At 37.2% G+C, this 72089-nt stretch overlaps 10 non-coding genes and 1 pseudogene across 10 annotated transcripts; 1 reads left to right on the top strand and 10 right to left on the bottom strand.

Moving 5' to 3' along the window:
• Nucleotides 1–16597: 16597 nt before the first annotated feature.
• trnav-uac (transfer RNA valine (anticodon UAC)) lies at nt 16598–16670 on the bottom strand. Its single transcript has one exon. It is a non-coding gene; the product is annotated as a tRNA-Val (tRNA).
• Nucleotides 16671–16804: 134 nt separating this feature from the next.
• Nucleotides 16805–16876, bottom strand: trnav-uac (transfer RNA valine (anticodon UAC)). Its single transcript has one exon. It is a non-coding gene; the product is annotated as a tRNA-Val (tRNA).
• Nucleotides 16877–18016: 1140 nt separating this feature from the next.
• trnav-aac (transfer RNA valine (anticodon AAC)) lies at nt 18017–18089 on the bottom strand. The gene has a single exon. It is a non-coding gene; the product is annotated as a tRNA-Val (tRNA).
• Nucleotides 18090–18833: 744 nt separating this feature from the next.
• On the bottom strand, nt 18834–18906 carry trnav-uac (transfer RNA valine (anticodon UAC)). Its single transcript has one exon. It is a non-coding gene; the product is annotated as a tRNA-Val (tRNA).
• A 5115-nt stretch (nt 18907–24021) lies between these two features.
• On the bottom strand, nt 24022–24095 carry trnal-caa (transfer RNA leucine (anticodon CAA)). Its single transcript has one exon. It is a non-coding gene; the product is annotated as a tRNA-Leu (tRNA).
• A 1381-nt stretch (nt 24096–25476) lies between these two features.
• Nucleotides 25477–25549, bottom strand: trnav-uac (transfer RNA valine (anticodon UAC)). Its single transcript has one exon. It is a non-coding gene; the product is annotated as a tRNA-Val (tRNA).
• Nucleotides 25550–26909: 1360 nt separating this feature from the next.
• Nucleotides 26910–26982, bottom strand: trnav-cac (transfer RNA valine (anticodon CAC)). The gene has a single exon. It is a non-coding gene; the product is annotated as a tRNA-Val (tRNA).
• A 1752-nt stretch (nt 26983–28734) lies between these two features.
• On the bottom strand, nt 28735–28807 carry trnav-cac (transfer RNA valine (anticodon CAC)). Its single transcript has one exon. It is a non-coding gene; the product is annotated as a tRNA-Val (tRNA).
• Nucleotides 28808–34181: 5374 nt separating this feature from the next.
• Nucleotides 34182–34254, bottom strand: trnav-cac (transfer RNA valine (anticodon CAC)). The gene has a single exon. It is a non-coding gene; the product is annotated as a tRNA-Val (tRNA).
• Nucleotides 34255–34388: 134 nt separating this feature from the next.
• On the bottom strand, nt 34389–34461 carry trnav-cac (transfer RNA valine (anticodon CAC)). The gene has a single exon. It is a non-coding gene; the product is annotated as a tRNA-Val (tRNA).
• A 12073-nt stretch (nt 34462–46534) lies between these two features.
• LOC115186529 (zinc finger protein 2 homolog) lies at nt 46535–47833 on the top strand (annotated as a pseudogene).
• The last annotated feature ends 24256 nt before the right edge of the window (nt 47834–72089 follow it).

The following is a 72089-nucleotide window of genomic DNA, read 5'->3' as shown; positions in this document are numbered from 1 at the left end:
TGTGTGTGTGTGTGGTGTGTGTGTGTGTGTGTGTGTGTGCCCTGTTTGTGTGTCCAGTGGTGAATGTGTGTGTGTGTGTGTGTGTGTGTCGGTGTGTGTGTGTGTGTGTCCAGTGGGTGTGTGGTGTGTGTGTGTGGACTGTGTGTGTCCTGTGTGGTGTGTGCCCTGTGTGTGCGTGTGGTCTGTGTGTGAAGAGTCCCACATTTCTGAGGTTCGGCAGTGGCCTGAAGGTATGTAGGTTCAGGAGTGGGTTGCTGAGGTCCGAGTCTGATGGTTTTCAGGGTGGGCCCCTGTGGCCCCTCCCCGCAGTGTCTGTATGGGATAGGACTGTAGTCAGAAGGTTTTCAGGGTGGGCCCATATGGCCCCCCTCCCAGCAGTGTCTGTATGGGATAGGACTGTAGTCAGAAGGTTTTTCAGGGTGGGCCCATATGGCACCCCCTCCCAGCAGTGTCTGTTATGGGATAGGACGTAGTCAGAAGGTTTTCAGGGTGGGCCCATATGGCCCCCTCCCAGCAGTGTCTGTATGGATTAGGACTGTAGTCAGAAGGTTTTCAGGGTGGGCCCATATGGCCCCCCTCCCAGCAGTGTCTGTATGGGATAGGACTGTAGTCAGAAGGTTTCAGGGTGGGCCCCATATGGCCCCCCTCCCAGCAGTGTCTTCTCTCTTCAACTGCTGACCTCATCTGGAGTTGAGTTCCACATCCCTCATTGTCCTGGTACCATAGCAACTGGCCTGCCCTATCAGGAACTGAAACCAGACGTGACCCTTTGCCTCCTTCCTTAGAATATGAATTTTCACCAGAACTGTTTGAACAGAATATGATCTTTCTGCACTTCCCCTTGTCTCACTCAGTAACTTTCATCCCCCAACGTGCCTCTCACCCTTCACTGAGCCCTTAAAATCCTCCAGGTAGTTATTCAGAATGTGTATTCAGATGTTGTGTAATTGGTTGAGTTGTAATGGAGTCCTTTGTTCTCAATGGGACTGCTATAAAACAGATAGAATAAAGGTGTTATAAATAAAATGCATTCAGCACTAACAGCTCTGAGTGTCTTTCTCATCCCCAAAGTTCCTCTTCACACCTTCACTGAGCCCTTAACATCTCCATCATATTATTCACTATCTATCACTATCTAACAGTAGCCTATCACTTTCTATCACTATCTAACAGTAGCCTATCACTATCTAACAGTAGCCTATCGCTATCTAACAGTTAGCCTATCGCTATCTAACAGGAAGCCTATCGCTATCTAACAGTAGCCTATCACTATCTAACAGTAGCCTATCACGATCTAACAGTAGCCTATCACTATCTAACAGTAGCCTATCACTATCTAACAGTAGCCTATCACTATCTACAGTAGCCTATCACTATCTAACAGTTAGGCCTTATCACTATCTAACAGGAGCTATCACTATCTAACAGGAGCCTGTCACTATCTAACAGTAGCCTATCACTATCTAACAGGAGCCTATCACTATCTAACAGTAACCTATCACTATCTAACAGGAGCCTATCACTATCTAACAGTAACCTATCACTATCTAACAGTAGCCTATCACTATCTAACAGTAACCTATCACTATCTAACAGTAGCCTATCACTATCTAACAGTAGCCTATCACTATCTAACAGTAGCCTATCACTATCTAACAGGAGCCTATCACTATCTAACAGTAGCCTATCACTATCTATCACTATCTAACAGTAGCCTATCACTATCTAACAGTAGCCTATCGCTATCTAACAGTAGCCTATCGCTATCTAACAGGAGCCTATCACTATCTAACAGTAGCCTATCACTATCTAACAGTAGCCTATCACTATCTAACAGTAGCCTATCACTATCTAACAGGAGCCTATCACTATCTAACAGTAGCCTATCACTATCTAACAGTAGCCTATCACTATCTAACCGTAGCCTATCACTATCTAACAGTAGCCTATCACTATCTAAAGTAGGCCTATCACGATCTAACAGTAGCCTATCACTATCTAACAGGAAGCCTATCACTATCTAACAGTAGCCTATCACTATCTAACAGTAGCTATCACTATCTAACAGTAGCCTATCACTATCAACAGTAACCTATCACTCGTTTTTATGTTTAACTTTAAATCAGTAAACGGTGTATCAATGAAAATCTGATATAGAGTGGAATGTACGGTTGACCAACCCATATATTTCAGCAGGGAAGTGTCCTCACACCATCATTTCAAATGGTAGGACATGTGTCCTTTGAAGCTAACTGGCTGATGGTAGGACATGGTCCTGTTGAAGCTAACTGGCTGATGGTAGGACATGTGTCCGGTTGAAGCTTACTGGCTGATGGTGGGACATGTGTCCTGTTGAAGCTAACTGGCTGATGGTAGACATGTGTCCTGTTGAAGCTAACTGGCTGATGGTAGGGACATGTGTCCTGTTGAGCTTTCTGGCTGATGGTAGGACAGTGTGTCCTGTTGAAGTAACTGGCTGATGGTAGGACATGTGTCCTGTTGAAGCCTAACTGGCTGATGAAGGACATAACCTAGTTGCCTATTTACAGCAGCATATTTGTAACGGTTGTTGCTGTGTTGAATGGACCAAACTGCAGACGGAATGTGGATACTCATCTTTTTTAATATATACGAGCAAAGCATCCACAGGAAAAACAATAACTACTAACTACAGGCTAACATGCTACGTAACAAACAAAAGACTAGCAGTGTTAGCACAACCACCCACAAACCCAAGTGACAAACATACTCCTAAATATATGACGCCCAATCAGGAACAACGATCCCCGCTTGTCCTGATCAGGAGTCCCAAGACAACACAGAAACAGGACATACTAGACAACAATACAGACTTCTTCTGCCATGTCCTGACCAAATACTACACCACTACTCCGCTCTGCTGGTCAGGACGTGAAAATATTATTTAATATTTGTTTATACCAAAATTAATTGATGTCAATTGAATAAAAAAATATATAATTTTACATGATATAAGTTCCCAAACTATAAGCCTACTAAGATAGGCACCTGCACAATTCTGATTGGTACAGGTTATGAGTCACTTTTGTAGGCATCGTGATTTATGAGTAATGAGAAAACACATCAGCAAAAGCAAATACTTAGATTGATATGTAGGCAAATTCCATAATCAGTGGACCTGCGTGAGGGGTGTCATGAAGAATGTGGCCGTGTTTGAAGGGGCTGATACAGTGTACCAGCTATTTAGGGTGTTATGAAGGGGCTGATACAGTGTTAGCACTTTTTTAGGGTGTTATGAAGGGGCTGGATACAGTGTTACACTATTTAGGGTGTTTTGAGGGGGCTGATACAGTGTTACCACTATTTAGGGTGTTTTGAAGGGGCTGATACAGTGTTTTACCACTATTTAGGGTTTTATGAAGGGGCTGATAGAGGGGCGGAGGTAGCTTGTTGGATGTGAACGGCTGTGTGTGAGAGGCTACTGCAACCTTTTTGCAAAATAATCTAACTTAACCTACTTTATAGCACTTTTTACAACAAACGTTTCTTTCTAATACAATATTGTACTTTCTATGTGAAATGCCGAGTAATAAGCGACCCAAAGGACAATAAATCCACTTCGGAGGCCTACTCCCCGCCAAACAACGAGACAGACATGACGGAAGGGCACAGGTAACAACGTGACACTTACAGAACTTACCCAGGCTTTGGGAGAACTACGTGTTGCTATAGATGAGGATCTTAAGGCTACTATTGCTGAACTGGACACTAAAATTGAGAGCACCCATTCGAACGGGTCGCCTCGCAGGGCCAGAGTATTGTGGACCTTGAGAAAGCTTCTGAATTCAACGCTGGTAGGATCGACGAGTTTGGAGAAGCTATGCACGTCATTGCAGGATAGTGTGCAGAGGCTTTCTGTGAAAGTGGTCGACCTGGAGGGCCGATCCAGACGTCATAACCTTCGCGTGTTTGGTCTGGCAGAGGGGGTAGAGGCTGGCTCTCGCCCCACCAACTTCTTCGCCAAGCTATTGAAGGATTGCAATGGGATCGGATGTTTTGGCTTCAGATCCTCAACTGGACCGTGCACATCGCGCCCTTGTCCCAGTTGCCTCGGACCGGGGCCAACGTCCTCGCCCAGTAATCATCTGTTGTCACAGTTTCAAGACCAAGGATCTTATCCTGCGCGAGGCTCGTTTGAGGGGCAACCTGTTACATAAAGGGCAACCCCTTCCGTGTCTACGAGGATTATGCGCCGATGTGGCAAAGCACCGCGCCAGCTACAGAATGTCATGACCAAACTCTACAAACTCCATCTTCGCCCAGCCTTGCTCTTCCCTGCAAGACTAAGAATAACCCCGCCTTCCGGAGAGAAGATTTGGCTCTCCTCGGTCTTGGACGCAGAGAAGTTTATCCGGGAATATACGCCAATCCCCCGTACAGGTTAGAGTGCCTGTCATTGTGTGTTAGGGTCTGCTCATGGACTCGAACCCATACTATACCATAATGGGTGAAACCGTACTAAACGGTCTCGACAGGGCCTGCCGAACATGTAACACGCTGAGCTGACCAATGGAGGGCGGTTAGAGCTCTCATTTAACGTCAGTTTCACTTTAATTCCGACTGGGTTCGGGGGGTGGTGCCTGTTTGGGAGGCCTTCCAGGTCTGATCATTGACACTTTCGGATGGATATACTCATGTTCCCCCCATTTTTTGTTTTGGTTCGTTATTTATGTTTTAAATTCTTACATTATTCCTATTACCATACCAGTTATTTATTGCTTGCGGGGGTCTGGGGGTGATGGCTGGGAAGGGGCAGACGCAGACACCTGGATAGCAAGTTGATGTTTTGTGCTGTTCTGCCTTTGTCATAGCCTGGCCCGCTCTCATGATTAGATTCCCACCAGCCCTCCGTGGTGCTTGTGTCTGTGTAGGTGTGCCGTAATATAATTACTATGTGTACTTTATTATTTATTTTCTCTTAGCATTTTAGTATTAGGTATGTGTATATTTTAAATTAGTGTAGATTACTATTCTGGGGGTGTGTATGTAGATGTGTATCTGTATATATATTTGTTAAATATTTATTTCTAAAGTATATATTTTGGATGTGGTGTGTATGTGTACGTTGATGTGTATGTGCGTAAGTGTATGTGTGTGTGTGTGTGTATGCACGTGTGTACGTATGTGGGTATTGCGTTGTATATACTTGCGCATGGGTGTGTGGTAGTAGGTATGCACGTGTGTGTGTGTGTGTATATATGTGCACGTGTGTGTATGTATGTATGTATGTATGTATGTCTGTATGTATATGTACATGTGTGTGTATGGTATGTATGTATGTATGTATGTATGTATGTATGTATGTATGTATGTATGTATGTATGTATGTATGTGTACAGGTGGTATGGGATGTATGTTTGTGTATGTGTGTGTGTGTATGTATATGTGTGTATATGTGTTTGTGTGTATGTGTGTGTATGTGTGTGGGTATATGTGTGTATATAGGTAATGCATGTGTGTATGTAATAGATCTATATATGTAGTAACATTATATATATATATGTATAATATATATATATATATATATATATATATATATATATCACTATTGTTTTTTTAGTTATTAAAAGATAATTTTAAAATTTTATTTAAAAGGGAAAAAAAAATGTATTTTTTCAATTTGTATTATTATTAATTAGTATTTTTTTGATTGGGGGTCGTTCAATTTATCGAAATCCTTGTTCCTAACCCACAATATGTAATTGTACTGCTGTCTATGTCGGTTGCGATGGTTTATTGTTTAGGACCGGCATTGCTTAGCAATGTAATCTTGTGATGCTATAATCTTGCTTATCTCAGGGATTGACCCAACATGAAGCTTAATTGCACAATATGTTTAAGTTGCAACTTATCTGGTTTAGGTTTAATAGATGCTATCGGAAACACTTTAATCGCGGGAGCTCTCTCAGTTCAGATGTTAGTAGAAGTTCTAGGATAGTGAGAGGTGAACGTATAGTTGGGATTTTATTTTTGTTTTACCTCTTGTCGAGGTCGCGCCGTGCTTTTTGGCATCGGCCAGACAATGTGTTTATTATTTTTATTTTCATGTTTTTTTCTCTCCTTTTTGTGTATGCCTGTTATATGTGGGTTTGATGGGAGGGGTAAATGTTGGGGGAAGTAGGGGAACAGGGTGGGAGAGTAAAGGTGCTTGCAGGGGGGAGGGGTGGGTTGGATACTGCTCGGGTGTAGGTGCTTACATATGCTGATCGTGATGGTTTGGTGCGCTGTCTTACCTTTTTAGTAACTTACATGCTATGCAGGCCACCGTAGGAACTACAAATGAGAGGAGGGCGGGGCTTACATTCACTTCCTGGAATGTCAAGGGTTTTAAATGAACCAATAAGAAGGCAAGGTCCTAGCCCACTTGTAAAGCACTCTCGTCTGATATTATATTTTTGCAAGAAACCAATCTGAAAAACAATTCTCATAACAGACTTAAATGTAAGTGGGTGGGGCAAGTGTATCTCTAACTTCTCTGCCAAACGAGAGGCACAGCGATTCTGGTACGGAAAGGAATTCCCTTTCAACATAAAACCACTATTGTGGACAAAGAGGGTCGTTATGTGATCGTAATAGAAGAGATCCACTCTACTTCTGTAACTCTACTTAATATCTATGGGCCAAACATTGATAACCCCTCTTTTTTCAAGAGTCCTTGCCCTGATTCCAGATATCTCCCATACTAACCTGGTCATTGGAGGGGACCTCAACTGTGTACTAGACCAATATTTGGATAGATCCTCTACCCGTGTGAACCCCTACCTCCTATTCAAGAGAATTCTTGAATACCTACATAAAAATTAGAACTTATTTGATATATGGAGGATCTGTAACCCTACGGGTAGGGAATACTCCTTCTACTCTCATGATATATGGAGGATCTGTAACCCTACGGGTAGGGAATACTCCTTCTACTCTCATGATATATGGAGGATCTGTAACCCCTACGGGTAGGGAATACTCCTTCTACTCTCATGATATATGGAGGATCTCTAACCCTACGGGTAGGGAATGCTCCTTCTACTCTCATGATATATGGAGGATCTGTAACCCTACGGGTAGGGAATACTCCTTCTACTCTCATGATATATGGAGGATCTGTAACCCTACGGGTAGGGAATACTCTTCTACTCTCATGATATATGGAGGATCTCTAACCCTACGGGTAGGGAATACTCCTTTCTACTCTCATGATATATGGAGGATCTCTAACCCTACGGGTAGGGAATAACTCCTTCTACTCTCATGATATATGGAGGATCTGTAACCCTACGGGTAGGGAATACTCCTTCTACTCTCATGATATATGGAGGATCGTAACCCTACGGGTAGGGAATACTCCTTTTACTCTCATGATATATGGAGGATCTCTAACCCTACGGGTAGGGAATACTCCTTTTACTCTCATGATATATGGAGGATCTCTAACCCTACGGGTAGGGAATACTCCTTTTACTCTCATGATATATGGAGGATCTCTACCCTACGGGTAGGGAATACTCCTTTTACTCTCATGATATATGGCAGGAATCTCTAACCCTACGGGTAGGGAATACTCCTTTTACTCTCATGATATATGGAGGATCTCTAACCCTACGGGTAGGGAATACTCCTTTTACTCTCATGATATATGGAGGATCTCTAACCCTACGGGTAGGGAATACTCCTTCTACTCTCATGATATATGGAGGATCTTCTAACCTACGGGTAGGGAATACTCCTTCTACTCTCATGATATATGGAGGATCTGTAACCCTACGGGTAGGGAATACTCCTTTTACTCTCATGATATATGGAGGATCTGTAACCCTACGGGTAGGGAATACTCCTTCTACTCTCATGATATATGGAGGATCTCTAACCCTACGGGTAGGGAATACTCCTTCTACTCTCATGATATATGGAGGATCTGTAACCCTACAGGTAGGGAATACTCCTTTTACTCTCATGATATATGGAGGATCTGTAACCCTACGGGTAGGGAATACTCCTTCTACTCTCATGATATATGGAGGATCTCTAACCCTACGGGTAGGGAATACTCCTTCTACTCTCATGATATATGGAGGATCTGTAACCCTACGGGTAGGGAATACTCCTTCTACTCTCATGATATATGGAGGATCTGTAACCCTACGGGTAGGGAATACTCCTTTTACTCTCATGATATATGGAGGATCTCTAACCCTACGGGTAGGGAATACTCCTTTTACTCTCATGATATATGGAGGATCTGTAACCCTACGGGTAGGGAATACTCCTTTTACTCTCATGATATATGGAGGATCTGTACGGGTAGGGAATACTCCTTTTACTCTCATGATATATGGAGGATCTGTAACCCTACGGGTAGGGAATACTCCTTTACTCTCATGATATATGGAGGATCTGTAACCCTACGGGTAGGGAATACTCCTTTTACTCTCATATATGGAGGATCTGTAACCCTACGGGTAGGGAATACTCCTTTTACTCTCATGATATATGGAGGATCTGTAACCCTACGGGTAGGGAATACTCCTTTTACTCTCATGATATATGGAGGATCTCTAACCCTACGGGTAGGGAATACTCCTTTTACTCTCATGATATATGGAGGATCTCTAACCCTACGGGTAGGGAATACTCCTTCTACTCTCATGATATATGGAGGATCTGTAACCCTACGGGTAGGGAATACTCCTTTTACTCTCATGATATATGGAGGATCTCTAACCCTACGGGTAGGGATTACCTTTTACTCTCATGATATATGGAGGATCTGTAACCCTACGGGTAGGGAATACTCCTTCTACTCATGATATATGGAGGATCTCTAACCCTACGGGTAGGGAATACTCCTTCTACTCTCATGATATATGGAGGATCTGTAACCCTACGGGTAGGGAATACTCCTTTTACTCTCATGATATATGGAGGATCTGTAACCCTACGGGTAGGGAATACTCCTTTTACTCTCATGATATATGGAGGATCTGTAACCCTACGGGTAGGGAATACTCCTTTTACTCTCATGATATATGGAGGATCTCTAACCCTACGGGTAGGGAATACTCCTTTTACTCTCATGATATATGGAGGATCTCTAACCCTACGGGTAGGGAATACTCCTTCTACTCTCATGATATATGGAGGATCTCTAACCCTACGGGTAGGGAATACTCCTTTTACTCTCATGATATATGGAGGATCTGTAACCCTACGGGTAGGGAATACTCCTTTTACTCTCATGATATATGGAGGATCTGTAACCCTACGGGTAGGGAATACTCCTTTTACTCTCATGATATATGGAGGATCTCTAACCCTACGGGTAGGGAATACTCCTTTTACTCTCATGATATATGGAGGATCTCTAACCCTACGGGTAGGGAATACTCCTTTTACTCTCATGTTCACAATGCTTATACTCGAATTGACTACTTTTTGGTTGATGCTAAACTACTCCCCTATATCTGTAATGTGAGGTATCATGATATTATAATCTCTGACCACAGTCCACTCACCTTCTCCCTGAGATTGGGTGACATCGTACCAAACGAGAGGGTCTGGAGGTTGAATCCTCAGCTCCTCACAGAACCAACGTTCTGTGAACATCTTAAAGATCAAATTACATTTTTCTTTGATACCAACGACAACACAGAGACTTCCCCAGCATTATTGTGGGAAACGCTGAAGGCTTATTTGAGAGGCTGTATCATCTCCTTTCAGACTGCCAGGAGTAGGCAAAACAGAAGAGAATTGGTAGAACTGGAGGGACAAATTCACTTACTGGATAGGGAGAATGCTAGACACCCATCTAGGGAGAAACATAAAACAATTGTCTTTCAAATTTAAATACAATCAGATCCTCTCTGCTAAAATTGCTAAATCTTTTCTCTATGCTAAGCAAAAATATTTTGAGTTTGGTGACAAACCACACAAACTACTCGCCAGACAACTTCGTAAGAATGTGAGTGATTGAATGATTCACAAAGTTAAATCTGCATCTGGGGAATTACTCTCTTCCCCCAAAGACATAAATGACAGATTCCGTCAGTTTTATGAGACTTCATATACATCTAAAGCGGATCCTAACCCCTTAATTATGCAAACCTTTTTGGAGGACTGTAATCTTCCTGCCCTGAACCAGGAAGACTCTAACTTCCTGAATAAGGAAATATCTCTTGAAGAAATTAGAGAAACAATAAAATCTCTAAAGAGTGGCAAGACCCCGGGCCCAGATGGATACCCTGGTGAATTCTACAAAACATTCAGCAACATGCTCTCTCCCTACCTACACAAAATGTTGGTTCAGGCCAACGAGAATGGAGCGCTCCCATCCACTTTGGATGAGGCGTTTATTACAGTTATACATAAGAAGGCTAAGGATCCGGAAGAGGTAGGGTCATACAGACCAATATCCCTCCTTAATACAGACCAAAAGATTTGAGCAAAAACTTTGGCTAACAGGCTTAGCACTTTAATTGGCAAATTGGTCCATTCGGACCAGACCGGCTTTATCCCTAACAGAAACTCATTCTTCAATCTCAGGCGCCTATTCAACATTATGTATTCTCAGAGGTTACCTAACGTGGACCTTGCCGTTATATCTCTTGACGCCGAAAAGGCCTTTGACCAAGTTGAGTGGCCCAATCTATTCAAGGTCCTACAGAAATGTAATATTGGAGATGGGTTCATAAAGTGGATCCAGCTTTTACATAGGAACTCCTGTGCGAGAATACTCACTAACCAATCATTGTCACCCCGATTTAACCTTTACAGAGGGACAAGGCAGGGTTGTGCGCTGTCGCCTATGCTCTTCGCCCTAATTATTGAACCTCTCCCTCAAGCGATCAGATCTCATGGAGCAATACACGGCTATAATACTAAAGATACTCTAAATAAAATTTCCCTAAACGCAGATGACATTCTCCTCTATGTAACAGAACCCCAAGATAGTATTCCAGTTATTCTGGAGGTGATTAATTTGTTTGGTAACTTCTCAGGATACAGAATAAAATGGAACAAAAGTGAATTAATGCCCATACGGTTGCAAAACACCTCCTGGCTAGAACATCTTCCAGTTAAGCTATCTTTAGATACATTTACCTACCTTGGAATTGTAGTTACCAAACAATACTCCTTACTATTTAAAGAGAATTTCCCCTCTCTGATGCAAAAACTTAAGGCAAACATACAATTTTGGAGAACTCTCCCAATTTCTCTGCTCGGAAGAATTAATGCCATTAAAATGGTCTTCCTCCCACAACTGCTCTACCTATACCAGAACATCCCAGTATTCATACCTAAATCCTTTCATAAACAACTGGACTCTATTATCAATCCTTTCATCTGGGATTATAAAACACACATGATAGGTAAAAAACACCTCTGTAAATCCAAGATGGAAGGAGGATTGTCTCTCCCAAACTTTATATTTACTACTGGGCCGCCAACCTCCGCGCTGTTACGTTTTTGCTGGATGACGCACACCCGCCACCCAGCTGGCTTAGTATGGAGCGAGAGGAGTGCCACCCCTTCTCTATTGGTGCTGTGATTTTGTCACCTGTCAATCTGGAGATGTCACTTTACCGTAACAATCCTATTATACATAGCACAGTCCAAATCTGGAAGCAAATTAAAGTCCACTTTGAGCTTAGACCAATATCATTCATGCTTCCTGTTGCCAGGAATCCCTCCTTTGCCCCCTCTAACCTTGATAACACCTTTGAGCGTTGGGGAGAGTTGGGGATAAGTACCATAGGGGATTTATATATAGGGGGGACCTCTGCTTCCTTTGAATCGCTGAGGGAAACTTAATCTTCCCAGAAGTAACTTTATCAGATACCTACAAATTAGAGACTATGTTAGAAAACACCTCCCAACATTTGGGAATGCTAAACCTTCCATGTTTGACGGATGCATAAAATATGCCCCACCTCAGACAAACTGATATCTTGTATATATGACGCTTTTCAATCTGTTAGCGCACCGTCTACTGATGCCATTAAGGCAAAATGGGAGAACTAGGGACTGATATTTCGGTGGCAGACTGGGAGGACAGCTTGGAGTATATCCACACCTGCTCCGTTAACTCCAGACATCATCTCATACAATTCAAGGTATTACACAGATTACACTACTCCAAAACCAAACTGCATAGGATATTTCCTGGTACATCCCTATGTGTGATAAATGCCAGGCTGAGCAGGGTACACTTCTCCACTGCTTTGCCCTATGCTCCTCTCTGAAGTTCTGGAGACTTCAATAGACCCAGACCCGCTTCTGATAATCCTGGGAGTGTCTGATTCCCTAAACGGATTAACCAACTCCCAAAAACAACTAATCTCTTACAGTCTCATTTCGGCAAAAAATTAATCCTGTTGTTTTGGAAAAAGAGGGAAGCGCCCTCTGTACCAAATTATGGCTCAGCGAATTGGCAAACACTGTACACTTAGAAAGAATTACATATTTTGAACAATAAAAATTATCAACATTTGATCAAATGGCAGCCTTTCCTCTCTTACTTGGACCAGGCGGCGCTGTGAATTTGCACTTAACGCACTCTCAATTGTCATACGGTAATCTACCTTTGGGGCGCGTGTGGCCCCACCACCCGAGCAGTTGGGAGGGGAATAGGGTGGAATAAGGGGGGATAAAGTGGGGTATAAGTGGGGGGGCTACATCGACCCTTTTTTCTTTTTTTTCTTTTTTCTTTCTACCTGTCCTTGTTTTGTATGTCTTGTTTTGTAATATTTGTTTTGTGCCCAGAACACTGGGTCTTTTGGTTAATGTCTGTTCTCTTATGTTTAAATAAGAACTGTAAACTTGTCTTTTATACCTATACACCATTCTTGTGTATGTGTTCAATAAAAAATATTTGAACCAAAAAAAAAAATGGGGTTTCATAGATTGAAGGGTAGCGCATGTTCAAATAAGTTTAAAACTAATGATTGGGGGAGTACAATAGAATTATAAGCATTTTTAGGTTTTGTTTGTAGTTAACTTTTGGGTTTCTGAATCGGTGTAGTATGAGAGAAATGCTGACCAAGTGGTTATTTTATGGAAAAAGGAGCGCTTAGCTCTTTTGAGAAAAATATCTAGGGACAGGATATCTTAAAGGGCTATACACACATGGCATTTTGAAGTTTTGTTTTCTGAGTTTTAATTAAACACGTGAAATTATTTTGATAGGGAATGTTCTGGGAAATTGAGATACAAAATGTAGATAAAGTTACTAGCTTCATTTGTCTAATATAGTAAGAAACACGGTTCTGAAAGGGTGGTAGGACTTTTTGACCCCTCTGGTGACTTTTCCTTTTGTGGTCTGATCAGCCGCAATGAAAAGCCATTTGGATGGTGAATTTAGGGTCATTTGTGATACTGACTTTAAGGAAATTTGGAGAACTGACAATTATGATGGAGTTAAAGTTCTTGGACACAAGTGATAATTTGAACTAATGAAAAGACAGAATGACAACAAGGGTATAATACATTTTCTTAGTGGAGTAGTTCAGATTAATAAGCACTTTTTACATTATCTAGATAAGTTTATTTTCCCTTAGGAAGTCAGCTGTGGTTGTATTCAGTGGAAGAGATTTAACACAACAAGACTGTGGAATTAATATAATAGATTATTATATTTGTTGTTGAATAAGTTTATAATGGTAGACTTCTGTCAAGTATCAGGATATATTCTAAGCCAACAGGACAGGAATATATGACATCAGTAGGTAATCCAGGATCATTGAGGGTATCGAGATAAATTTAAGTAGCTATGGAATAAGACAATGAGACCTCTAGTACTCCCCTGCACTGCTGAGACCTTGATGGGTTGGAAGTAGAAGGAGGAGAGCATAAGCAAGGAAGAGAGATAAAAGGGACACAGAAGAATTAGATAACGGTTAGTGAGTGGAGACCAGCATAGTTAAATTATAAACAGGTGAGGACAGAAATAACACTGGGAGAGTCAGAAAAGACATAAGAATAGAAGATAGAAGGATAATTTTTTGTAGAATGTCCATTCCAACATTTGGAAATGGACTTATTGAACTATTCCGAATTGAGGGGAAGAAGGGGTGTTTAACAATAACAGATAAGTATAGCAAATGGGTAGAAGCATTCACAACTTACTTGGTGGACATGATTATGGTAGCTAAAATATTAAGTCAAGATATTATCCCTAGAGTTGGTTTACTAAGAGCCATCTCTTTAAATGATGGATGACAGTTTAGCTAATCAGGTAGAGCCTATAGAATGCCAGAGTTAGGGAGAATAGAAATACCAGAACAGGTAGACATATAAGTTAAAGATATACTAGCAGAGCACATGAGAAGACTGTTAACCAAACCCGTATGTCCAAGATTTTGTGTCCAACAGGTGAATTGCAGGAGAAGGTGATTCACTCAATCCAACTAGGAGACTGGGTGTGGATCCAGTCCCTGAGGAGAAAAAACTGGAAGCAGTCCCGTTGGGAAGGCCCATACCAGGTGCTATTAAACCATTGCCTTTGCCAGTAGGAAAGCTGAGAGAGTCACATGGGTCCACGTTACCCACTGCAAGAAGGTATGTACACATATGAGCACTGATGATCACACACAGAGTTAGGAGAAGAACCGAGAACCAATAAGGTCCGGGGGTTACCTCCTTAACGAAGATTTCCTATCCCGACCGTTCATCACTGTGTGTGCTCCTAGAGGTGTGAGTATGGGGTGGTACCTAGCAGATCGACTAAGGGCAGGAGAGGGTTGACGGTTTTTGGGAAGAGTAGAGGCTCTGAGCTGCATCATAATCTAATCTTTCTGATACATTCAGATCCAACACCTTCGGGTACTAATCATACGATACCGTTGTCATTGAGAAGAAGTAGAAGATAAACTATATAATACACTGATGAGTGACGTACAGAATAAGGAATCAAAGAAGATCAAGATGTAGAATTTTAGGTGAGCATTAAACAATTCCTTGGGGAAGCAGACAACTGTACAGGAATTGGGGTTGGCCAGATTGAAGTACTCAGCCAACCCACCTCGGTTCACCTGGATTCCTGATGAGCACCAGTGTTATAGATACAAGAATGGCACCGAGAATTGAGATGATTTTAACGGCTGGAAAGGTAATCGTTAATGTGACTGACTTAGGTTTGAAAGCACAGGAGAAAATGTGTAACCTCATAGCACCTATGGCTGATGAAGGGTGGGCTAGTACCAGCAAAGGACGCATACGACAAGAATTACCACAAAGGGTGGTTAGGAACTTGCGCCCTGGGGTTATTGGTCCAACCAGTTTGAATTAGTGATAAGAGACCAGTTATAGGAGGCTAAAGTAGGTACAGGAGGAGTTTTGATAAGGATGGGAATGGCTTTGTCTAGATGGATGCTATTGGCATCCTCAGGGAGGGTCCAGATGAATACAAAGTTATGAATCAAATATGTGAAGGCTTTAACACTACATTATGTTGGTAGTTGACAATAAATAATAATGTGGATTGAATTAATGACATCTTTTATAATCAACAGAGATTCATGAGAAACGGGGATGCAGTAAAGAGGTTCTCTGACCAATTTCCGCCACCTCCCTCATGACCTGGTAAAATAGACTAACTCTCGATAGGTTACGGGCAAAGAGGATGGTGTAGGTAGAATGATTAGGTTCATTGCTGTACGTACATTTTTGATAACACAGCTCATGTTTGGGAAATGGAAAAGTGTTGCAAGAACTGTATTATGGGCTGCTTTAACCTGTATGAGTGTGTTTGGGTTGTGTGGTTGTTGTTTGGTCCCGTGTGCAAGAGGTTTAATAACCAGAACTTTAGAGAGATGATAACGGAGCAGATGGTGAGCTACGGACCGAGTGAAAGTTCAGATCAATGAGACGACAAGTACCTACCGCCGAGCAAGCCTGTTCCCCTTTTCTTTGTCACGTCTTGCAGACGTGAAGAGGGGGATTTGTAATAAAGATAATCTAACGTTTTACCTAATGATATATAAGGAGGGCATTTGCACAACATGCTTCACAACAGCACACAACAAAATTCCAGAGACATATTGAGCAACCAACTGATACCAATCACGACCACACCCAGAGACAGATGGCTGACTTAAGCACTCACACAAAAATGTCAAGACATGAAAGCGCCCTAGCCACACGAACTGACCACTGGTGTAAAAAACAACATTCCATGAATATCGTAACCAACCAGACACGAATTAGCAGAAAAACACACTTAGGGGTGTTGGACTCCGAGGACAAAGGACACTGCCCAGGGCCAATGGGAAGTCGACACCACCTGGAGAATGGACCGTCCCTCCACTCATCGACCAGTCAGGAGAGCGGACCTACTAGACTCAACCTACGTCAACACACTGTTATTTCATTGTATAAATTGGATGCACACCATGTTTCGGCGCTCTCTTCCGCTAGTTCCCTATGAGCTAAACGAAGGAGTCCGTGCACGCTTTGCCAAATATCTTTGTCTCATAATAAAATGCCTTACTATAATTGAATCCACCCAGTCCAGCGTCCTGACTTGGTCTCCTTCTCAAGTAACTGATCATCAACACGTGTCAAAGAGCACTGTTTCCACCCGGTTTCGAACCGAGGACCTTTCGCGTGTAAAGCGAACGTGATAACCACTACACTACAGAAACCGCTGCTCGATCTTTCTGCAAGTGGTAAACCGAATTTTACCGATATTCATGGCACGTATTCGAATTTCCAAAATAAGGCATTAATGAATTTCTCTGTTACCACTATGATACTTCTTGAATGTGTCAATGAGCGTTGTCCCCGCCCGGTTTCGAACCGAGGACTTTCGCGTGTAAAGCAAACGTGATAACCACTACACTACAGAAACTGCTGCTTAATTTACTCCAAGGAGTAAACCGAATTTTACAGATATTCATGGCACGTATTCGAATTTCCAAAATAAGAATATGATTCTCTGTTACCACTATGGTACCTTGAATGTGTCAAATGAGCGTTGTTCCCGCCCGGTTTCGAACAAGGGACTTTTCGCGTGTGAAGCAAACGTGATAACCACTACACTACAGAAACTGCTGCTACATTTAGCACAAGGAGTAAACCGAATTTTAGATATTCATGGCACGTATTCGAATTTCCAAAATAGTATTTATGAAAATAATATTCTCTGTTAAAAGTATAGTACCTACTGCACGTGTTAAAGAGCACTGTTTCCACCCGGTTTTCGAACCGAGGACTTTCGCGTGTAAAGCAAAGTGAAACCACTAACTACAGAAACTGCTGCTTGATTTTCTGCAAGAGTAAACCGAATTTTACAGATATTCATGGCACGTATTCGAATTTCCAAAATAAGGCATTTATGAAAATAATTTCTCTTTAAAGTACAGTACCTATGCATGTGTCAAAGAGCACTGTTTCCAGCCGGTTTCGAACCGAGGACCTTTCGCGTGTAAAGCGAACGTGATAACCACTACATACAGAAACTGCTGCTGATTTTCAAGGAGTAAACCGAATTTTACAGATATTCATGGCACGTATTCGAATTTCCAAAATAAGGCATATAATGAAATTCTCTGTTAGTATAGTACTTCTGAATGTGTCAATGAGCTGTTTCCACCCGGTTTCGAACCAGGGACCTTTCGCGTGTGAAGCAAACGTGATAACCACTACACTACAGAAACTGCTGCTACATTTAGCTAAGGAGTAAACCGAATTTTACGATATTCATGGCACGTATTCGAATTTCCAAAATAAGATTTATGAAAATAATTTCTCTGTTAAAGTATAGTCCTACTGCACGTGTCAAAAAGCGTTTCCGCCCGGTTTCGAACCAGGACCTTTCGCGTGTAAGCGAACGTGATAACCACTACACTACAGAAACTGCTGCTACATTAGCTAAGGAGTAAACCGAATTTTACAGATATTCATGGCACGTATTCGAATTTCCAAAATAATTTATGAAAATAACTATTCTTGTTAAAAGTACAGTACCTACTGCACGTGACAAAGAGCCTGTTTCCGCCCGGTTTCGAACCGAGGACCTTTCGCGTGTTAAGCAAACGTGATAACCACTACACTACAGAAACTGCTGCTACATTTGCTAAGGAGTAAACCGAATTTTACAGATATTCATGGCACGTATTCGAATTTCCAAAATAAGGCATAATTAAATCTCTGTTACCGCTATAGTACTTCTTGAATGTGTCAATGAGCGTTGTTTCCGCCCGGTTTCGAACCAGGGACCTTTCGCGTGTGAAGCAAACGTGATAACACTACACTACAGAAACTGCTGCTACAATTAGCTGCAAGGAGTAAACCGAATTTTACTGATATTCATGGCACGTGTTCAAATTTCCAAAATTAGGTATTTATGAAAATAACTATTCTCTGTTAAAGTAAGTACTACTGCACGTGTCAAAGAGCACTGTTTCCGCCCGGTTTCGACCGAGGACCTTTGCGTGTAAGCAAACGTGATAACCACTACACTACAGAAACTGCTCTACAATTAGCTGCAAGGAGTAAACCGAATTTTACCGAAATTCATGGCACGTATTCAAATTTCCAAAATAAGGCATTAACGGATTTCTCTATCCACTATGATACTTCTTGAATGTGTCAATGAGCGTTGTTTCCCGGTTTCGAACCAAGGACTTTTCGGAGTGAAGCAAACGTGATAACAACTACACTACAGAAACTGCTGCTACATTTAGCTACAAGGAGTAAACCGAATTTTACAGATATCATGGCACGTATTCGAATTTCCAAAAGAAGGCATTTATGAAAATAATATTCTCTGTTTAAAGTACAGTACCTGCAGTGTCAAAGACCACTGTTTCTGCCCAGTTTCAAACCAAGGACCTTTCGCGTGTAAAGCGAATGTGATAACCACTACACTACAGAAACTACTGCTACAATTAGCTGCAAGGAGTAAACCGAATTTTACAGATATTCATGGCACGTATTCGAATTTCCAAAATAAGGCATTTATGAAATAATATTCTCTGTTAAAGTACAGTACCTAATGCATGTGTCAAAGAGCACTGTTTCTGCCCGGTTTCAAACCAGGACCTTTCGCGTGTTAAGCAAACGTGATACCTCTACACTACAGAAACTGCTGCTACATTTTGCTACAAGGAGAGTAAACCGAATATTACAGATATTCATGGCACGTATTCGAATTTCCAAAATAAGGCATTAATGAATTTCTCTGTTACCGTTTAGTACTTCTTGAATGTGTCAATGAGCATCGTTTCCGCCCGGTTTCGAACCAGGGACCTTTCACATGTGAAGCAAACGTGATAACCACTACACTACAGAAACTGCTGCTACAATTATCGGCAAGGAGTAAACCGAATTTTACAGATATTCATGGCACGTATTCGAATTTCCAAAATACAGAATTTATGAAAATAACTATTCTCTGTTAAAAGTACAGTACCTACTGCACGTGTCAAAGAGCACTATTTCCCACCCGGTTTTGATTCGAGGACCTTTCGCGTGTAAAGCGAAATGATAACCACTACACTATAGAAACTGCTTCTAAATTAGCTGCAAGGAGTAAACCGAATTTTACAGATATCATGGCACGTATTCGAATTTCCAAAATACAGAATTTTGAAAATAACTATTCTCTGTTAAAAGTTACAGTACCTATGCCCGTGACAAAGAGCACTTTTCCGCCCGGTTTCGAACTGAGGACCTTTCGCGTGTTAAGCGAACGTGTTAACCACTACACTACAGAAACTGCTGCTACATTTTGCCAAGGAGTAGTAAACCGAATTTTACAGATATTCATGGCCGTATTCGAATTTCCAAATAAGGCATTAACGAATTTCTCTGTTACCACTATGATACTTCTTGAATGTGTCATTGAGCGTTGTTTCGAACGGTTTCGAACCAAGGACTTTTCGCATGTGAAGCAAACGTGATAACCACTACACTACAGAAACTGCTGCTACATTTATCTACAAGGAGTAAACCGAATTTACAGATATTCATGGCATGTATTTGAATTACGAAATATAGAACTTTATGAAATAACTATTCTCTGTTAAAAGTATAGTGCTACTGCACGTCTCAAAGAGCACTGTTTCCGCCCTGTTTTCGAACCGAAGACTTTTCGCATGTGAAGCGAACGTGATAACCACTACACTACAGAAACTGCTGCTACATTTAGCTATGAGGAGGAAACCGAAATTTTACTGATATCATGGCACGTATTCGAATTTCCAAAATACAGAATTTATGAAAATAATTTTCTCTGTTAAAAGTACAGTACTACTGCACGGTCAAATAGCACTGTTTCCACCCGGTTCGAACCAAGGACCTTTAGCTGTAAAGCACGTGATAACCACTACACTACAGAATCTGCTGCTACAATTATCTTGCAAGGAGTAAACCGAATTTTACTGATATACATGGCACGTGTTCAATTTCCAAAAATTAGGTATTTATGAAAATAACTATTCTCTGTTAAAAGTAAAGTACCTATTGCAGTGTAAAGAGCATGTTTCGCCCGGTTTCGATCCGAGGACCTTTCGCGTGTTAAGAAAACGTGAAAACCACTACACTACAGAAACTGCTTCTACAATTAGCTGCAAGGAGTAAACCGAATTTTACCGATATCATGGACGTATTCGAATTTCCAAATAGGCATTAACGAATCCTCTGTTCCCACTATGATACTTCTTGAATGTGTCAATGAGCGTTGTTGTTTCCCGGTTTCGAACCAAAGACTTTTCGCATGTGAAGCAAACGTGATAACCACTACACTACAGAACCTGCTGCCATTATCTACAAGGAAGTAAACCGAATTTACAGATATTCATGGCACGTATTCGAATTTCCAAAATAAGGCATTAATGAATTTCTCGGTTACCACTATGATACTTCTTGAATGTGTCAATGAGCTTGTCACCCGCCCGGTTTCGAACCGAGGACCTTTCAAGTGTAAAGCAAACGTGATAACCTACACTACAGAACTGCTATAATTTCCTGCAAGGAGTAAACCGAATTTTACAGATATTCATGGCACGTATTCAAATGTCCAAAATAATGAATTTCTCTGTAATCACTATGATACTTCTTGAATGTGTCTATTAGCGTTGTTTCCGCCGGGTTTCGAACCGAGGACTTTTCGCGTGTTAAGCGAACATGATAACCACGACACTACAGAAAACTGCTGCTACATTTAGCTACGAGGAGGAACGAATTTTACTGATATTCATGGCATGTGTTCAATTTCCAAAATTAGGTATTTATGAAAATAATTATTCTCTGTTAAAAGTATAGTACCTACTGCACGGTGTTAAAGAGCACTGTTTCCACCCGTTTTTCGAACGGAGGACATTTCGCGTGTAAAGCGATTGTGATAACCACTAGACTACAGTAACTGCTGCTTGATTTTTCTGCAAGAAGTAAACCGAATTTTACAGATTCATGGCACGTATTCGAATTTCCAAATAAGGCATTATGAAAAAATTATTCTCTGTTTAAAGTACAGTACCTAATGCATGTGTCAAAGAGCACTGTTTCTGCCCGGTTTCAAACCAAGGACCTTTCGCATGTAAGCGAATGTGATAGCCACCACACTACAGAAACTGCTGGTACAATTAGCTGCAAGGAGTAAAACCGAATTTTACCGATATTCATGGCACGTATTCGAATTTCCAAAATAAGGCATTAATGAAATTCTCTGTTACCGCTATAGTACTTCTTGAATGTGTCAATGAGCATTGTTTCCGCCCGGTTTCGAACCAGGGACCTCACGTGTGAATCAAACGTGATAACCATACACTACAGTAACTGCTGCTACAATATCTGCAAGGAGTAAACCGAATTTTACAGATATTCATGGCACGTATTCGAATTTCCAAAATACAGAATTTATGAAAATAACTCTTCTCTGTTAAAAGTACAGTACCTACTGCACGGTCAAATAGCACTGTTTCCACCCGGTTTCGAACCGAGGACCTTTCGCGTGTAAAGCAAACGTGTAACCACTACCTACAGAAACTGCTGCTTGATTTTCCTGCAAGAGTAAACCGAATTTTACAGATATTCATGGCACGTATTCGAATTTCCAAAGTAAGGCATCAATGAAATTCTCTGTTACTGCTATAGTACTTTGAATGTGTCAATGAGCGTTGTTTCCGCCCGGTTTCGAACCAGGGACCTTTCGCGTGTGAAGCAAATGTGATAACCACTACACTACAGAAACTGCTGCTACAATTATCTTGCAAGGAGCAAACCGAATTTTACTGATATACATGGCACGTGATCAAATTTCCAAAATTAGGTATTTATGAAAATAACTATTCTCTGTTAAAGTAAGTACCTACTGCACGTGTTAATAGCACTGTTTCCGCCCGGTTTCGATCCGAGGACCTTTCGCGTGTTAAGCGAACGTGAACCATTACACTACAGAAACTGCTTCTGCAATTAGCTGCAAGGAGTAAACCGAATTTTACCGATATTCATGGCACGTATCGAATTCCAAATAAGGCATGAACGAATTTCTCTGTTACCACTATGCTACTTCTTGAATGTGTCATTGTGTTGTTTCCGACCGGTTTCGAACCAAGACTTTTCGCTTGTGAAGCAAACGAGATAACCACTACACTGCAGAAACTGCTGCTACAATTATCTTGCAAGGAGTAAACCGAATTTTACTGATACATGGCACGTGTTCAAATTTCCAAAATTAGGTATTTATGAAAATAACTATTCTCTTTTAAAAGTAAAGTACCTACTGCACGTGTTAAAGAGCATGTTTCCACCCGGTTTCGAACCGAGGACTTTTACCGTGTAAAGCAAACGTGATAACCACTACACTACAGAAACTGCTGTTTGATTTTTATGCATGGAGTAAACTGAATTTTACAGATATTCATGGCACGTATTCAAATTTCCAAATAAGGCATTAATGAAATTCTCTGTACCGCTACAGTACTTCTTGAATGTGTCAATGAGTGTGTTTTCGCCCGGTTTCGAACCAGGGACCTTTCGCGTGTGAAGCAAACATGATAACCACTACACCACAGAAACTAGTACTACATTTAGCTGCAAGGAGTAAACTGAATTTTAAAGATATTCATGGCACGTATTCGAATTTCCAAAATAAGGGATTAATGAAATTCTCTGTTACCACTGTGGTACTTCTTCAACGTGTCAATGAGCGTTGTTTCCGCTGGTTTCGACCAGGGACCTTTCGCGTGTGAAGCAAACATGATAACCACTACACTACAGAAACTGCTGCTATGTTTTGCAGGAGTAAACCGAATTTTACTGATATTCATGGCACGCGTTCAAATTTCCAAATTAGGTATTTATGAAAAACTATTCTCTGTTAAAATTATAGTACCTACTGCACATGTCAAAGAGCACTGTTTCCACCCGGTTTCGAACCGAGCACCTTTCGAGTCCTCGGTTCGACGTGATAACTACTAGACTACAGAAACTGCTGCTACAATTAGCTGCAATGAGTAACCGAATTTTACCGATATTCATGGCACGTATTCGAATTTCCAAAATAAGTCAATAATGAAATTCTCTGTTATCACTATGATACTTCTTGAATGTGTCAATTAGCATTGTTCCGCCTGGTTTCGAACAGGGACCTTTCGCGTGAGAGAAGCAAACGTAATAACCACTACACTACAGAAACTGCTGCTACATTTATATACAAGGAGAAAAACTGAATTTTACAGATATTCATGGCACGTATTCGAATTTCCAAAATACAGAATTTATGAAAATAACTATTCCTGTTAAAAGTACAGTACCTACTGCACGTGTCAAAGAGCACTATTTCCCCCGGTTTTGATTCGAGGACCTTTCACGTGTTAAGCTAATGTGATAACCACTACACTACAGAATCTGCTGCTACAATTAGCTGCAAGGAGTAAACCGAATTTTTACCGATATTCATGGCACGTATTCGAATTCCAAAATACAGAATTTATGAAATAAACTATTCTCTGTTAAAGTACAGTACCTACTGCACGTGACAAAGAGCACTGTTTCCGCCCGGTTTTGAACCGAGGAACTTTCGCGTGTTGAAGCGAACGTGATAACCACTACACTACAGAAACTGTTGCTACGTTTTACCACAAGGAGTAAACCGAATTTACAGATATCATGGCACGTATTCGAATTTCCAAAATAAGTAATTAATGAAATTCTCTGTTATCACTATGATACTTCTTGAATGTGTCAATTAGCATTGTTTCCGCCTGGTTTCGAACCAGGGACCTTTCGCGTGTGAAGCAAACATGACAACCCCTACACTACAGAAACTGCTGCTACAATTATCTGCAATGACTAAACCGAATTTTACAGATATTCATGGCACGTATTCGAATTTCCAAAATACAGAATTTATGAAAATAACATTTTTCTGTTAAAAGTGCAGTACCTACTGCACGTGTCAAAGAGCACTGTTTCCACCCGTTTTCGAACCGAGGACCTTTCACGTGTTAAGCGAACGTGATAACCAATACACTACAGAAACTGCTGCTACAATTAGCTGCAAGGAGTAAACCGAATTTTACCGATATTCATGGCACGTATTCGAATTTCCAAAATAAGGCATTAATGAAATTCTCTGTTACCGCTATAGTACTTCTTGAATGTGTCAATTAGCATTGTTTCCGCTGGTTCTAACCAGGGACCTTTCGTGTGTGAAGCGAACGTGATAATCACTACACACAGAAACTGCTGCTACAATTATCTGCAAGGAGTAAACCGAATTTTAAACGATATTCATGGAACGTATTCGAATTTCCAAAATAAGTGATTCATCAAATTCTCTGTGGTACTAATTGAATGTGTCAATGAGCGTTGTTTCCGCCCGGTTTCGAACCAGGGACCTTTCGCGTGTGAAGCAAACGTGATAACCACTACGTACAGAAACTGCTGCTTGATTTTTCTGCAAGGAGTAAACCGAATTTTACAGATATTCATGGCACGTATTCAAATTTCCACAATACAGAATTTATGAAAATAACTATCTCTGTTAAAAGTACAGTGCCTACTGCACGTGACAGAGAGCACTGTTTCCACCCGGTTTCGAACCGAGACCTTTCGCGTGTTAAGCAAATGTGATTACCACTACACTACAGAAACTGCTGCTACAATTTGCTACAAGGAGTAAACCGAATTTTACAGATATTCATGGAACTTATTCGAATTTCCAAATAAGGCATTAATGAAATTCTCTGTTACCGCTATAGTACTTCTTGAATGTGTCAATGAGCATTGTTTCTCGCCCGGTTTCGAACCAGGGACCTTTCGCGTGTGAAGCAAACGTGATAACCACTACACTACAGAAACTGCTGCTGCAATTATCTGCAAGGAGTAAACCGAATTTTACAGATATTCATGGTACGTATTCGAATTTCAAAAATACAGAATTTATGAAAATAACTTTTCTCTGTTAAAAGTACAGTACCTACCGCACGTGTCAAATAGCGCTGTTTCCACCCGGTTTCGAACCGAGAACCTTTCGCGTGTAAAGCGAACGTGATAACCACTACACTACAGAAACTGCTGCTTGATATTTCTGCAAGGAGTAAACCGAATTTTACAGATATTCATGGCACGTATTCGAATTTCCAAAATAAGGCATTAATGAAATTCTCTGTAACCGCTATAGTACTTCTTGAATGTGTCCATGAGCGTTGTTTCTGCCCGGTTTCGAACCAGGGACCTTTCGCATGTGAAACAAACATGATAACCACTACACTACAGAAACTGCTGCTACAATTAGCTGCAAGGAGTAAACCGAATTTTACCGATATTCATGGCATGTATTCGAATTTCCAAAATAAGGCATTAACAAATTTCTCTGTTACCACTATGATACTTCTTGAATGTGTCATTGAGCGTTGTTTCCGACCGGTTTCGAACCAAAGACTTTTCGAATGTGAAGCAAACGTGAAACCACTACACTACAGAAACTGCTGCTACAATTACCTCCAAGGAGTAAACCGAATTTTAAAGATATTCATGGAACGTATTCGAATTTCCAAAATAAGGGATTCATGAAATTCTCTGTGGTACTAATTGAATATGTTAATGAGCGTTGTTTCCGCCTGATTTCGAACCAGGGACCTTCGCGTGTGAAGAACGTGATAACCACTACACTACAGAAACTGCTGCTTGATTTTTATGCAAGGAGTAAACCGAATTTTACAGATATTCATGGCACGTATTCGAATTTCCAAAATATGGCATTAATGAAATTCTCTTTTGACCGCGAAAGTACTTCTTGAATGTATCAATGAGCGTTGTTTTCGCCTGGCTTCGAACCAGGGACCTTTTGCGTGTGTAGCTACCGTGATAACCACTACACCACAGAAACTAGTACTACAATTAGCTGCAAGGAGTAAACCGAATTTTAAAGATATTCATGGCACGTGTTCGAATTTCCGAATTAAGGGATTAATGAAATTCTCTGTTACCACTATGGTGTCTTCTTCATTGTGTCAATGAGCGTTGTTTCCACCTGTTTTCGAATCAGGACCTTTCGCGTGTGAAGCAAACGTGATAACCACTACAGTACAGAAACTGCTGCTACAATTTTTGCAAGGAGTAAAACGAATTTTACTGATATTCATGGCACGTGTTCAAATTTCCAAAATTAGGTATTTATGAAAATAACTATTCTCTGTTAAAAGTAAAGTACCTACTGCAGGTGTTAAAGAGCACAGTTTCCACCCGGTTTCGATCCGAGGACCTTTTGCGTGTTAAGCCAACGTGATTACCACTACACTACAGAAACTGCTTCTACAATTAGCTGCAAGGAGTCAACCGAATTTTACAGATATTCATGGCACGTATTCGAATTTCCAAATAAGGGATTCATGAAATTCTCTGTGGTACTAATTGAATGTGTTAATGAGCGTTGTTTCCGCCTGGTTTCGAACCAGGGACCTTTCGCGTGTGAAGCGAACGTGATAACCACTACACTACAGAAACTGCTGCTTGATTTTTATGCAAGGAGTAAACCGAATTTTACAGATATTCATGGCACGTATTCAAATTTCCAAATAAGGCATTAATGAAATTCTCTGTTACCGCTACAGTACTTCTTGAATTTGTCAATGAGTGTTGTTTTCGCCCGAGGGACCTTTCGCGTGTGAAGCAAACATGATAACCACTACACCACAGAAACTAGTACTACAATTAGCTGCAAGGAGTAAACCGAATTTTAAAGATATTCATGGCACGTATTCGAATTTCCAAAGTAAGGGATTCATGAACTTCTCTGTGGTACTAATTGAATGTGTCAATGAGCTTTGTTTCCGCCTGGTTTCAAACCAGGGACCTTTCACGTGTGAAGCAAACATGATAACCACTACACTACAGAAACTGCTTCTTGATTTATCTGCAAGGAGTAAACCGAATTTTACAGATATTCATGGCACATATTCGAATTTCCAAAATATGGCATTAATGAAATTCTCTTTTACCACGAAAGTACTTCTTGAATGTATCAATGAGCGTTGTTTTCTCCTGGCTTCGAACCAGGGACCTTTTGCATGTGTAGCGACCGTGATAACCACTACACCACAGAAACTTGTACTACAATTAGCTGCAAGGAGTAAACCGAATTTTAAAGATATTCATGGCACGTGTTCGAATTTCTGAATTAAGGGATTAATGAAATTCTCTGTTACCACTATGGTTCTTCTTCATTGTGTCAATGAGCGTTGTTTCCGCCTGTTTTCGAATCAGGGACCTTTTGCGTGTGAAGCAAACGTGATAACCACTACAGTACAGAAACTGCTGCTACAATTTTTGCAAGGAGTAAAACGAATTTTACTGATATTCATGGAACGTGTTCAAATTTCCAAAATTAGGTATTATGAAAATAACTATTCTCTGTTAAAAGAAGTACCTACTGCAGGTGTTAAAGAGCACAATTTCCACCCATTTCGATCCGAGGACCTTTGCGTGTTAAGCAAACGTGATTACCACTACACTACAGAAACTGCTTCTACAATTAGCTGCAAGGAGTAAACCGAATTTTACAGATATTCATGGCACGTATTCGAATTTCCAAAATAAGGGATTCATGAATTCTCTGTGGTACTAATTGAATGTGTTAATGAGCGTTGTTTCCGCCTGGTTTCGAACCGGGGACCTTTCGCGTGTGAAGCGAACGTGATAAACACTACACCACAGAAACTACTGCTACAATTAGCTGCAAGGAGTAAACCGAATTTTAAAGATATTCATGGAACGTATTCGAATTTCCAAAATAAGGGATTCATGAAATGCTCTGTGGTACTAATTGAATGTGTTAATGAGCGTTGCTTCCGCCTGGTTTCGAACCAGGAACCTTTCACGTGTTAAGCGAACATGATAACCACTACACTACAGAAACTTCTGCTACATTTTGCTACAAGGAGTAAACCGAATTTTACAGATATTCATGGCACGTAATCAAATTTCCAAAATAAGGCATTAATGAAATTCTCTGTTACCGCTACAGTACTTCTTGAATGTGTCAATGAGTGTTGTTTTCGACCGGTTTCGAACCAGGGACCTTTCGCGTGTGAAGCAAACATGATAACCACTACACCACAGAAACTAGTACTACAATTAGCTGCAAGGAGTAAACCGAATTTTAAAGATATTCATGGCACGTATTCGAATTTCCAAAATAAGGGATTAATGAAATTCTCTGTTATCACTGTGGTACTTCTTCAATGTGTCAATGAGCGTTGTTTCCGCCTGGTTTCGAACCAGGGACCTTTCGCATGTGAAGCAAACATGATAACCACTACACTACAGAAACTGCTGCTATAGTTTTGCAAGGAGTAAACCGAATTTTACTGATATTTATGGCACGCGTTCAAATTTCCAAAATTAGGTATTTATGAAAATAACTATTCTCTGTTAAAAGTATACTGCACATGTACTGCACATGTCAAAGAGCACTGTTTCCACCCGGTTTCGAACCAGGGACCTTTCGCGTGTGAAGCAAACATGATAACCCCTACACTACAGAAACTGCTGCTACAATTAGCTGCAAGGAGTAAACCGAATTTTACCGATATTCATGGCACGTATTCAAATTTCCAAAATACAGAATTTATGAAAATAACTATCTCTGTTAAAAGTACAGTACCTACTGCACGTGACAAAGAGCACTGTTTCCACCCGGTTTCGAACCGAGGACCTTTCGCTTGTTAAGCGAATGTGATAACCACTATACTACAGAAACTGCTGCCACAATTAGCTGCAAGGAGTAAACCGAATTTTACCGATATTCATGGCACGTATTCGAATTTCCAAAAGAGACACTAACGAATTTCTCTGTTACCACTATGATACTTCTTGAATGTGTCATTGAGCGTTGTTTCCGACCGGTTTCGAACCAAGGACTTTTCGCATGTGAAGCAAACGTAATAACCACTACACTACAGAAACTGCTGCTACATTTATATACAAGGAGAAAAACCGAATTTTACAGATATTCATGGCACGTATTCGAATTTCCAAAATACAGAATTTATGAAATAACTATTCTCTGTTAAAAGTACAGTACCTACTGCACGTGTCAAAGAACACTATTTCCACCCGGTTTTGATTCGAGGACCTTTCGCGTGTTAAGCAAATGTGATAACCACTACACTACAGAAACTGCTGCTACAATTAGCTGCAAGGAGTAAACCGAATTTTACCGATATTCATGGCACGTATTCGAATTTCCAAAATACAGAATTTATGAAAATAACTATTCTCTGTTAAAAGTACAGTACCTATTGCACGTGACAAAGAGCACTGTTTCCGCCCGGTTTTGTACCGAGGACCTTTCGCGTGTTAAGCGAACGTGATAACCACTACACTACAGAAACTGTTGCTACATTTTACTAAAAGGAGTAAACCGAATTTTACAGATATTCATGGCACGTATTCGAATTTCCAAAATAAGGCATTAACGAATTTCTCTTTTACCACTATGATACTTCTTGAATGTGTCATTGAGCGTTGTTTCCGACCGGTTTCGAACCAAAGACTTTTCGCATGTGAAGCAAACGTGATAACCACTACACTACAGAAACTGCTGCTACATTTATCGACAAGGAGTAAACCGAATTTTACAGATATTCATGGCACGTATTCGAATTTCCAAAATACAGAATTTATGAAAATAACTATTCTCTGTTAAAAGTATAGTGCCTACTGCACCTGTCAAAGAGCACTGTTTCGGCCCGAGGACTTTTCGCGTGTTAAGCGAACGTGATAACCACTACACTACAGAAACTGCTGCTACATTTAGCTACGAGGAGGAAACAGAATTTTACTGATATTCATGGCACTTATTTGAATTTCCAAAATACAGAATTTATGAAAATAACTTCTATCTGTTAAAAGTATAGTACCTTACTGGACGTGTCAAAGAGCACTGTTTCCACCCAGGTTTCGAACGGAGGAACTTTCGCGTGTTAAGCAAACGTGATAACCACTACACTACAGAAACTGCTGCTACATTTTGCTACAAGGAGTAAACCGAATTTTACAGATATTCATGGCACGTATTCGAATTTCCAAAATAAGGCATTAATGAAATTCTCTGTTACCGCTTTAGTACTTCTTGAATGTGTCAATTAGCATTGTTTCCGATGGTTTCGAACCAGGGACCTTTCGTGTGTGAAGCGAACGTGATAAACACTACACCACAGAAACTGCTGCTAAAATTCCCTGCAAGGAGTAAACCGAATTTTACAGATATTCATGGCACGTATTCGAATTTCCAAAATACAGAATTTATGAAAATAACTTTTCTCTGTTAAAAGTGCAGTACCTACTGCACGTGTCAAAGAGCACTGTTTCCACCCGGTTTTGAACCGAGGACCTTTCACATGTTAAGCGAACGTGATAACCAATACACTACAGAAACTGCTGCTACAATTAGCTGCAAGGAGTAAACCGAATTTTACCGATATTCATGGCACGTATTCGAATTTCCAAAATACAGAATTTATGAAAATAACTATTCTCTGTTAAAAGTACAGTACCTACTGCACGTGACAAAGAGCACTGTTTCCACCCGGTTTCGAACCGAGGACCTTTCGCTTGTTAAGCGAATGTGATAACCACTATACTACAGAAACTGCTGCCACAATTAGCTGCAAGGAGTAAACCGAATTTTACCGATATTCATGGCACGTATTCGAATTTCCAAAAGAGACACTAACGAATTTCTCTGTTTCCACTATGAAACTTCTTGAATGTGTCATTCAGCGTTGTTTCCGACCGGTTTCGAACCAAGGACTTTTCGCATGTGAAGCAAACGTAATAACCACTACACTACAGAAACCTCTGCTACATTTATATACAAGGAGAAAAACCGAATTTTACAGATATTCATGGCACGTATTCGAATTTCCAAAATACAGAATTTATGAAAATAACTATTCTCTGTTAAAAGTACAGTACCTACTGCACGTGTCAAAGAACACTATTTCCACCCGGTTTTGATTCGAGGACCTTTCGCGTGTTAAGCAAATGTGATAACCACTACACTACAGAAACTGCTGCTACAATTAGCTGCAAGGAGTAAACCGAATTTTACCGATATTCATGGCACGTATTCGAATTTCCAAAATACAGAATTTATGAAAATAACTATTCTCTGTTAAAAGTACAGTACCTATTGCACGTGACAAAGAGCACTGTTTCCGCCCGGTTTTGTACCGAGGACCTTTCGCCTGTTAAGCGAACGTGATAACCACTACACTACAGAAACTGTTGCTACATTTTACTAAAAGGAGTAAACCGAATTTTACAGATATTCATGGCACGTATTCGAATTTCCAAAATAAGGCATTAACGAATTTCTCTTTTACCACTATGATACTTCTTGAATGTGTCATTGAGCGTTGTTTCCGACCGGTTTCGAACCAAAGACTTTTCGCATGTGAAGCAAACGTGATAACCACTACACTACAGAAACAGCTGCTACATTTATCTACAAGGAGTAAACCGAATTTTACAGATATTCATGGCACGTATTCGAATTTCCAAAATACAGAATTTATGAAAATAACTATTCTCTGTTAAAAGTATAGTGCCTACTGCACCTGTCAAAGAGCACTGTTTCGGCCCGAGGACTTTTCGCGTGTTAAGCGAACGTGATAACCACTACACTACAGAAACTGCTGCTACATTTAGCTACGAGGAGGAAACAGAATTTTACTGATATTCATGGCACTTATTTGAATTTCCAAAATACAGAATTTATGAAAATAACTTCTCTCTGTTAAAAGTACAGTACCTTACTGGACGTGTCAAAGAGCACTGTTTCCACCCAGGTTTCGAACGGAGGAACTTTCACGTGTTAAGCAAACGTGATAACCACTACACTACAGAAACTGCTGCTACATTTTGCCACAAGGAGTAAACCGAATTTTACAGATATTCATGGCACGTATTCGAATTTCCAAAATAAGGCATTAATGAAATTCTCTGTTACCGCTATAGTACTTCTTGAATGTGTCAATTAGCATTGTTTCCGATGGTTTCGAACCAGGGACCTTTCGTGTGTGAAGCGAACGTGATAAACACTACACCACAGAAACTGCTGCTACAATTCCCTGCAAGGAGTAAACCGAATTTTACTGATATACATGGCACGTGTTCAAATTTCCAAAATTAGGTATTTATGAAAATAACTATTCTCTGTTAAAAGTAAAGTACCTACTGCAAGTGATAAAGAGCACTGTTTCCGCCCGTTTCGATCCGAGGACCTTTCGCGTGTTAAGTGAACTTGATAACCACTACACTACAGAAACTGCTTCTACAATTAGCTGCAAGGAAGTAACCGAATTATTAAACCGATATTCATGGCACTTATTCGAATTTCCAAAATAAGCATTAACAAATTTCTCTGTTACCACTATGATACTTCTTGAATGTGTCATTGAGCATTGTTTCCGACCGGTTTCGAACCAAAGACTTTTCGCATGTGAAGCAAACGTGATAACCACTACACTACAGAAACTGCTGCTGTACATTATCTACAAGGAGTAAACCGAATTTTACAGATATTCATGCACGTATTCGAATTTCCAAAAGAAGGCATTAATGAAATTCTCTGTTACCGCTATAGGACTTCTTGAATGTGTCAATGAGCATCGTTTCTGCCCGTTTTCGAACCAGGGACCTTTCATGTGTGAATCGAACGTGATAACACGACACCACAGAAACTACTGCTACAATTAGCTGCAAGGAGTAAACCGAATTTTAAAGATATTCATGGAACGTATTCGAATTTCCAAAGTAAGGGATTCATGAACTTCTCTGTGGTACTAATTGAATGTGTCAATGAGCGTTGTTTCCCGCCTGGTTTCGAACCGGGGACCTTTCACGTGTGAAGCGAACGTGGATAACCACTACACGACAGAAACGGCTGCTTGATTTTTTCTGCAAGGAGTAAACCGAATTTTACAGATATTCATTGACACGTATTCGAATTTCCAAAATTAGGTATTATGAAAATAACTATTCTCTGTTAAAAGTAAAGTACCTACTGCACGTGTTAAAGAGCACAGTTTTCCCGCCCGGTTTCGATCCGAGGACCTTTGCGTGTTAAGCAAACGTGATTACCACTACACTACAGAAACTGCTTCTACAATTAGCTGCAAGGAGTAAACACCGAATTTTAACCGATATTCATGGCACGATATTCAATTTCCAAAATAAGTCATTAACGAATTTCTCTGTTACCACTATAGTACTTCATGAATATGTCAATGAGCATTGTTTCCGCTGGTTTCGAACCAGGGACCTTTCGTTGTGAAGCAAACGTGATAAACACTACACCAAAGAAACTACTGCTACAATTAGCTGCAAGGAGTAAACCGAATTTTAAAGATATTCATGGAACGTATTCGAATTTCCAAAATAAGGGATTAATGAAATTCTCTTTGGTACTAATTGAATGTGTCAATGAGCGTTGTTTCCGCCTGGTTTCGAACCAGGAACCTTTCGCGTGTGAAGCAAACGTGATAACCACAACACTACAGAAACTGCTGCTTGATTTTTCAGCAAGGAGTAAACCGAATTTTACAGATATTCATGGCACGTATTCGAATTTCCAAAATAAGGCATTAATGAAATTCTCTGTTACCGCTATATTACTTTTTGAATGTGTCAATCAGCGTTGTTCCCGCCCGGTTTCGAACCAGGAACCTTTCGCGTGTGAAGCGAACGTGATAACCACTACACCACAGAAACTAGTACTACAATTAGCTGCAAGGAGTAAACCGAATTTTAAAGATATTCATGGCAGGTATTCGAATTTCCAAAATAATGCACTAATGAAATTCTCTGTTACCATTACGGTACTTCTTGAATTTCTCAATGAGCGTTGTTTCTGCCTGGTTTTGAACCAGGGACCTTTCGCATGTGAAGCAAACGTGATAACCACTACACTACAGAAACTGCTGCTACAATTATTGCAAGGAGTAAACCGAATTTAATGATATTCATGGCACGTGTTCAAATTTCCAAAATTAGGTATTTATGAAAATAACTATTCTCTGTGAAAAGTATAGTACCTACTGCACGTGTTAAAGAGCACTGTTTCTGCCCGGTTTCGAACCAGGGACCTTTCGCGTGTGAAGCAAACGTGATAACCACTAGACCGCATAAACTGCTGCTTGATTTTTCTGCAAGAAGTAAACCGAATTTTACAGATATTCATGGCACGTATTCGAATTTCCAAAATAAGGCATTTATGAAAACAATTATTCTCTGTTTAAAGTACAGTACCTACTGCATGTGTCAAAGAGCACTGTTTCTGCCCGGTTTCAAACCGAGGACCTTTCGCGTGTAATGCGAATGTGATAACCACGACAGTACAGAAACTGCTGGTACAATTAGCTGCAAGGAGTAAACCGAATTTTAAAGATATTCATGGCAGGTATTCGAATTTCCAAAATAAGGCACTAATGAAATTCTCTGTTACCATTACGGTACTTCTTGAATTTGTCAATGAGCGTTGTTTCCGCCTGGTTTCGAACTGTTTCAGACGTTTAAGGGACGACAAAACGACTATTGCTTTAAAACGACACAGAGAGTTCAGCACCTACAATTACGATCTGTCTTTAATTTTGCCCTTTTTTAAAACCATAAATTTGGATTAGAACAGCTAACACAGCTAGCTCAGCTAGCACAGCTAACGCAGCTAGCACAGCTAACACAGCTAGCACAGCTAACACAGCTAACACAGCTAGCACAGCTAACACAGCTAGCACAGCCAACACAATCAAAGGAAGCCAAATGCTCACTGGCTTCCCTTGCCTTCAACGCTACGGGCAGCAACAATGTTATACTCTTTATGACCAGACAGCATCAGACAGGACTGAGACAGACTGTTTCACTGTCCAGACAGCATCAGACAGGACTGAGACAGACTGTTTCACTGACCTGACAGCATCAGACAGGACTGAGACAGACTGTTTCACTGACCAGACAGGACTGAGACAAACTGTTTCACTTATCAGACAGGACTGAGACAGACTGTTTCACTGACCAGACAGCATCAGACAGGACTGAGACTACCCCAAAGACAACGTGTGTGAAGCAAGAGCTTCCTGTGACAACCGGAAGTTGTTAAAAACAGCCTAGAGCTATTGTCATATGGCCACCTGCAGATAGTGAAAATTACGCAACTCAAGCATGTGCATTCAGTCAATTATTAGGTAGAGACTTCTTATTCAGGATTCTGTTTATGTCTACCCCAAAGACAACGTGTGTGAGTAAGAACTTCCTGTGACAACCGGAAGTGGTTAAAAACAGCCTAGAGCTTTTGTCATATTTCAACATGACGGAGAGTAAAGTCAGTCAGGAGTCCCTGACCTTGTCTTCTCTCAAGAAGATGTCTGGTAGGCCCATTTAAATACCTTTTTTGGACATTTCAAGATAGCAGATGTTTGAGTTGGGTCTATTAACACAGCTGTGAGTTGTTATTTTTTTCTTTTTTTCATTTTTGACAAAATGAGCAGTCCTGGAAGTGACCGATTTTGACTCATATTGAGTGATAAGACTGAGCTATTTAGAAAATCCCTTAGCCTTTCGACTAATTTTGGGTTAGTTGGACTAATTTTGGGTTAGTTCTCTCAAGAAGAACTAACCAATCTCAACATGACAGAAAGTAAGACAGGAGAACCTATTTCAACATGACAGAGAGTCAGTCAGGAGTCCCTGACCTTGTCTTCTCTCAAGAAGATGTCTGGTAGGCCCATTTAAATACCTTTTTTGGACATTTCAAGATAGCAGATGTTTGAGTTGGGTCTATTAACACAGCTGTGAGGTGTTAATTTTTGTTCATTTTTTAATTTTTGACAAAATGAGCACGTCCTGGAAGTGACAGATTTTGACTCATATTGAGTGATAAGACTGACTATTTAAAGACAACACTTTTTCAACATTTCAAGATAGCAGTTAGTTCAGTTGATCTTATTAAAGACAGCTGTATCATTTTTTATTCATTTTGGACATATTGTTTGGGACCCACTTTTTTGCTCTGTTTGAAGGCTGTCAGCTTCTTCTCAGGAGGAGAATCACTTAGCCTTTCAACTACTTTTCAAATGATAGGATGCCTATTTAAAAAACACTTTTTCAAACATTTCAAGATAGCAGTTAGTTCAGTTTGATCTTATTAAAGACAGCTGTATCATTTTTTAATTCATTTGACATATTGTTGGGACCATTTTTTTGCTCTGTTTGAAGGCTGTCAGCTTCTTCTCAGGAGGAGAATCACTTAGCCTTTCAACTAATTTTCAAATGATAGGATGCCTATTAAAAACACTTTTTCAACATTTCAAGATAGCAGTTAGTTTCAGTTTGATCTTATTAAAGACAAATGAATCCACTGTGTCTGCCTTTCCACTGTGAAGACAGGTTCTACTGCCCCCTGCTGTCTGTTGATGGTACTACTACTAGACACAGCGGCAGAATAAATTAAACTAGACATTTGTTTTCATCTCAAAACCAGAGAGCAACCGCTGTCCGGTGAAGTCCACACAAAGCGTATGCATGTAAACAAAACAGTTAGGTGACCTGCAGCACGGTCAAAGCAAAATATATGTTTCAGACGTTTTAGGGACGACAAAACGCTATTGCTTTAAAACGACACAGAGAGTTCAGCACCTACAGTTACGATCTGTCTTTAATTTTGCCCTTTTTTAAAACCATAAACTTGGATTAGCACAGCTAAACAGCTAGCACAGCTAACACAGTTAGCACAGCTAGCACAGCTAACACAGCTAACACAGTTAGCACAGCTAAAACGGCTTACACAGCTAGCACAGCTAGCACAGCTAACACTGCTAACACAGTTAGCACAGCTAGCACAGCTAACACCGCTAACACAGTAGCACAGCTAACACAGCTACAGCTAACACAGCTAGCACAGCTGACACAGCTACAGCTATCACAGCTAGCAGCCAGCACACAGCCAGCACAGCTCTAGCACAGCTAGCACAGCCAGCACAGCTAGCACAGCCAACACAGCTAACACAGCTAGCACAGCTAACACAGCTAACACAGCTAGCACAGCGAGCACAGCTAGCACAGCTAGCACAGCGAGCACAGCTAACACAGCTAGCACAGCTAGCACAGCCAACACAATCAAAGGAAGCCAAATGCTCACTGGCTTCCCTTGCCTTCAACGCTACGGGCAGCAACAATGTTATACTCTTTATGACCAGACAGCATCAGACAGGACTGAGACAGACTGTTTCACTGACCGGACAGCATCAGACAGGACTGAGACAGACTGTTTTCACTGACCAGACAGGACTGAGACAAACTGTTTCACTTATCAGACAGGACTGAGACAGACTGTTTCACTGACCAGACAGCATCAGATAGGACTGAGACTACCCCAAAGACAACGTGTGTGAAGCAAGAGCTTCCTGTGACAACCGGAAGTTGTTAAAAACAGCCTAGAGCTATTGTTATATGGCCACCTGCAGATAGTGAAAATTACGCAACTCAACCATGTGTCATTCAGTCAATTATTAAGGTAGAGACTTCTTATTCAGGATTCTGTTTATGTCTACCCCAAAGACAACGTGTGTTGAGTAAGAACTTCCTGTGACAACCGGAAGTTGTTAAAAACACCCAAGAGCTATTGCCATATGTCCACCTGCAGATGTTGAAAATCATGCAACTCAACCATGTGTCATTCAGTCAATTCTGAAGGTAGAGACTTCTTATTCAGGATTCTGTTTATGTCTACCCCAAAGACAACGTGTGTTGAGTAAGAACTCCCTGTGACAACCGGAAGTGGTTAAAAACAGCCTAGAGCTTTTGTCATATTTCAACATGACGGAGAGTAAAGTCAGTCAGGAGTCCCTGACCTTATCTTCTCTCAAGAAGGTGTCTGGTAGGCCCATTTAAATACCTTTTTTGGACATTTCAAGATAGCAGATGTTTGAGTTGGGTCTATTAACACAGCTGTGAGTTGTTATTTTTTTCATTTTTTCATTTTTGACAAAATGAGCAGTCCTGGAAGTGACAGATTTTGACTCATATTGAGTGATAAGACTGAGCTATTTAGAAAATCCCTTAGCCTTTCGACTAATTTTGGGTTAGTTGGACTAATTTTGGGTTAGTTCTCTCAAGAAGAACTAACCAATCTCAACATGACAGAAAGTAAGACAGGGAAACCAATCTCAACATGACAGAAAGTAAGACAGGAGAACCTATTTCAACATGACAGAGAGTCAGTCAGGAGTCCCTGACCTTATCTTCTCTCAAGAAGATGTCTGGTAGGCCCATTTAAATACCTTTTTGGACATTTCAAGATAGCAGATGTTTGAGTTGGGTCTATTAACACAGCTGTGAGTTGTTAATTTTTTCATTTTTTCATTTTTGACAAAATTAGCACTCCTGGAAGTGACAGATTTTGACTCATATTGAGTGATAAGACTGAGCTATTTAAAAACACTTTTTCAACATTTCAAGATAGCAGTTAGTTCAGTTTGATCTTATTAAAGACAGCTGTATATTCTTTTTTTTGACCCAAAAATATTCTATGTTCACGCCCACTTTCTTTGCACTATGTTTGAAGGCTGTCAACTTCTTGTCAGGAGGAGAATCACTAGCCTTTCAACTAATTTTCAATGATAGGATGCCTATTTAAAAACACTTTTTCAACATTTCAAGATAGCAGTTAGTTCAGTTTGATCTTATTAAAGACAGCTGTAATCATTTTTTATTCATTTTGACATATTGTTTGGGACCAGTTTTTTTGCTATGTTTGAAGGCTGTCAGCTTCTCTCAGGAGGAGAATCACTTAGCTTTCAACTAATTTTCAAATGATAGGATGCCTATTTAAAAACACTTTTTCAACATTTCAAGATAGCAGTTAGTTCAGTTTGATCTTATTAAAGACAGCTGTATAATTTTTTATTCATTTTGACATATTGTTTGGGACCAGTTTTTTTGCTCTGTTTGAAGGCTGTCAGCTTCTTGTCAGGAGGAGAATCACTTAGCCTTTCAACTAATTTTCAAATGATAGATGCTTATTTAAAAACACTTTTTCAACATTTCAAGATAGCAGTTAGTTCAGTTTGATCTTACTAAAGACAAATGAATCCACGGTGTCTGCCTTCCACTGTGAGACAGGTTCTACTGCCCCCTGCTGTCTGTTGAATGGTACTACTACTAGACACAGCGGCAAAATAAATTAAACTAGACATTTGTTTTCATCTCAAAACCAGAGAGCAACCGCTGTCCGGTGAAGTCCACACAAAGTGTATTGCATGTAACCAAACAGTTAGGTGACCTGCAGCACGGTCAAAGCAAAATATATGTTTCAGACGTTTTAGGGACGACAAAAACGACTATTGCTTTAAAACGACACAGAGAGTTCAGCACCTACAGTTACGATCTGTCTTTAATTTTGCCCTTTTTTAAAACCATAAACTTGGATTAGCACAGCTAACACAGCTAACACAGCTAGCACAGCTAACACAGCTAGCACAGCTAACGCAGCTAGCACAGCTAACACAGCTAACACAGCTAACACAGCTAGCACAGCTAGCACAGCCAACACAATCAAAGGAAGCCAAATGCTCACTGGCTTCCCTTGCCTTCAACGCTACGGGCAGCAACAATGTTATACTCTTTATGACCAGACAGCATCAGACAGGACTGAGACAGACTGTTTCACTGACCGGACAGCATCATACAGGACTGAGACAGACTGTTTCACTGACCGGACAGCATCAGACAGGACTGAGACAGACTGTTTCACTGACCAGACAGGACTGAGACAAACTGTTTCACTTATCAGACAGGACTGAGACAGACTGTTTCACTGACCAGACAGCATCAGACAGGACTGAGACTACCCCAAAGACAACGTGTGTGAAGCAAGAGCTTCCTGTGACAACCGGAAGTTGTTAAAAACAGCCTAGAGCTATTGTCATATGGCCACCTGCAGATAGTGAAAATTACGCAACTCAACCATGTGTCATTCAGTCAATTATTAAGGTAGAGACTTCTTATTCAGGATTCTGTTTATGTCTACCCCAAAGACAACGTGGTGTTGAGTAGAACTTCCTGGACAACCGGAAGTGGTTAAAAACAGCCTAGAGCTTTTGTCATATTTCAACATGACGGAGAGTAAAGTCAGTCAGGAGTCCCTGACCTTGTCTTTTTTATTTATTTTTATTTTTATTTTATTCACCTTTATTTAACCAGGTAGGCAAGTTGAGAACAAGTTCTCATTTACAATTGCGACCTGGCCAAGATAAAGCAAAGCAGTTCGACAACATACAACAACACAGAGTTACACATGGAGTAAACAACATACAGTCAATAATACAGTAGAAAAATATGTCTATATACAATGTGAGCAAATGATGTGAGATAAGGGAGGTAAAAGCAAAAAAATGCCATGGTGGCAAAGTAAATAAAGTATAGCAAGAAAAACACTGGAATGGTAGATTTGTAGTTTGAAGAAAGTTCAAATATAAATAATATGGTGCAAAGGAGCAAAATAAATAAATAAATAAATACAGTGGGGGAAGAGGTAGTAGTTTGGGCTAAATTATAGATGGGCTATGTACAGGTGCAGTGATCTGTGAGCTGCTCTGACAGCTGGTGCTTAAAGCTAGTGAGGGAGATAAGTGTTTCCAATTTCAGAGATTTTTGTAGTTCGTTCCAGTCGTTGGCAGCAGAGAACTGGAAGGAGAGACGACCAAAGGAGGAGTTGGCTTTAGGGGTGACCAGAGAGATATACCTGCTGGAGCGCGTGCTACAGGTGGGTGCTGCTATGGTGACCAGTGAGCGGAGATAAGGGGGGACTTTACCTAGCAGGGTCTTGTAGATGACCTGGAGCCAATGTGTTTGGCGACGATTATGAAGTGAAGGCCAGCCAACGAGAGCATACAGATCGCAGTGGTGGGTTGTATATGGGCTTTGGTGACAAAACGGATGGCACTGTGATAGACTGCATCCAGCTTGTTGAGTAGGGTATTGGAGGCTATTTGTAAATGACATCGCGAAGTCGAGGATCGGTAGGATGGTCAGTTTTACGAGGGTATGTTTGGCAGCATGAGTGAAGGATGCTTTGTTGCGAAATAGGAAGCCAATTCTAGATTTCACTTTGGATTGGAGATGATTGATGTGAGTCTGGAAGGAGAGTTTACAGTCTAACCAGACACCTAGGTATTTGTAGTTGTCCACAAATTCTAAGTTAGAACCGTCCAGAGAAGTTATGCTGGATGGGCGGGCAGGTGCAGGCAGCGATCGGTTGAAGAGCATGCATTTAGTTTTACTTGTGTTTAGGAGCAGTTGGAGGCCACGGAAGGAGAGTTGAATGGCATTGAAGCTCGTCTGGAGGGTTGTTAACACAGTGTCCAAAGAAGGGCCAGAAGTATACAGAATGGTGTCGTCTGCGTAGAGGTGGATCAGAGATTCACCAGCAGCAAGAGTGACATCATTTATGTATACAGAGAAAAGAGTTGGCCCAAGAATTGAACCCTGTGGTACCCCCATAGAGACTGCCAGAGGTCCAGACAGTAGGCCCTCCGATTTGACACACTGAACTCTGTCAGAGAAGTAGTTGGTGAACCAGGCGACGCAATCGTTTGAGAAACCAAGGCTACTAAGTCTTGCCGATGAGGATGTGGTGATTAACAGAGTCAAAAGCTTTGGCCAGGTCAATGAATACGGCAGCACAGTATTGTTTCTTATCGATGCGGTTACGATGTCGTTTAGGACCTTGAGCGTGGCTGAGGTGCACCCATGACCAGCTCTGAAACCAGATTGCATAGCGGAGAGGGTGCGGTGGGATTCGAAATAGTCGGTAATCTGTTTGTTGACTTGGCTTTCGAAGACCTTAGAAAGGCAGGGTAGGATGGATATAGGTCTGTAGCAATTTGGGTCAAGAGTGTCACCTCCTTTGAAGAGGGGGATGACAGCAGCTGCTTTCCAATCTATGGGAATCTCAGACGACACAAAAAAGAGAGGTTGAACAGGCTAGTAATAGGGGTTGCAATAATTTAGGCAGATAATTTTAGAAAGAAAGGGTCCAGATTGTCAAGCCCAGCTGATTTGTAGGGGTCCAGATTTTGCAGCTCTTTCAGAACATCAGCTGAATGGATTTGGGAGAAGGAGAAATGGGGGAGGTTTGGGCGAGTAGCTGTGGGGGGTGCAGTGCTGTTGAATGCAGTAGGGGTAGTTAGGTGGAAGCATGGCCAGCCGTAGAAAAATGCTTATTGAAATTCTCAATTATAGTGGGCTTATCGGTGGTGACAGAGTTTCCATCCTCAGTGCAGTGGGCAGTTGGGAGGAGGTGTTCTTATTCTCCATGGACTTTACAATGTCCCAGAACTTTTAGAGTTGGAGTTTCACGAAGCAAATTTTTGTTTGAAAAAAGCTAGCCTTGGCGTTTCTAACTGCCTGTGTGTATTGGTTTCTAACTTCCCTAAAAAGTTGAATATCGCGGGGGCAGTTCGATGCTAATGCATAACGCCACAGGATATTTTGTGTTGGTTAAGGGCAGTCAGGTCTGGGGAGAACCAAGGGCTATATCTGTTTCCTGGTTCTAAATTTCTTGAAAGGGGCATGCTTATTTAAGATGGAGAGGAAGGCATTTTTAAAATATAACCAGGCATCCTCTACTGACGGGATGAGGTCAATGTCCTTCCAGGATACCAGGGCCAGGTCGATTAGAAAGGCTTGCTCGTTGAAATGTTTCAGGGAGCGTTTGACAGTGATGAGTGGAGGTCGTTTGACCGCTGACCCATTACGGGTGCAGGCAATGAGGCAGTGATCGCTGAGATCTTGGTTGAAAACAGCAGAGGTGTAATTAGAGGGCACATTGGTTAGGATGATATCTATGAGGGTGCCAGAGTTTGCGGCTTTGGGGTTGTACCTGGTGGGTTCATTAATAATTTGTGTGAGATTGAGGGCATCAAGCTTGGATTGTAGAATGGCTGGGGTGTTAAGCATGTCCCAGTTTAGGTCACCTAGTGGCACGAGCTCTGAAGATAGATGGGGGCAATCAGTTCACATATGGTGTCCAGAGCACAGCTTGGGGCCGAGGGGGGTCTATAGCAGGCGGCAACGGTGAGAGACTTGTTTTTGGAGAGATGTATTTTTAGAAGTAGAAGTTCAAATTGTTTGGGTACAGACCTGGATAGGAGGACAGAACTCTGCAGGCTTCTCTCAAGAAGATGTCTGGTAGGCCCATTTAAATACCTTTTTTGGACATTTCAAGATAGCAGATGTTTGAGTTGGGTCTATTAACACAGCTGTGAGTTGTTATTTTTTTCATTTTTTCATTTTTGACAAAATGAGCAGTCCTGGAAGTGACCGATTTTGACTCATATTGAGTGATAAGACTGAGCTATTAAGAAAATCCCTTAGCCTTTCGACTAATTTTGGGTTAGTTGGACTAATTTTGGGTTAGTTCTCTCAAGAAGAACTAACCAATCTCAACATGACAGGAAAGTAAGACAGGGGAAACCAATCTCAACATGACAGGTGAAGTTATGGGTCCTACAGTAGGTCTATGTTGTTGTTAGGTGAAGTTATGGGTCCTACAGTAGGTCTATGTTGTTATTAGGTGAAGTTATGGGTCCTACAGTAGGTCTATGTTGTTGTTAGGTGAAGTTATGGGTCCTACAGTAGGTCTATGTTATTGTTAGGTGAAGTTATGGGTCCTACAGTAGGTTTATGTTGTTGTTAGGTGAAGTTATGGGTCCTACAGTAGGTCTATGTTATTGTTAGGTGACGTTATGGGTCCTACAGTAGGTCTATGTTGTTGTTAGTTGAAGTTATGGGTCCTACAGTAGGTCTATGTTATTGTTAGGTGAAGTTATGGGTCCTACAGTAGGTCTATGTTATTGTTAGGTGAAGTTATGGGTCCTACAGTAGGTCTATGTTATTGTTAGGTGAAGTTATGGGTCCTACAGTAGGTATATGTTGTTGTTAGGTGAAGTTATGGGCCAATTTGTTAAACACTTAAGTGTACAAACCCTCATTGTCAGGCTGATGTTAAAGCTAGCCAAAAAGCATTTTACTGGTTGAAGTGTTTTTTAAGTGTAAAGCAGTTGATTTGCGACAATAACACAAACATATTAAGCAGGAGATTCAAACGAGCCCTACAATTATAATCCAAAGTAATGTGAAATGCACTCATATGCAACCTGTAAATGGAGTTTATTTTTTCCTGTCAGCCTATGAGAACTCCCCAGAGTTTTCCCCCATGGTGGTGAATTAGTGAATAGACACAGAACTTAATGTGTTTCCTTGAGAAGTACTCCTGATCTTGTCCTAATAGTGCGCTGTAATATTCAGAATACAATGTGAAAAACTAAAATCTTGGCTCACCATTTTTGCTCCAAGCAGATATACTACTGTAACAGGGGTCGTCTAAAGGGGACCAAGGCTCAGCGTGTTGAGTGCTCATATTTACTTTATTAAGGAAACACTTAACAAAACGACCACCAACAGTTCCGTCAGGTAACCCATACAAAACGGAAAACAACTACCCACAAACACACTAGAAAAAGCCCCAACTTAAATATGATCTCCAATTAGAGGTAACGAGGACCAGCTGCCTCCAATTGGAGATCAACCCAAAAAACAACAACATAGAAATAGAAAAACTAGAACTTAAACATAGAAATAGAAAACCACCCCCCAAAAAAACCTGTCACGCTCTGCCCACACTACTATAGAAAATGACATCTTACAAGGGTCAGGACGTGACAACTACATCCATAACTAGTGGTTTCCTCATTACCAGATATACTACATCCATAACTAGTGGTTTCCTCATTACCAGATATACTACATCCATAACTAGTGGTTTCCTCATTACCAGATATACTACATCCATAACTAGTGGTTTCCTCATTACCAGATATACTACATCCATAACTAGTGGTTTCCTCATTACCAGATATACTACATCCATAACTAGTGGTTTCCTCATTACCAGATATACTACATCCATAACTAGTGGTTTCCTCAATACCAGATATACTACATCCATAACTAGTGGTTTCCTCAATACCAGATATACTACATCCATAACTAGTGGTTTCCTCATTACCAGATATACTACATCCATAACTAGTGGTTTCCTCATTACCAGATATACTACATCCAACACTAGTGGTTTCCTCATTACCAGATATAACTACATCCATAACTAGTGGTTTCCTCATTACCAGATATACTACATCCATAACTAGTGGTTTCCTCATTACCAGATATACTACATCCATAACTAGTGGTTTCCTCATTACCAGATATACTACATCCATAACTAGTGGTTTCCTCATTACCAGATATACTACATCCATAACTAGTGGTTTCCTCAATACCAGATATACTACATCCATAACTAGTGGTTTCCTCATTACCAGATATACTACATCCATAACTAGTGGTTTCCTCATTACCAGATATACTACATCCATAACTAGTGGTTTCCTCATTACCAGATATACTACATCCATAACTAGTGGTTTCCTCATTACCAGATATACTACATCCATAACTAGTGGTTTCCTCATTACCAGATATACTACATCATAACTAGTGGTTTCTCATTACCAGATATACTACATCCATAACTAGTGGTTTCCTCATTACCAGATATACTACATCCATAACTAGTGCTTTCCTCATTACCAGATATACTACATCCATAACTAGTGCTTTCCTCATTACCAGATATACTACATCCATAACTAGTGCTTTCCTCATTACCAGATATACTACATCCATAACTAGTGGTTTCCTCATTACCAGATATAGTACATCCATAACTAGTGGTTTCCTCATTACCAGATATACTACATCCATGACTAATGGTTTCCTCATTAGAATGGAGGAGTTTCTACAACCAAATTGCATGTGCATCGCTGCAATTTTAGCAAACACAGAAAGGGGCCTATATTGGAGGCCAAAAGTTGTCTGGCACACTGCTTAGGTCTTGACTGTCTTAAGATAGTCTTGTCAAATGTTGTACAACTTCATGGGTACTCTCTGGTCATCCCTTTTTACCTCAAATAAACAGTGGATTTCTGCTGTTGTGGGCATTTAACCATCTGTATGACTTTGTTGTTCACACAGGAGAGAGACGGGACTATCGTGGATCCTCTGGGGAGCCTCAACAACCTCATGATGCTGAAGAGGCAGAGAAGAGTCTCTCCAGATCAGAACTCCTCAAGAAACACCTGCAGAGACCCACAGGGAAGAAATCTCATTGCTGCTCTGACTGTGGGAAACATTGCAAATATTCATCAGTCCTTAAAATACATCAGCGAGTACACACAGGAGAGAAATCTTACAGCTGTGATCAATGTGGGAAGAGTTTTACTACATCTAGCCAGCTGACTATACACCAGAGAAAACACACAGGAGAGAAACCTTATAGCTGTGATCAATGTGGGAAGAGTTTTGGTAAATCTAATAATCTTATTGTACACCAAAGAACACACACAGGAGAGAAACCTTATAGCTGTGATCAATGTGGAAAGAGTTTTACTACATCTGACCAGCTGACTATACACCAGAGAAAACACACAGGAGAGACACCTTATAGCTGTGATCAATGTGGGAAGAGTTTTGGTAAATCTAATAATCTTATTGTACACCAAAGAACACACACAGGAGAGAAACCTTATAGCTGTGATCAATGTGGAAAGAGTTTTACTACATCTGACCAGCTGACTATACACCAGAGAAAACACACAGGAGAGACACCTTATAGCTGTGATCATGTGGGAAGAGTTTTGGTAAATCTAATAATCTTATTGTACACCAAAGAACACACACAGGAGAGAAACCTTTTAGCTGTGATCAATGTGGGAAGAGTTTTACTACATCTGACCAGCTGACTATACACCAGAGAAAACACACAGGAGAGACACCTTATAGCTGTGATCAATGTGGGAAGAGTTTTGGTAAATCTAATAATCTTATTGTACACCAAAGAACACACACAGGAGAGAAACCTTATAGCTGTGATCAGTGTGGGAAGAGTTTTACTACATCTGACCAGCTGACTATACACCAGAGAAAACACACAGGAGAGACACCTTATAGCTGTGATCAATGTGGGAAGAGTTTTGGTAAATCTAATAATCTTATTGTACACCAAAGAACACACACAGGAGAGAAATCTTATAGCTGTGATCAATGTGGGAAGAGTTTTACTACATCTGGCCAGCTGACTATACACCAGAGAACACACACAGGAGAGAAACCTTATAGCTGTGATCAATGTGGGAAGAGATACTCTAGTAAAAGACCTCTGATTAAACATCAGAAAATACATGAAGGAGTTGTTTCATGATATCAATGAATTAATGTCACAATATAGAATGTTTTAACATTGTAATAGGAGTATTTTAGTGATGTCACAATGTAGAACCCTAAACGTTTGTCCCCTGTTCTATTGATTTCAACATGATATGGATATTAGCCTCAGGGGGAAAATCCAGGCTCTGAAATGGAAGAGTTACTATTTATGTGATTTAACAAAAAGTGATTAACAAAAAAAGACTTGTGTTACACTTACCATGTTGGTGACCGACTTGAATCAAAACACAACACTTCAAAATGTTTAGGTTTTCAGTATATCCCAAACGGTTTCTAAATATTGGTTATTGATTTGGACACGTTACAACGGTAACTGTTTAGACATTGCGCTATTCCCATTTAGCAAAATGTAATTCAAAAGACTTTGAAAATAAGACTATGCCAGATGTCCAATATATGTTCGGTTGTAGTTGAAAGTGAAAGTCTTTTCTGGTCATTTTTTCAATGACTTGAAAACAGCTTCATTTCAACGTACTTGCAGCCTATACACATGGACGCAGTATAATAAATTGATCTATAATCAATTTTATTAACAATCCTACATCACTCCAGTATTTCTTTACAACATTCAAATGCTAATTGTCTTTATTCCACTACTGAAGAAGCATGACTCAAATCATCTCATATTTCAAACATTCAGCCTGACAAAAGATACATGTTTTATTATTCCATGCCTCACCCTTAAGTTAATTATTGCCAATACATATTAACAAAGGGGTGTACATTTGCTTTTTATATTTCATATTTACAATTCATTTAACATTTAGTAATCATAATTATTTATGCAACCAACTGACAATTTTTGGGTACAATTATATTGATATTGTTGCCCTGCTTTTATAATATCAGGGTTCATTCTCAGATGTGTCAACCCAAATGTACTAGAGCATGACATTGGGGACTGGGCCCCGATCCAACAACATGCCTATCGAGGTATTGCAGGAGTTTGCTCTTGAAATCAGACATGACTAATACAATTTGATTTGATTTTTGTTTGGGCTCGTTCCAACGGGACGAGAGTTCTAGAAGCTAGTGAGTTTTAGGAAGACGAGAGTTCTAGAAGCTAGTGAGTTTTAGGAAGACGAGAGTTCTAGAAGCTAGTGAGTTTTAGGAAGACGAGAGTTCTAGAAGCTAGTGAGTTTTAGGATTCTATAGAAATTATATGATTGTATATTATTATTTAGAAGTACGTGTTTTTTGTTGTTTTTAAATGTTGACAGCCAGTAGACACCATGTTAGTATTGAAGAAGGTGAAGCATTGTAGTTGATTATAATGTGAAATGGAAGTTGTTTTCTGTTGGTGGTGAGCAAACTTGTCCAACAAAAATATAGGATATATTTGTTGTCTTAAGGTGTTACATGCTTTGGTTTTTCCATTTATGTTTTGAGGTTGGACTTTAGCACGTCTAGCTCGTTAGCACGTCTAGCTCGTTAGCACGTCTAGCTCGTCAGCACGTCTAGCTCGTCAGCACGTCTAGCTCGTCAGCACGTCTAGCTCGTCAGCACGTCTAGCTCGTTAGCTCGTTAGCACGTCTAGCTCGTTAGCACGTCTAGCTCGTTAGCACGTCTAGCTCGTTAGCACGTAGGACGCACTGATTGGTGTCACCTCTTTAGTCAGTATGTGTTACACCGGCTTGTCCATCTCGTTAGTGGGAAGGTGTTTCACCTGAGCTGGTCCAGGTTCTATTTAAGAGTGTCTGGCCCAGTGCTCCAGTTGTCTTGATACATGTGGAGAGTCAACACCTTTAGTTGCTCCACCTTTTTGGTTTACTTCCTGTCTTTAAGTTTGGTGTAGGTTTTTCTTTTGTTTTCCTCTTCTTGGGCAGATTTAGTGGGTCTCATGGTGGGTGTCTTTTAGGTCCCAGTTGTTGTTACTAGTCAACTTTCAGTGGACACCCCCATAGTGTCTTTCAGAGACCCTCCTAAAAAACAAGTTATATTTTGGGTTGGATATTGCATCCAATTAATATTTTAATCAATGGCATTTCCTTAGAATGCTCATTAGTATTTCAGTTGTTAGTCTTCTGTTTTTTTTTATCCTGTTATGTTTGTGTACTAAATATTTCTGTTTATTTTCATTGTTTTTTCCTGTGAAGCCATTGTGTTGCATCCATGTCTGAAATGTGCTGTATAAATAAAGCTTGATTTGATCCTATTGCAAAACTAATGAACCCTATGACCGACCAATCAACAGACTCTTGGTCGCTGGTAGTATGAAAATCAGTATCAATCCCATGTCAAAGGATTCAACTACTGAAAACAGAAACAAACAATTGGATCAACCAGATCAATCCCACTTTTCCAGCCTGCTGAAGGCGTGGTGGAGTGGTAAACACCACCCCCGGCTCTACCAGGGGCTTGAGGTGGTCTCCCACAGCTCTGCTTATGTCATGTTCTGTGGCCTTGCTGTTACATTTCTTGACTGTCCCTGCAACACAGAAACACATTTAGTCATATTATATAAAAACACTCAAAGTAATGGATATGGAGCATCTATGGCCTCAGTTACACCTGGCACCTAAATGTGACTTCTGTCATCTGATCACTCCAAGCTGCATTAGGTTCAGATCTACCAGGATGGGCCTTTGACAGTCTGGAGGCAGTCAGGCCACTGAATATGCATCAGAATGAGTGGAGAAAAGTACATTTTACACAAGTGACTTCATAATAAATCAAATCAAATGTTATTTGTCACATACATGTGTTTAGCAGATATTGCAGGTGTAGCGAAATGCTTGTGTTCCTTGCTCCAACAGTGCAGTAATATCTAACTAAATGCTTGATTTCCTTGCTCCAACAGTGCAGTAATATCTAACAATTTCGCAACAAATACCTAATACACACAAATCTAAGTAATGGAATAAGAATATATAAATATATGGACGAGCAATGTCAGAGCGGCATAGACAGATACAGTAGATAGTATAGAATACAGTATATACATATGAGATGAGTAATACATAGACTAAGATACAGTAGAATAGGATAGAATACAGTATATACATATGAGATGAGTAATACATAGACAGATACAGTAGAATAGTATAGAATACAGTATATACATATGAGATGAGTAATACATAGACAGATACAGTAGAATAGTGTAGAATACAGTATATACATATGAGATGAGTAATACATAGACAGATACAGTAGAATAGTATAGAATACAGTATATACATATGAGATGAGTAATACATAGACAGATACAGTAGAATAGAATACAGTATATACATATGAGATGAGTAATACATAGACAGATACAGTAGGATAGAATACAGTATATACATATGAGATGAGTAATACATAGACAGATACAGTAGGATAGAATAGAATACAGTATATACATATGAGATGAGTAATACATAGACTAAGATACAGTAGAATAGTATAGAATACAGTATATACATATGAGATGAGTAATACATAGACAGATACAGTAGAATAGAATACAGTATATACATATGAGATGAGTAATACATAGACAGATACAGTAGATAGTATAGAATACAGTATATACATATAAGATGAGTAATGCATAGACAGATACAGTAGAATAGTATAGAATACAGTATATACATATGAGATGAGTGATAAATAGACAGATACAGTAGAATAGAATAGAATACAGTATATACATATGAGATGAGTAAAACATAGACAGATACAGTAGAATAGGATAGAATACAGTATATACATATGAGATGAGTAATACATAGACTAAGATACAGTAGAATAGTATAGAATACAGTATATACATATGAGATGAGTAATACATAGACTAAGATACAGTAGAATAGAATACAGTATATACATATGAGATGAGTAATACATAGACAGATACAGTAGAATAGGATAGAATACAGTATATACATATGAGATGAGTAATACATAGACAGATACAGTAGAATAGAATTCAGTATATACATATGAGATGAGTAATACATAGACTAAGATACAGTAGGATAGGATAGAATACAGTATATACATATGAGATGAGTAATACATAGACAGATACAGTAGAATAGAATTCAGTATATACATATGAGATGAGTAATACATAGACTAAGATACAGTAGAATAGTATAGAATACAGTATATACATATGAGATGAGTAATACATAGACAGATACAGTAGAATAGTGTAGAATACAGTATATACATATGAGATGAGTAATACATAGACTAAGATACAGTAGGATAGAATACAGTATATACATATGAGATGAGTAATACATAGACAGATACAGTAGAATAGAATACCGTATATACATATGAGATGAGTAATACATAGACAGATACAGTAGAATAGGATAGAATACAGTATATACATATGAGATGAGTAATACATAGACAGATACAGTAGAATAGGATAGAATACAGTATATACATATGAGATGAGTAATACATAGACAGATACAGTAGAATAGTATAGAATACAGTATATACATATGAGATGAGTAATACATAGACAGATACAGTAGAATAGGATAGAATACAGTATATACATATGAGATGAGTAATACATAGACAGATACAGTAGAATAGTGTAGAATACAGTATATACATATGAGATGAGTAATACATAGACAGATACAGTAGAATAGAATACAGTATATACATATGAGATGAGTAATACATAGACAGATACAGTAGAATAGAATACAGTATATACATATGAGATGAGTAATACATAGACAGATACAGTAGAATAGTGTAGAATACAGTATATACATATGAGATGAGTAATACATAGACAGATACAGTAGAATAGAATTCAGTATATACATATGAGATGAGTAATACATAGACTAAGATACAGTAGAATAGTATCGAATACAGTATATACATATGAGATGAGTAATACATAGACAGATACAGAAGAATAGTATAGAATACAGTATATACATATGAGATGAGTAATACATAGACTAAGATACAGTAGAATAGGATAGAATACAGTATATACATATGAGATGAGTAATACATAGACAGATACAGTAGAATAGAATACAGTATATACATATGAGATGAGTAATACATAGACAGATACAGTAGAATAGGATAGAATACAGTATATACATATGAGATGAGTAATACATAGACTAAGATACAGTAGAATAGTATAGAATACAGTATATACATATGAGATGAGTAATACATAGACTAAGATACAGTAGAATAGGATAGAATACAGTATATACATATGAGATGAGTAATGCATAGACAGATACAGTAGAATAGTATAGAATACAGTATATACATATGAGATGAGTAATACATAGACAGATACAGTAGAATAGAATACAGTATATACATATGAGATGAGTAATACATAGACAGATACAGTAGAATAGAATACAGTATATACATATGAGATGAGTAATACATAGACAGATACAGTAGAATAGTATAGAATATACATATGAGATGAGTAATACATAGACAGATACAGTAGAATAGAATACAGTATATACATATGAGATGAGTAATACATAGACAGATACATTAGAATAGGATAGAATACAGTATATACATATGAGATGAGTAATACATAGACTAAGATACAGTAGAATACAGTATATACATATTAGATGAGTAATACATAGACAGATACAGTAGAATAGGATAGAATACAGTATATACATATGAGATGAGTAATACATAGACAGATACAGTAGAATAGAATACAGTATATACATATGAGATGAGTAATACATAGACAGATACAGTAGAATAGTATAGAATACAGTATATACATATGAGATGAGTAATACATAGACAGATACAGTAGAATAGGATAGAATACAGTATATACATATGAGATGAGTAATACATAGACAGATACAGTAGAATAGTGTAGAATACAGTATATACATATGAGATGAGTAATACATAGACAGATACAGTAGAATAGAATACAGTATATACATATGAGATGAGTAATACATAGACAGATACAGTAGAATAGAATACAGTATATACATATGAGATGAGTAATACATAGACAGATACAGTAGAATAGTGTAGAATACAGTATATACATATGAGATGAGTAATACATAGACAGATACAGTAGAATAGAATTCAGTATATACATATGAGATGAGTAATACATAGACTAAGATACAGTAGAATAGTATCGAATACAGTATATACATATGAGATGAGTAATACATAGACAGATACAGTAGAATAGTATAGAATACAGTATAATACATATGAGATGAGTAATACATAGACTAAGATACAGTAGAATAGGATAGAATACAGTATATACATATGAGATGAGTAATACATAGACAGATACAGTAGAATAGAATACAGTATATACATATGAGATGAGTAATACATAGACAGATACAGTAGAATAGGATAGAATACAGTATATACATATGAGATGAGTAATACATAGACTAAGATACAGTAGAATAGTATAGAATACAGTATATACATATGAGATGAGTAATACATAGACTAAGATACAGTAGAATAGGATAGAATACAGTATATACATATGAGATGAGTAATGCATAGACAGATACAGTAGAATAGTATAGAATACAGTATATACATATGAGATGAGTAATACATAGACAGATACAGTAGAATAGAATACAGTATATACATATGAGATGAGTAATACATAGACAGATACAGTAGAATAGAATACAGTATATACATATGAGATGAGTAATACATAGACAGATACAGTAGAATAGTGTAGAATACAGTATATACATATGAGATGAGTAATACATAGACAGATACAGTAGAATAGTATAGAATACAGTATATACATATGAGATGAGTAATACATAGACAGATACAGTAGAATAGAATACAGTATATACATATGAGATGAGTAATACATAGACAGATACAGTAGGATAGAATACAGTATATACATATGAGATGAGTAATACATAGACAGATACAGTAGGATAGAATAGAATACAGTATATACATATGAGATGAGTAATACATAGACTAAGATACAGTAGAATAGTATAGAATACAGTATATACATATGAGATGAGTAATACATAGACAGATACAGTAGAATAGAATACAGTATATACATATGAGATGAGTAATACATAGACAGATACAGTAGATAGTATAGAATACAGTATATACATATGAGATGAGTAATGCATAGACAGATACAGTAGAATAGTATAGAATACAGTATATACATATGAGATGAGTGATACATAGACAGATACAGTAGAATAGAATAGAATACAGTATATACATATGAGATGAGTAAAACATAGACAGATACAGTAGAATAGGATAGAATACAGTATATACATATGAGATGAGTAATACATAGACTAAGATACAGTAGAATAGTATAGAATACAGTATATACATATGAGATGAGTAATACATAGACTAAGATACAGTAGAATAGAATACAGTATATACATATGAGATGAGTAATACATAGACAGATACAGTAGAATAGGATAGAATACAGTATATACATATGAGATGAGTAATACATAGACAGATACAGTAGAATAGAATTCAGTATATACATATGAGATGAGTAATACATAGACTAAGATACAGTAGAATAGTATAGAATACAGTATATACATATGAGATGAGTAATACATAGACTAAGATACAGTAGAATAGAATACAGTATATACATATGAGATGAGTAATACATAGACAGATACAGTAGAATAGGATAGAATACAGTATATACATATGAGATGAGTAATACATAGACAGATACAGAAGAATAGTATAGAATACAGTATATACATATGAGATGAGTAATACATAGACTAAGATACAGTAGAATAGGATAGAATACAGTATATACATATGAGATGAGTAATACATAGACAGATACAGTAGAATAGAATACAGTATATACATATGAGATGAGTAATACATAGACAGATACAGTAGAATAGGATAGAATACAGTATATACATATGAGATGAGTAATACATAGACTAAGATACAGTAGAATAGTATAGAATACAGTATATACATATGAGATGAGTAATACATAGACTAAGATACAGTAGAATAGGATAGAATACAGTATATACATATGAGATGAGTAATGCATAGACAGATACAGTAGAATAGTATAGAATACAGTATATACATATGAGATGAGTAATACATAGACAGATACAGTAGAATAGAATACAGTATATACATATGAGATGAGTAATACATAGACAGATACAGTAGAATAGAATACAGTATATACATATGAGATGAGTAATACATAGACAGATACAGTAGAATAGTGTAGAATACAGTATATACATATGAGATGAGTAATACATAGACAGATACAGTAGAATAGTATAGAATACAGTATATACATATGAGATGAGTAATACATAGACAGATACAGTAGAATAGAATACAGTATATACATATGAGATGAGTAATACATAGACAGATACAGTAGGATAGAATACAGTATATACATATGAGATGAGTAATACATAGACAGATACAGTAGGATAGAATAGAATACAGTATATACATATGAGATGAGTAATACATAGACTAAGATACAGTAGAATAGTATAGAATACAGTATATACATATGAGATGAGTAATACATAGACAGATACAGTAGAATAGAATACAGTATATACATATGAGATGAGTAATACATAGACAGATACAGTAGATAGTATAGAATACAGTATATACATATGAGATGAGTAATGCATAGACAGATACAGTAGAATAGTATAGAATACAGTATATACATATGAGATGAGTGATACATAGACAGATACAGTAGAATAGAATAGAATACAGTATATACATATGAGATGAGTAAAACATAGACAGATACAGTAGAATAGGATAGAATACAGTATATACATATGAGATGAGTAATACATAGACTAAGATACAGTAGAATAGTATAGAATACAGTATATACATATGAGATGAGTAATACATAGACTAAGATACAGTAGAATAGAATACAGTATATACATATGAGATGAGTAATACATAGACAGATACAGTAGAATAGGATAGAATACAGTATATACATATGAGATGAGTAATACATAGACAGAGACAGTAGAATAGAATTCAGTATATACATATGAGATGAGTAATACATAGACTAAGATACAGTAGAATAGTATAGAATACAGTTTATACATATGAGATGAGTAATACATAGACAGATACAGTAGAATAGTGTAGAATACAGTATATACATATGAGATGAGTAATACATAGACTAAGATACAGTAGGATAGAATACAGTATATACATATGAGATGAGTAATACATAGACAGATACAGTAGAATAGAATACCGTATATACATATGAGATGAGTAATACATAGACAGATACAGTAGAATAGGATAGAATACAGTATATACATATGAGATGAGTAATACATAGACAGATACAGTAGAATAGGATAGAATACAGTATATACATATGAGATGAGTAATACATAGACAGATACAGTAGAATAGTATAGAATACAGTATATACATATGAGATGAGTAATACATAGACAGATACAGTAGAATAGTATAGAATATACATATGAGATGAGTAATACATAGACAGATACAGTAGAATAGAATACAGTATATACATATGAGATGAGTAATACATAGACAGATACATTAGAATAGGATAGAATACAGTATATACATATGAGATGAGTAATCCATAGACAGATACAGTAGAATAGAATACAGTATATACATATGAGATGAGTAATACATAGACTAAGATACAGTAGAATAGAATACAGTATATACATATGAGATGAGTAATACATAGACTAAGATACAGTAGAATACAGTATATACATATTAGATGAGTAATACATAGACAGATACAGTAGAATAGGATAGAATACAGTATATACATATGAGATGAGTAATACATAGACAGATACAGTAGAATAGAATACAGTATATACATATGAGATGAGTAATACATAGACAGATACAGTAGAATAGTATAGAATACAGTATATACATATGAGATGAGTAATACATAGACAGATACAGTAGAATAGGATAGAATACAGTATATACATATGAGATGAGTAATACATAGACAGATACAGTAGAATAGTGTAGAATACAGTATATACATATGAGATGAGTAATACATAGACAGATACAGTAGAATAGAATACAGTATATACATATGAGATGAGTAATACATAGACAGATACAGTAGAATAGAATACAGTATATACATATGAGATGAGTAATACATAGACAGATACAGTAGAATAGTGTAGAATACAGTATATACATATGAGATGAGTAATACATAGACAGATACAGTAGAATAGATTTCAGTATATACATATGAGATGAGTAATACATAGACTAAGATACAGTAGAATAGTATCGAATACAGTATATACATATGAGATGAGTAATACATAGACAGATACAGAAGAATAGTATAGAATACAGTATATACATATGAGATGAGTAATACATAGACTAAGATACAGTAGAATAGGATAGAATACAGTATATACATATGAGATGAGTAATACATAGACAGATACAGTAGAATAGAATACAGTATATACATATGAGATGAGTAATACATAGACAGATACAGTAGAATAGGATAGAATACAGTATATACATATGAGATGAGTAATACATAGACTAAGATACAGTAGAATAGTATAGAATACAGTATATACATATGAGATGAGTAATACATAGACTAAGATACAGTAGAATAGGATAGAATACAGTATATACATGTGAGATGAGTAATGCATAGACAGATACAGTAGAATAGTATAGAATACAGTATATACATATGAGATGAGTAATACATAGACAGATACAGTAGAATAGAATACAGTATATACATATGAGATGAGTAATACATAGACAGATACAGTAGAATAGTATAGAATACAGTATATACATATGAGATGAGTAATACATAGACAGATACAGTAGAATAGAATACAGTATATACATATGAGATGAGTAATACATAGACAGATACAGTAGAATAGGATAGAATACAGTATATACATATGAGATGAGTAATACATAGACAGATACAGTAGAATAGAATACAGTATATACATATGAGATGAGTAATACATAGACAGATACAGTAGATTAGGATAGAATACAGTATATACATATGAGATGAGTAATACATAGACAGATACAGTAGAATAGAATACAGTATATACATATGAGATGAGTAATACATAGACTAAGATACAGTAGAATAGTATAGAATACAGTATATACATATGAGATGAGTAATACATAGACTAAGATACAGTAGAATAGAATACAGTATATACATATGAGATGAGTAATACATAGACAGATACAGAAGAATAGTATAGAATACAGTATATACATATGAGATGAGTAATACATAGACAGATACAGTAGAATAGTATAGAATACAGTATATACATATGAGATGAGTAATACATAGACAGATACAGTAGAATAGTATAGAATACAGTATATACATATGAGATGAGTAATACATAGACAGATACAGTAGAATAGAATACAGTATATACATATGAGATGAGTAATACATAGACAGATACAGTAGAATAGTATAGAATACAGTATATACATATGAGATGAGTAATACATAGACTAAGATACAGTAGAATAGGATAGAATACAGTATATACATATGAGATGAGTAATACATAGACAGATACAGTAGAATAGAATAGAGTATATACATATGAGATGAGTAATACATAGACAGATACAGTAGAATAGTATAGAATAGAGTATATACATATGAGATGAGTAATACATAGACAGATACAGTAGAATAGTATAGAATACAGTATATACATATGAGATGAGTAATACATAGACTAAGATACAGTAGAATAGGATAGAATACAGTATATACATATGAGATGAGTAATACATAGACTAAGATACAGTAGAATAGGATAGAATACAGTATATACATATGAGATGAGTAATACATAGACAGATACAGTAGAATAGAATACAGTATATACATATGAGATGAGTAATACATAGACAGATACAGTAGAATAGGATAGAATACAGTATATACATATGAGATGAGTAATACATAGACAGATACAGTAGAATAGGATAGAATACAGTATATACATATGAGATGAGTAATACATAGACTAAGATACAGTAGAATAGAATACAGTACATACATATGAGATGAGTAATACATAGACAGATACAGTAGAATAGAATACAGTATATACATATGAGATGAGTAATACATAGACAGATACAGTAGAATAGAATACAGTATATACATATGAGATGAGTAATACATAGACTAAGATACAGTAGAATAGTGTAGAATACAGTATATACATATGAGATGAGTAATACATAGACAGATACAGTAGAATAGTATAGAATACAGTATATACATATGTGATGAGTAATACATAGACAGATACAGTAGAATAGAATACAGTATATACATATGAGATGAGTAATACATAGACAGATACAGTAGAATAGGATAGAATACAGTATATACATATGAGATGAGTAATACATAGACTAAGATACAGTAGAATAGTGTAGAATACAGTATATACATATGAGATGAGTAATACATAGACTAAGATACAGTAGAATAGGATACAGTATATACATATGAGATGAGTAATACATAGACAGATACAGTAGAATAGTGTAGAATACAGTATATACATATGAGATGAGTAATACATAGACTAAGATACAGTAGAATAGTGTAGAATACAGTATATACATATGAGATGAGTAATACATAGACAGATACAGTAGAATAGAATACAGTATATACATATGAGATGAGTAATACATAGACTAAGATACAGTAGAATAGAATACAGTATATACATATGAGATGAGTAATACATAGACAGATACAATAGAATATAATACAGTATATACATATGAGATGAGTAATACATAGACTAAGATTCAGTAGAATAGTGTAGAATACAGTATATACATATGAGATGAGTAATACATAGACAGATACAGTAGAATAGTATAGAATACAGTATATACATATGTGATGATTAATACATAGACAGATACAGTAGAATAGAATACAGTATATACATATGAGATGAGTAATACATAGACAGATACAGTAGAATAGGATAGAATACAGTATATACATATGAGATGAGTAATACATAGACTAAGATACAGTAGAATAGTGTAGAATACAGTATATACATATGAGATGAGTAATACATAGACTAAGATACAGTAGAATAGAATACAGTATATACATATGAGATGAGTAATACATAGACAGATACAGTAGAATAGTATAGAATACAGTATATACATATGAGATGAGTAATACATAGACAGATACAGTAGAATAGTGTAGAATACAGTATATATATATGAGATGAGTAATACATAGACAGATACAGTAGAATAGAATACAGTATATACATATGAGATGAGTAATACATAGACAGATACAGTAGAATAGGATAGAATACAGTATATACATATGAGATGAGTAATACATAGACAGATACAGTAGAATAGTATAGAATACAGTATATACATATGAGATGAGTAATACATAGACAGATACAGTAGAATAGAATACAGTATATACATATGAGATGAGTAATACATAGACAGATACAGTAGAATAGAATACAGTATATACATATGAGATGAGTAATACATAGACAGATACAGTAGAATAGTATAGAATACAGTATATACATATGAGATGAGTAATACATAGACTAAGATACAGTAGAATAGTATACAGTATATACATATGAGATGAGTAATACATAGACAGATACAGTAGAATAGTGTAGAATACAGTATATACATATGAGATGAGTAATACATAGACAGATACAGTAGAATAGAATAGAATACAGTATATATATATGAGATGAGTAATACATAGACAGATACAGTGGAATAGAATACAGTATATACATATGAGATGAGTAATACATAGACAGATACAGTAGAATAGAATACAGTATATACATATGAGATGAGTAATACATAGACAGATACAGTAGAATAGTATAGAATACAGTATATACATATGAGATGAGTAATACATAGACTAATATACAGTAGAATAGGATAGAATACAGTATATACATATGAGATGAGTAATACATAGACTAATATACAGTAGAATAGTGTAGAATACAGTATATACCATATGAGATGAGTATACTACATATCGAGTATGATCAGTAATACTATGATGAGTATACAGATACAGTAGATTATAGAATACAGTATATAACATATGAGATGAGTAATACATAGACAGATACAGTAGAATAGTATAGAATACAGTATATACATATGAGATGAGTAATACATAGACAGATACAGTAGAATAGGATAGAATACAGTATATACATATGAGATGAGTAATACATAGACTAATATACAGTAGGATAGAATACAGTATATACATATGAGATGAGTAATACATAGACAGATACAGTAGAATAGTATAGAATACAGTATATACATATGAGATGAGTAATACATAGACTAAGATACAGTAGAATAGAATACAGTATATACATATGAGATGAGTAATACATAGACAGATACAGTAGAATAGTGTAGAATACAGTATATACATATGAGATGAGTAATACATAGACAGATACAGTAGAATAGGATAGAGTATATACATATGAGATGAGTAATACATAGACTAAGATACAGTAGAATAGGATAGAATACAGAATATACATATGAGATGAGTAATGCATAGACAGATACAGTAGAATAGTATAGAATACAGTATATACATATGAGATGAGTAATACATAGACAGATACAGAAGAATAGTATAGAATACAGTATATACATATGAGATGAGTAATACATAGACAGATACAGTAGAATAGGATAGAATACAGTATATACATATGAGATGAGTAATACATAGACAGATACAGTAGGATAGAATACAGTATATACATATGAGATGAGTAATACATAGACAGATACAGTAGGAATAGACTACAGTATATACATATGAGATGAGTAATACATAGACAGATACAGTAGAATAGATAGAATACAGTATATACATATGAGATGAGTAATACATAGACAGATACAGTAGGATAGAATACAGTATATACATATGAGATGAGTAATACATAGACAGATACCAGTAGGAATAGAATACAGTATATACATATGAGATGAGTAATACATAGACAGATACAGTAGAATAGTATAGAATACAGTATACATATGAGATGAGTAATACATAGACTAAGATACAGTAGAATAGTATAGAATACAGTATATACATATGAGATGTAGTACTACATAGACTAAGATACAGTAGAATAGTATAGAATACAGTATATACATATGAGATGAGTAATACATAGACTAAGATACAGTAGAATAGGATAGAATACAGTATATACATATGAGATGAGTAATACATAGACAGATACAGTAGAATAGTGTAGAATACAGTATATACATATGAGATGAGTAATACATAGACAGATACAGTAGAATAGGATAGAATACAGTATATATACATATGAGATGAGTAAATACATAGACAGATACAGTAGAATAGTATAGAATACAGTATATACATATGAGATGAGTAATACATAGACAGATACAGTAGAATAGGATATACAGTATATACATATAGATGAGTAATACATAGACAGATACAGTAGAATAGTATAGAATACAGTATATACATATGAGATGAGTAATACATAGACAGATACAGTAGAATAGTGATAGAATACAGTATATACATATGAGATGAGTAATACATAGACAGATACAGTAGAATAGGATAGAATACAGTATATACATATGAGATGAGTAATACATAGACAGATTACAGTAGAATAGGATAGAATACAGTATATACATATGAGATGAGTAATACATAGACAGATACAGTAGAATAGTATAGAATACAGTATATACATATGAGAATGATAATACATAGACAGATACAGTAGAATAGTATAGAATACAGTATATACATATGAGATGAGTAATAATAGACAGATACAGTAGCATAGTATAGAATACAGTATATACATATGAGATGAGTAATACATAGACAGATACAGTAGAATAAGTGAATAGAATACAGTATATACATATGAGATGAAGTAATACATAGACTAAGATACAGTAGAATAGGATAGAATACAGTAATACATATGAGAGAGTAATACATAGACAGATACAGTGAATAGTATAGAATACAGTATATACATATGAGATGGAGTATACATAGACAGATACAGTAGAATAGTATAGAATACAGATATACATATGGATGAGTAATACATAGACAGATACCGTAGATAGTATAGAATACCAGTATATACATATGAGATGAGTAATACATAGACAAGATACAGTAGGAATAGGATAGAATAAGTATATACATATGAGATGAGTAATACATAGACAGATACAGTAGAATAGGCTAGAATACAGTATATACATATGAGATGAGTAATACATAGACAGATACAGTAGAATAGATAGATACAGTATATACATATGAGATGAGTAATAACATAGACAGATACAGAAGAATAGTATAGAATACTATATACATGAGAGAGTAATACATAGACAGATACAGTAGAATAGGATAGAATACACGTATATACATATGAGATGAGTAATACATAGACAGATACAGTAGAATAGTATAGAATACAGTATATACATATGAGATAGTATACATAGACAGATACAGTAGAATAGAATACCAGTATATACATATGAGATGAGTAATACATAGACTAGATACAGTAGAATAGTATGAATACAGTATATACATATGAGATGAGTAATACATAGACAGATACAGTAGAATAGTATAATACAGTATATACATATGAGATGAGTAATACATAGACAGATACAGTAGAATAGTATAGAATACAGTATATACATATGAGATGAGTAATACATAGACAGATACAGTAGAATAGTATAGAATACAGTATATACATATGAGATGAGTAATACATAGACAGATACAGTAGAATAGGATAGATACAGTATATACATATGAGATGAGTAATACATAGACAGATACAGTAGAATAGATAGAATACAGTATATACATATGAGATGAGTAATACATAGACAGATACAGTAGAATAGTATAGAATACAGTATATACATATGAGATGAGTAATACATAGCCAGATACAGTAGAATAGTATAGAATACAGTATATACATATGAGATGAGTAATACATAGACAGATACAGTAGAATAGGATAGACTACAGTATATACATATGAGATGAGTAATACATAGACAGATACAGTAGAATAGTATAGAATACAGTATATACATATGAGATGAGTAATACATAGACTGATACAGTATATACATATGAGATGAGTAATACATAGACAGATACAGTAGAATAGGATAGAATACAGTATATACATATGAGATGAGTAATACATAGACAGATACAGTAGAATAGGATAGAATACAGTATATACATATGAGATAAGTAATACATAGACAGATACAGTAGAATAGGATAGAATACAGTATATACATATGAGATGAGTAATACATAGACAGATACAGTAGAATAGTATAGAATACAGTATATACATATGAGATGAGTAATACATAGACAGATACAGTAGAATAGAATACAGTATATACATATGAGATGAGTAATACATAGACAGATACAGTAGAATAGTATAGAATACAGTATATACATATGAGATGAGTAATACATAGACAGATACAGTAGAATAGTGTAGAATACAGTATATACATATGAGATGAGTAATACATAGACAGATACAGTAGAATAGGATAGAATACAGTATATACATATGAGATGAGTAATACATAGACAGATACAGTAGAATAGTATAGAATACAGTATATACATATGAGATGAGTAATACATAGACTGATACAGTATATACATATGAGATGAGTAATACATAGACAGATACAGTAGAATAGGATAGAATACAGTATATACATATGAGATGAGTAATACATAGACAGATACAGTAGAATAGGATAGAATACAGTATATACATATGAGATAAGTAATACATAGACAGATACAGTAGAATAGGATAGAATACAGTATATACATATGAGATGAGTAATACATAGACAGATACAGTAGAATAGTATAGAATACAGTATATACATATGAGATGAGTAATACATAGACTAAGATACAGTAGAATAGGATAGAATACAGTATATACATATGAGATGAGTAATACATAGACAGATACAGTAGAATAGGATAGAATACAGTATATACATATGAGATGAGTAATACATAGACAGATACAGTAGATAGTGTAGAATACAGTATATACATATGAGATGAGTAATACATAGACAGATACAGTAGAATAGTGTAGAATACAGTATATACATATGAGATGAGTAATACATAGACAGAAACAGTAGAATAGTATAGAATACAGTATATACATATGAAATGAGTAATACATAGACTAAGATACAGTAGAATAGTATAGAATACAGTATATACATATGAGATGAGTAATACATAGACAGATACAGTAGAATAGTATAGAATACAGTATATACATATGAGATGAGTAATACATAGACAGATACAGTAGAATAGAATACAGTATATACATATGAGATGAGTAATACATAGACAGATACAGTAGAATACAGTATATACATATGAGATCAGTAATACATAGACAGATACTGTAGAATAGTATAGAATACAGTATATACATATGAGATGAGTAATACATAGACAGATACAGTAGAATAGAATACAGTATATACATATGAGATGAGTAATACATAGACAGATACAGTAGAATAGTATAGAATACAGTATATACATATGAGATGAGTAATACATAGACAGATACAGTAGAATAGGATAGAATACAGTATATACATATGAGATGAGTAATACATAGACAGATACAGTAGAATAGAATACAGTATATACATATGAGATGAGTAATACATAGACAGATACAGTAGAATAGGATATAATACAGTATATACATATGAGATGAGTAATACATAGACTAAGATACAGTAGAATAGGATAGAATACAGTATATACATATGAGATGAGTAATACATAGACAGATACAGTAGAATAGGATAGAATACAGTATATACATATGAGATGAGTAATACATAGACTAAGATACAGTAGAATAGGATAGAATACAGTATATACATATGAGATGAGTAATACATAGACAGATACAGTAGAATAGGATAGAATACAGTATATACATATGAGATGAGTAATACATAGACTAAGATACAGTAGAATAGGATAGAATACAGTATATACATATGAGATGAGTAATACATAGACAGATACAGTAGAATAGGATAGAATACAGTATATACATATGAGATGAGTAATACATAGACAGATACAGTAGAATAGGATAGAATACAGTATATACATATGAGATGAGTAATACATAGACAGATACAGTAGAATAGTGTAGAATACAGTATATACATATGAGATGAGTAATACATAGACAGATACAGTAGAATAGTATAGAATACAGTATATACATATGAGATGAGTAATACATAGAATAAGATACAGTAGAATAGTATAGAATACAGTATATACATATGAGATGAGTAATACATAGACAGATACAGTAGAATAGAATACAGTATATACATATGAGATGAGTAATACATAGACTAAGATACAGTAGAATAGTGTAGAATACAGTATATACATATGAGATGAGTAATACATAGACTAAGATACAGTAGTATAGAATACAGTATATACATATGAGATGAGTAATACATAGACAGATACAGTAGAATAGTATAGAATACAGTATATACATATGAGATGAGTAATACATAGACAGATACAGTAGAATAGGATAGAATACAGTATATACATATGAGATGAGTAATACATAGACAGATACAGTAGAATAGGATAGAATACAGTATATACATATGAGATGAGTAATACATAGACAGATACAGTAGAATAGGATAGAATACAGTATATACATATGAGATGAGTAATACATAGACAGATACAGTAGAATAGAATACAGTATATACATATGAGATGAGTAATACATAGACAGATACAGTAGAATAGTATAGAATACAGTATATACATATGAGATGAGTAATACATAGACAGATACAGTAGAATAGGATATAATACAGTATATACATATGAGATGAGTAATACATAGACAGATACAGTAGAATAGAATACAGTATATACATATGAGATGAGTAATACATAGACAGATACAGTAGAATAGGATAGAATACAGTATATACATATGAGATGAGTAATACATAGACAGATACAGTAGAATAGTGTAGAATACAGTATATACATATGAGATGAGTAATACATAGACAGATACAGTAGAATAGTATATAATACAGTATATACATATGAGATGAGTAATACATAGACAGATACAGTAGAATAGAATACAGTATATACATATGAGATGAGTAATACATAGACAGATACAGTAGAATAGTATATAATACAGTATATACATATGAGATGAGTAATACATAGACAGATACAGTAGAATAGAATACAGTATATACATATGAGATGAGTAATACATAGACAGATACAGTAGAATAGAATACAGTATATACATATGAGATGAGTAATACATAGACATATACAGTAGAATAGAATACAGTATATACATATGAGATGAGTAATACATAGACAGATACAGTGGAATAGAATACAGTATACACATATGAGATGAGTAATACATAGACTAAGATACAGTAGAATAGTATAGAATACAGTATATACATATGAGATGAGTAATACATAGACAGATACAGTAGAATAGGATAGAATACAGTATATACATATGAGATGAGTAATACATAGACAGATACAGTAGAATAGTGTAGAATACAGTATATACATATGAGATGAGTAATACATAGACAGATACAGTAGAATAGGATACAGTATATACATATGAGATGAGTAATACATAGACAGATACAGTAGAATAGTGTAGAATACAGTATATACATATGAGATGAGTAATACATAGACAGATACAGTAGAATAGTATAGAATACAGTATATACATATGAGATGAGTAATACATAGACAGATACAGTAGAATAGGATAGAATACAGTATATACATATGAGATGAGTAATACATAGACAGATACAGTAGAATAGAATAGAATACAGTATATACATATGAGATGAGTAATACATAGACAGATACAGTAAGATAGAATACAGTATATACATATGAGATGAGTAATACATAGACAGATACAGTAGAATAGTGTAGAATACAGTATATACATATGAGATGAGTAATACATAGACAGATACAGAAGAATAGAATACAGTATATACATATGAGATGAGTAATACATAGACAGATACAGTAGAATAGGATAGAATACAGTATATACATATGAGATGAGTAATACATAGACAGATACAGTAGAATAGAATACAGTATATACATATGAGATGAGTAATGCCAGATATGTGAACGCTTTAGCATGCTGGAGACAACCATGGAGAATGGGAATGCAGGCTACATCAAGTGTTCCAATGGTACAACGTTTGATTTAATTACATCAAGTGTTCCAATGGTACAACGTTTGATTTAATTACATCGTGTTCCAATGATAAAACGTTTGATTTAATTACATCAAGTGTTCCAATGGTACAACGTTTGATTTAATTACATCAAGTGTTCCAATGATAAAACGTTTCAGTTAATTTTGTCCTGATATGGTCACTTTGCCTGCTGTTTATTGCCCCTGTTATTTCTCGAATGATCGTGTTTCACAATATTCTTAATCAAAAAAAGAAACTCGATCTTCTATTGTGTTATTGACTGAAGATTTGTTTATGTGTAACTCTGTGTTGTTGTTTTTGTCACACTGCTTTGCTTTATCTTGGCCAGGTCGCAGTTGTAAATGAGAACTTGTTCTCAACTGGCCACCTGGTGAATTATTATTATTTATTTTTTTATATGGGGAACCGTTGATGTACTTCAGAGGAACTGTGTCAGTATAGACCTAGTCTGTTCATTATATACATCTACATGATGTATTGTTACACCATGTAGGAGCAGTATAGACCTAGTATGTTCATTATATACATCTACATGATGTATTGTTACACCATGTAGGAGCAGTATAGACCTAGTCTGTTCATTATATACATCTACATGATGTATTGTTACACCATGTAGGAGCAGTATAGACCTAGTCTGTTCATTATATACATCTACATGATGTATTGTTACACCATGTAAGAGCAGTATAGACCTAGTCTGTTCATTCTATACATCTACATGATGTATTGTTACACCATGTTGGAGCAGTATAGACCTAGTCTGTTCATTATATACATCTACATGATGTATTGTTACACCATGTAGCAGCAGTATAGACCTAGTCTGTTCATTATATACATCTACATGATGTATTGTTACACCATGTAAGAGCAGTATAGACCTAGTCTGTTCATTCTATACATCTACATGATGTATTGTTACACCATGTAGGAGCAGTATAGACCTAGTCTGTTCATTATATACATCTACATGATGTATTGTTACACCATGCAGGAGCAGTATAGACCTAGTCTGTTCATTATATACATCTACGCGATGTATTGTTACACCATGTAGGAGCAGTATAGACCTAGTCTGTTCATTATATACATCTACATGATGTATTGTTACACCATGTAGGAGCAGTATAGACCAACAGTAGCTGGCTACTTATTTAGATGTTGTTTGACTTAATGAAACTACCTTAAATGTGCTGTAGTAAACATGTGTTATTCTCACTAATCAATCACCACATTCCTGTCTTTGTATGTCTCAATAGTATTATTTAATTAAACCCATGTAAAATAATCTTAGTCCGAATATAAAATGTGATCCTCAACTGCGTTTCCCTCCAGTCAGCAGACGGCGATGTGCGTCTTTCAGGCGATGCTGCAGCGTGACGTATAATCTAGTGGACGGTTCTTCATAAACAGCTCGTCAACCACCTCGGTAGCTTGCTAGCCAACATAGCCGAAAGATTCAACCTATTTATACGCTTTCGGTCTATATTACCTACTGTGTTTTAGACACACTTCTGTCGTATCTACTTGTTAACCTATTTAATTTAATATTACGTTATTTTTTATTAGTCAGCTATAGTAGCTGGCTGGTTAAGTTAGCATTAGCCTAGTCGCTAATGATAGCTAGCTAGCTAACATCCCCGAACATGAGCTCCCTAAACTACTCCCGTCCTGTTAAAGAAGAGGAGGTCTGCTGGACGGAGAAAGAAGCTCTGGGGCTGAACATTGTCGTGAAAGAGGAGAAGGAAGAAGAGGATGTTACAGTAAAACAAGAAGTAGAGGGTGAGGCTGTTACAGTGAAAGAAGAAGAGAAAGACGTTTCAGTTAAACAAGAGGAAGAAGAGGATGATGCTGTTTTTGGAGTGAAGAAGGAAGGAGAGATTACTGTCACATTGGAAGATGAAGAGGAGGAGACAGGAGATCTGATTAACACCAGTAAGTACCGCCTTCAATTAGTTTTTAACTTTGGATATTCGGAGTTGGCTCGTCAATACCTCTTCAACGGAGGGCCCTGGGATGATGACTGATATGTCTAGAATCAGACGACATAGAGAACAAGCTACCCCTTGTTTTCTCCGTTCCGTTTCCAAAAAGTGACTTAACATATATATTTGAGAAGGGTCTATCTGCTGACCGCAGACTGGGGGGCCACGGCATGTAGTGATTTTAATGTAGTGATGTTTTACTACACACCGTGACCCCCAATAGAGCCATGTGAGAGTTGGGTTGGCTACACCAAAGATTATGGATATACTGACAAGATGTCTCTCCGCCCTAAGAAGGGGAGTCGTTGTCCACAAAGCTGCACTGTGGGTTGTCTATCTCCCACCTATCCTGTCTTTGGATTGGTGGATACATCTTATTATTGTAATCTATTGTTTATATTCTATGAGGGTTGTTGTCGTCAACCGCCTGTATTCAATGGAGAGAGATGCTAAGCTACTAGCATGAATATGCATAGCGATCTGGAGACTCCAATAGTGATT

The sequence above is a fragment of the Salmo trutta genome, unplaced genomic scaffold (genome assembly GCF_901001165.1).
Source record: "Salmo trutta unplaced genomic scaffold, fSalTru1.1, whole genome shotgun sequence".
Taxonomy (NCBI): Eukaryota; Metazoa; Chordata; class Actinopteri; order Salmoniformes; family Salmonidae; genus Salmo; species Salmo trutta.
Note: the sequence above shows the minus strand (reverse complement) of the source record. Positions and strands in the feature narration are given on the sequence as shown.